At 45.1% G+C, this 70,431-nt stretch overlaps 5 protein-coding genes across 12 annotated transcripts; 1 reads left to right on the top strand and 4 right to left on the bottom strand.

Moving 5' to 3' along the window:
• The first annotated feature begins 5,991 nt into the window (after positions 1-5,991).
• Positions 5,992-12,860, top strand: LOC125520756 (transcription factor MYB3R-2). The gene is made up of 9 exons (XM_048685772.2): positions 5,992-6,277; positions 6,384-6,583; positions 8,036-8,087; positions 8,261-8,318; positions 8,933-9,027; positions 9,117-9,220; positions 10,033-10,161; positions 11,061-12,270; positions 12,422-12,860. The coding sequence occupies exons 2-8, from the start codon at positions 6,417-6,419 to the stop codon at positions 12,253-12,255; spliced, it is 1,800 nt and encodes a 599-aa protein (XP_048541729.2). The 5' UTR covers positions 5,992-6,277; positions 6,384-6,416; the 3' UTR covers positions 12,256-12,270; positions 12,422-12,860.
• An 8,619-nt stretch (positions 12,861-21,479) lies between these two features.
• LOC125520746 (laccase-12) lies at positions 21,480-24,083 on the bottom strand. 2 transcript variants are annotated; one of them, XM_048685761.2, is made up of 3 exons: positions 23,908-24,083; positions 22,087-23,587; positions 21,480-22,007 (listed from the first exon to the last, which is right to left on the bottom strand). In XM_048685761.2, the coding sequence occupies exons 1-3, from the start codon at positions 24,016-24,018 to the stop codon at positions 21,808-21,810; spliced, it is 1,812 nt and encodes a 603-aa protein (XP_048541718.1). In that variant the 5' UTR covers positions 24,019-24,083; the 3' UTR covers positions 21,480-21,807. The 2 variants fall into 2 exon arrangements, with proteins under 2 accessions (XP_048541718.1, XP_048541709.1); XM_048685752.2 differs by having other exon boundaries at positions 21,480-21,967; positions 23,908-24,082.
• Positions 24,084-26,559: 2,476 nt separating this feature from the next.
• Positions 26,560-38,615, bottom strand: LOC147991812 (uncharacterized). The gene is made up of 2 exons (XM_087538825.1): positions 38,060-38,615; positions 26,560-29,363 (listed from the first exon to the last, which is right to left on the bottom strand). Exons 1-2 carry the CDS (start codon positions 38,613-38,615, stop codon positions 26,560-26,562), a joined length of 3,360 nt encoding a protein of 1,119 aa, XP_087394951.1.
• A 3,813-nt stretch (positions 38,616-42,428) lies between these two features.
• LOC125520738 (ATP-dependent zinc metalloprotease FTSH 8, mitochondrial) lies at positions 42,429-48,763 on the bottom strand. The gene is made up of 8 exons (XM_048685740.2): positions 48,423-48,763; positions 48,109-48,310; positions 47,950-48,021; positions 47,336-47,469; positions 45,954-46,439; positions 44,984-45,751; positions 43,942-44,169; positions 42,429-43,285 (listed from the first exon to the last, which is right to left on the bottom strand). The coding sequence occupies exons 1-8, from the start codon at positions 48,483-48,485 to the stop codon at positions 42,800-42,802; spliced, it is 2,439 nt and encodes an 812-aa protein (XP_048541697.1). The 5' UTR covers positions 48,486-48,763; the 3' UTR covers positions 42,429-42,799.
• Positions 48,764-66,256: 17,493 nt separating this feature from the next.
• On the bottom strand, positions 66,257-69,792 carry LOC125520715 (uncharacterized). Of its 7 annotated transcripts, none has more exons than XR_015604845.1 (4): positions 68,405-69,791; positions 67,550-67,649; positions 66,879-67,093; positions 66,257-66,690 (listed from the first exon to the last, which is right to left on the bottom strand). XR_015604845.1 is itself a non-coding variant. In XM_048685728.2 (4 exons), exons 1-3 carry the CDS (start codon positions 69,705-69,707, stop codon positions 67,597-67,599), a joined length of 1,146 nt encoding a protein of 381 aa, XP_048541685.1. In that variant the 5' UTR covers positions 69,708-69,792; the 3' UTR covers positions 66,697-67,093; positions 67,550-67,596. The 7 variants fall into 7 exon arrangements, 4 of the variants coding, with proteins under 4 accessions (XP_048541668.2, XP_048541685.1, XP_048541659.2 ...); XR_007288792.2 differs by having other exon boundaries at positions 66,910-67,093; XR_015604847.1 differs by having other exon boundaries at positions 66,879-66,909.
• Positions 69,793-70,431: the final 639 nt, after the last annotated feature.

The raw sequence follows: 70,431 nt of genomic DNA, 5'->3' as shown, positions 1-70,431 counted from the left end.
GCCGAATCAAGATAAGACTAGTAACGGCAAGTAAATTGACAAAATCGACGCCCACAACTACTTTGTGTTCTACTCGTGCATAGAAACTACGCATAGACCTGGCTCATGATGCCACTGTTGGGGATCGTAGCAGAAATTCAAAATTTTCTACGCATCACCAAGATCAATCTATGGAGTAATCTAGCAACGAGGGGAAGGAGAGTGCATCTACATACCCTTGTATATCGCTAAGCGGAAGCGTTCAAGTGAACAGGGTTGATGGAGTCGTACTCACCGTGATCCAAATCACCGATGATCCTAGTGCCGAACGGACGGCACCTCCGCATTCAACACACATGCAGCCCGGTGATGTCTCCCATGCCTTGATCCAGCAAGGAGAGAGGGAGAGGTTGGGGAAGACTCCGTCCAGCAGCAGCACGACGGCGTGGTGGTGGTGGTGGAGTGTGGTACTCTAGCAGGGCTTCACCAAGCACCGCAAGAGACGAGGAGGGAGAGGGGTAGGGCTGCGCCAAGAAGGAGATATTCTCGTCTGTATGGTAGCCCAAAACCCCACTATATATAGGGGAAAGGGAGGGGCTGCGCCCCCACCTAGGTTTCCACCCCTAGGGGTGGCGGCCAGCCCTAGATCCCATCTAGGGGGGCGGCCAAGGGGGGAGAGAGGGGGGGCGCACCACTAGGTGGGCCTTAGGCCCATCTGAGCCTAGGGTTTCCCCCTTTTCCCTTCTCTCTTCGCCTTGGGCCCTGGTGGGGGGGTGCACCAGCCCACCTGGGGCTGGTCCCCTCTCATACTTGGCCCACACAGCCCTCTGGGGCAGGTAGCCCCACCTGGTGGACCCCCGGGACCCTCCCGGTGGTCCCGGTACGTTACCGATAGCACCCGAAACTTTTTCGGTGACCAAAACAGGACTTCCCATATATAAATCTTTACCTCCGGACCATTCTGTAACTCCTCGTGATGTCCGGGATCTCATCCGGGACTCCGAAAAACATTCGGTAACCACGTATATCTATTCCCTATAACCCTAGCGCCATCGAACCTTAAGTGTGTAGACCCTACGGGTTCGGGAACCATGCAGACATGACCGAGACGTTCTCTGGTCAATAACCAACAGCGGGATCTGGATACCCATGTTGGTTCCCACATGTTCCACGATGATCTCATCGGATGAACCACGATGTCGAGGATTCGATCAATCCCGTATGCAATTCCCTTTGTCTTGCGGTATTGTACTTGCCCGAGATTCGATCGTCGGTATCCGATACCTTGTTCAATCTCGTTACCGGCAAGTCTCTTTACTCGTTCCGTAACACATCATCCCGTGATCAACTCCTTGGTCACATTGCGCATATGATGATGTCCTACCGAGTGGGCCCAGAGATACCTCTCCGTCACACGGAGTGACAAATCCCAGTCTTGATTCGTGCCAACCCAACAGACACTTTCGGAGATACCCGTAGTGTACCTTTATAGCCACCCAGTTACGTTGTGACGTTTGGCACACCCAAAGCATTCCTACGGTATCTGAGAGTTGCACAATTTCATGGTCTAAGGAAATGATACTTGACATTAGAAAAGCTTTAGCAAACGAACTACACGATCTTGTGCTAGGCTTAGGATTGGGTCTTGTCCATCACATCATTCTCCTAATGATGTGATCCTGTTATCAACGACATCCAATGTCCATGGTCAGGAAACCGTAACCATCTATTGATCACCGAGCTAGTCAACTAGAGGCTTACTAGGGACATGGTGTTGTCTATGTATCCACACATGTATCTGAGTTTCCTAACAATACAATTCTAGCATGGATAATAAACGATTATTATGAACAAGGAAATATGATAATAACTAATTTATTATTGCCTCTAGGGCATATTTCCAACATAACCGTCCAAAGGAAGGGAAGGAAATGCTTGGCATATGTTGATATAGGGGGGGGAAAGCTCCAAAACATCATATTTTGGAACTCTATTTTTTAACATATATCATGATAATTGTGTTTTTTACTTGAAATATTTACGAACATCCGAAAATACATGAACAAATGCACGTTCATTTTTTCGATAAGGTTTTGTATGTGCAAAATTATTATTTACATGCTGAGCAATGGTCTGGAGAGCCGTTTTAAATATCTGGTTGGCATCAATCTAAATCTATTGATTTCATTTTGTAGCCACAAGCAGCAGAACAAAAGTTAGGTCATGTTGCGAGCCAACCCATAGTTGGATGGTTAGGAGGACACTCGTATCCTCGGCAAGGTTCAAGTCATAGACCACACCAGTGCTTGCATTTTTTCTGAATTTTTTTCAGACCTTCCGACGACGTGCATTCAGTGGGAGGATACGTTCTCGTTAACTACCAAGGCGTTTGTCATGAGCAACCTCGAGTCCATCCTTTCTTGATCCTCCTCGCCGTCACCGGCAGCGGCGGGCCGCTTTCCTTCGCTTGGGCATCATCCCCTCCCCCAATCCTCCTCTCCCGATATGGCATCTGGTTTGTGATTTGTCGGTGCTAGTACTGCTCTTCAATGGCCGGATCGTGGTGGGGATCCCATATGAGGCGTATCTCCTCCATGATGCAAAGTTCTGCCTGTTCATGGCTTGGCCGCTCCAAACGGCCTCCCCTGATTAGATCCGACATGAACATGTGCGTTTTGTCTGGATGCTTCTACGGGTTGGGACCTGGCCAGTCCATAGCCTTGGTGCTGCTACTGCGGCAGTCGGGCCGTGTGACCGATCGGCGACGTACGTCCTACACAGTAGGTGCCTTCGTCAGGGATTGTCGTGGTCACATAAAGTTCTTTGTGAGGGTTCGTCTCTCCAGATCTCGTGGTTCCTGTTGACAGCTCATACCGGCGATGTGGTGGGATGTAGTCAAAATACTTCTTTGTGAGTTTTGGCGGATCTCACTTCTGCCAGTTTGCCTTCAACGATGAGATGCAATCTCTGGATGATGACTTGACGCAGAGGATATGGATGTGCAACGGCGGCGGTGGTGCATGTAGTTGCTGGGATCGTGGAAAAGTGGTGGCGGCAACACAAAAAATGACTTTGATTTGATGGTGCTTCTTGAGCACCCGGTCTTGAGCTCCGGAGGTGAAAACCCTAGGTTTGAACTGATGTTATACCTGGCAATGACGATGTTATTTATCGTTTCCTTGTTGAAGGCATTGCTCGGATGTGCTTTGGACTCGTTCTTCCGGGTGAAAACCTAGATTCTGGCATTTGGTTGTTGAATCCGGTAACGATGACGCTTCAGTGTCATTCCTTTCTGAAGGCGTTGTTGTTGAAAAAACTCGTTGTCCTTGTGGTGTCAAGATGGTTGGTGCGAATATGGTTATTCTTGTAGTTTGTCGATCATTGTGTTGATGGGTTTGTAGGTCTTTTTCTTTCTCACTCGGACATAGTTTCGGTCTTATATGACTTTACTATTTGCCGACGTGTTTATTTGTGTGTGCGTTGGTGTTGGCCGTGTGCATCTAGTTATCGAAAAAAACCAAGGTGTTTGTCGCGACTTTGTCAATCTCAGGGTGATATATCGGTTTAGTCTTTCAGAGGTGCTTATAGGGGTAGGATGTGCGTGTGTGCGTTCATAGAGATGAGCGTATATGCATGTGTATGAGCGTTTGTGTACCGTGTAAAAAAAATTAAGTCATGCTAAAAACACAAAAGCTAGGATGACGTGTCTCTGAAACAAAACAAAAAATATATCTTATAATAAGAAAACAAAGTGAGATGATGCCCGGTTTGTTTATAATCAGGTAGATATGAGCTATCACAGAATCATGATGAGCTTGCAACCTAACGACCCGAGTGACGGGAGGCGCCAACCAAAACCAAAAGGCTACTGCCAACTACGACCATTTTGTGTGTCTCTAACTGAACGAACAATGGATATCTATTTCCAACGGCTGCAAAAAAGATTATTTTCCCTTTCCCTGCGAGGACTTCTATACTACTACCAGCTTATTCGCTAGCTTCCATGGAAGGCAGATTAAGAAACGTTTCGCAAAAAAAAAAAGATTAAGAAACGGACATTAACAATGTGCCAGAACCAGCACGGCACCGGCCGAGACGTTGGCAGTGAAGCGGATCGGACGCAGCCAGCCGTTGACCGACCGACGCGGACCGCAAGGAGCCACGCGCCGCGGCCATCCGACGGGCAGGGACGGCCCGCGGACGATCGGACGGCCCAGCGCGCCGCACCGGAGGTTAGGCCGGCCGTTAGGGGTTCAAACCCGGTCGCGCCCGCAACGGTAACCACGGCCGCCAGCCGCGTCCGTTAAAGGGCAAGTGGCGCCGACCGCTGCCCTCACCAACCACCCATTTGTCCGTCCGACCCACGGCCACGGGGCCGGGCCCCGGCCCAGCCGCCGTGAACCCCCCGCGTCGTTCTCGCCGTTTGTTCGCGTCGATCCGTTTCCCGGATCACGCAGGCCCTTTGTCATCTCCCGCTTCGCCCCCTCGGGTCCCTCGGAACTGCAAGCTGCTCCGACCTTACACCACTCAGTATTTGCGAACTGCTCCTTCCTCCTTGGGCCGTCGTCTCAATAGAAACCGAGAAACTCTCAAAATAGGCCTTCGTCCCGTTTTATATATAAATAAAACAACGGTCCATACAACCCAAATTCGAACATCACCGGACAAACGACGGCTGGGGCCATAGCACAAGCAAGCCCAAAAAGTACATAAAAGAAATAGAAAAAAAAGCCACCTAGTGGCGTGCACCAGTTGGTACTAGGATGATGATAAGCGGCGCGCCGACGCCAGGAGCGCATCCATCATGAGGCCTATCCGGTCGCGATCACGCTGCCTCGAGAGCGGGTGTCAGTGCTACAGAAAGGCAAGGAATTTGAAGGAGTCAGACGCCTTCCTCGAAAAGACCTTCTCAATCATTATCTTATTACGCGTTGTCCAAAGCGTCCAAGACATCGCCGCAAAAAAAAAGCTAAAAAAGACGGTGATGTCTTGACCGTTGTAAAGCTCTATGTTGGAGAAAGTCGGCAAGAAACCACAACGTGGGACGTCGGATCTGCAATCCACAGGCTGGCTCGTCCACCCATCATTCTTTATGTTTTACGGGAAAAACCCAGAGACATGTAGTGCTTGCCCACATTTCAGATCCGACGATCCTTTTCAGGTTTCGTTGAATGATAGGTTTTCATGTGATATTTTCTCTAACCACTGAACCCCCTCTCCATCTCATACACCCACGCACAAAAAATTGTTTGCAGATGTACCATTGCTGTTGAAAGGACACGCGGGCTTGCTCGTTCATTTTTGGTCGTCATATGTTTGACGTGTGGTTGCACTATCTTTTATCTGTTGTTTTTCAAAACAAATTTTGTAGTTATCCCATATCTACATCTAAAGGATATGTACGACCATATTTACTACAAGGGTCGTATGTGGAGCAATAACAATTAAGATTACGAAAGATAAGATTTTCATCGGGCACGTATCGGCAATAATCAATAGCGGCGACCGCTCAACCCGTGAAGGCAAGTGAAAAGCCAGAAACTACGCGTAGACTATCCGTTCGCAGCGATCGGTTTCCCGACCGAGTGTGCCTTTCGTGTCTTTTATCCCGCTCCTTCACGTTTCTCGTAATTCCTAACTCGATGGTCCTCCCCAGTGACTCCGAGCGGCCGATCAAGCCATGCGGAGGAGCTCTTGGTATGCTACTTTACATGTTCGCGCTCTAGAATCTAGAAAAAAATCCACGGCAAAGAGGAACACCAATAATATGCTAATACTTGCATCTAACAAAAACCATGCCATCAAATCAGCCTCGAGTACAAAGGGATCACGCTACATAAATGGAATGAGAATCGCAGTGTGTGCTAAGCAGGCACTAGCAGTAACCAGCCACAAACCGGGCACCCGCCTGGGCCTGGCGATTCGCCGAAACGTCAGGGGCTGATACGGGAAACCTCCGGACCCGGGAGGGAGCGAGATAAATTATTCCCGTCTCCCCCTCCTCGCCCCCTTTTCCCTTCAACGCAACGGGCGAGGGGTTTTGAAAGACGCCTCCGCCCATCCATCCTTCCTTCCTCCCCTCCTCTCCCCCTTCGTCTCCCCCAGCACACAACCGAACGCCGCGGCGCGGCAGATACCCCCCGCTACCCGCACAGGCGCGGCCAAAGCTCCATCCTTTTAACCCCCCACCCCCCTACCCTCCCGCCTAGGGTTTCGGTCCGCCCCACCCGCGCCGCGCCGCCTCCGCCCGACTACTCGATCCTCCCGATCCCCCCCACCCCGATCTGGGGGCTACCCGGTTCGTGCGCCGCGGCGGCGGCGGCGCCCCTCGGTTTTGATGTCTCTGTTGTTTCGACGCGTTTCTGTGGCGGTTTCTGATGTTGGTGTTGCTGTGTTGGTTTCAGGCGGCGGCGTGGATGACGTGGCGGCGGCGGTAGATGGGGATGGCGGCGGTCAAGGTGGAGGGGCGGGACGGCTGCGCCGAGAGCAGGCAGCATCTGGCGCTGTCGAGCCCGTCGGCTTCGGAGGGAGGGAGCTATGGCGGCGGGCACGCGTGGGCGTCGCCGCTCGTGCCCAGCCCCGCCGATTCCGGCTCCAGCCGCAGGTACCGCTCCTCCGTCGACTGTCTCGGGCTCTGCTGTTCGGTGTTGCTGGCTAGTGGTTGCTTACCTGACTAGGGTATGGGAGGGAGACCTGTTTGCCCAGGAGAGGTGGTTTTCTTATGGGGCGTTTGGTTAGCAGATGCAATCGGGGTTGGGTTGTGACTGAAATGGCGCAGCAGGTCGCTGCGTTCTCCATACAATTCCCGTATTTGGACACCTTTTCTGATGGGAAACATGGCCTGTGTGCAGTGTGATGGCCGTATGGGTCTATGGGCAGGAAATTGGGGGTTACAATCAGCATGTGAAAAGGAGTCTCAGATTTTTGATTTCGAGAAACCCATGGTGTTGAGATCATCTGTATCGAAACATGCTGCGGGTGGGGCTTATTGATTGACTGTTAGGGAAAGGTGCAATTTCGTTGAGTGCCACTACATTTCATGAGGTTTAAGTGGTTATCATCTCATCACTTGCTTGGTTTGGATGTTATGAGGTACTGTACTACTTTTCTGATGAGATAGTCCCATTGGTGGGATTGTGCTGCTTGGCTTCTGCAGTTGCCAGTTAGTATGCTGGGCCATTGGATAATTTTGCTCAACTTCTGTTGCCTTAGAAATCAGTATGCTCTCTTGGTTGAGGCACAGTGAAGGTTGCTTCTCAGTGATCCTTGGAATGAATGGAAGTGGTGATTTACATTTGTTTTAATGACATTATGTACACATGTTTTGGTCTTTTTATGTTTTGTTTTAATTAACTCACTATACGTTTTGCCAATTGATGTCAATTTCCGCAGATTTGGTATGTGTAAATGCATTTGTAGATAAATAGTTGTCAACCAAATTTGTTATTGGTGTGTTTGTTAGCTGAAATATAATGTCATAATAGTGTAATTAATGATATATTTTTGGGTTCCCTCAGCACTGAAACATGCCAATTTCAACTTATCAAGACGAATACTTAGGATACAAAAGTTCATCCAATAGAAATTCCTTTTGAGTTAATTTATGATTATTTCAACATGTGCCCGCAATGAAGGTGTAATAGGCTGTTAGGGGCTTTACTGTATGATGGCTGACACTTGTAGCATAGTTAAATTGTCTGAATGTTTACACGCATGCTTAGTTCATTAGTTGGTTCCCTAATTTTAGAATATAGAATAAAAATGTAGCATGTTTATTATTGTAATTTCCATGAAACAACTTTCATCATAGTAATAGTAGTATATTGAACTAGTTATAGGTTTTCTCATGGCTCTGGCTTTGATTATTGATCAGCAACGTGTTTAAGAGAGAAAAGCAATAGTCAGCGTTTAGGTACCAGAAGTCCGTGTCACAGAAACTTGGTTATTCTTGCCTTGCCCATCTTTCAACTGGACACCCTGTTTTGCATCTTCAGTTTATCATTACATGAGTAATTGCTTACTATATATGTCAATGATCATACTCTACAAATATCAGGCGAATAAGTGGCCCTGTAAGAAGAGCTAAGGGTGGCTGGACACCTGAAGAGGTTAGTATCTAACTATTCCCAAGTAACTTCTACTTCGTTTCCAATCTATTCAGTATATCTGCAATACTACTGTTGAACTGTTTGGTGTCCGGCATCTGCTATTATCTTGCTTTGTTATTGCCTTTGGGTCTTTCTTTCTTATTTCTACCTAATTTTTCTTATTCATGCTGCAGGATGAAACATTGCGCAAGGCAGTTACTGTTTTCAAGGGTAAAAATTGGAAGAGAGTAGGTTAGCTTCTTGTTTGTGCTCTGCATCCTTTTCTCAATGTTCATCTAGCAATTCCAGAAAACTAGGGGTCAATAACCATCAATATTTACCTTCATTATATGGTTTTATTTTATCATGCAATAAATATATTCAATAATGTACCTGTGATTGGTGGAGGAGAGCGCTGTGTTATGTCTAGGTCCAGGGAGGCATGGACTAAGGATAGGTTGCTTGCTCTCATATAACCACCGGCAGGGCTCTGAGTAATAACACAAAAAAATCCCTACTGGAGATGGGAAGGAGCGACTACAAAACTTCTGATTAATCTTTGCTTTATGAAAATATATTGCAAAACTTGATGGAGGTTTTAATAGATATATCTCATGCTAGGCAGGCCTCTCAATTTAATATATTTGGTTATAGTGCGGTTGAGAGTGAGAGGCATGTTAGAATCATATCAGGGGAAAATTAATAAATATGATCCTCATATGTTCTACATTCGAGGTAGAACTCATTTGCACCCTATAGGACTTATGACAAGGAAAGTTAGTCTGGGTAAATTTCGTGCTTACTTCTGGAAACAGTAATTTTTTTAAAGTACCGTGATCTCATAGAAGAATCTGTGTTGTATACAGCCGAGTTTTTCCCTGATAGAACAGAAGTACAATGTCTGCACAGATGGCAAAAAGTTCTTGACCCTGAACTTATAAAAGGACCTTGGACCCAAGAGGTTCGCCAAATATTGTTTGTTTTTCTCCCATCAAATCCAAGTCTGCATATATATGTTGTGATCTGTGCACTCATTGAGTTCTTTTACAGGAAGATGACACCATTATCCAGAAGGTAAAGGAGCATGGACCAACAAAATGGTCCGTTATAGCGAGGTCATTGCATGGTCGTATTGGTAAACAATGCCGAGAGAGGTATTCACCTAATGATGTGACATGCATGATGACAAAGATCTGGGCGACACACCCTTATATTCATAGATCTCATAATTAGTTTGTTGATTTTCCTTGCCGAAGACAAATCTGTATATTTCTGGGGACTGGGGGATTAAAACTGGATGTCAATTATTGAGGGTATTGGCTATTTTGAGCTGCATTTAAAAAACCTTATATATGAGACCTACGTTTTCTAATTTGGTCCCAGAGATAATGCGAACTTCAGCTCTTAGGGGTTCAGATTTTGATTTATATGCAGGACGCTGTAACTAAATATTGCTCAAATCATTTAGCAGTTCATGATATCTTGACATTGCCCTGATAACTGTTCTGAAAATAGCCAGTGTCCTCCGCGGTGCCTAGAAAATGGCCACAGAAATATAAAGCCCAGCTCCTCCTATTCACAATAAAACAGCTAACCCGAAAAGTTACTAACTTTGGGTCCCCAAAACCCACTGGCGCAGACTCCTGTGCATTGCATCCCTGTAGCACAGTGGATCTCGTGGCTGTCCTCTTTCCTGGTTGCTTTAAGTTTAGCTTACCATTTCATATTAGTACATGAGTAAATGTAATACTCCTGTAGTAGAATATTTATCTGGTTCTGGCCAAAAAATCCTTGCACATCAGGCTATTTTAAGTTATAGTTGAATATTAATCACATATTATTATCTGTAATTGTAGTAAAGTTTCTTGCATAATTGATTGATGTATTTATAAGTTTGCCAGAACAAAGTACATATGTAACATAGTATACAGCTAACTTCACTTTTGATGCTCCTCATATGATTTAGATGGCATAATCATCTGGATCCTCAAATAAGGAAAGAAGCTTGGACTTTTGAGGAGGAGCAGGTGCTTGTTGATGCTCATCGTATGCATGGTAATAAATGGGCGGAGATTGCAAAACTCCTTCCTGGAAGGTACTAAGTCACATCATCCTTCATTCCTTCCTCTTGGAAAATACGTTGTTCGCACATATAGTTTAACTGAATCCTTTTGCTTACCAAGTGATGGTCTGTGTATCATGCCTAGCATGTATGCAAATTACTCATAAGAGAAAGGCAGAAAGCTTTGTAGAACTATGAATTAACTTGCTGGCACAATAAACATAGTGTATTTGCATGCTGTTTAGCTGCAGCTTGTTCCTCATCGAGACTATTGCTAGCATTATTTTTTTCTTATCTCACCGACTAAAATTTTAGCCAAGTCTAGTTTGGACTTGAACAGTTTGAGTCGTTAGTTTTGAAGTTTACGTCTTCCTAGGTCCACGTGAACTAGAATATGTAGGAATAGGAAAAACACAGGACTAGGATGTCATGTACCTATAGGATCTAACACATGAATTTCAGCACATGTCGTTTATATTAAACCTTTTTTGTCCTCTTTATTTGATGATGGGTTTCTTGTGCTTATCTTGTTATACCGAGTATAGAGTTAGAAAAAGACATTTTTTTTGCCATATACAGGATTGACCTGCTAGTGAACGGACTGTTAGAGATTCTGTCACTTGGCTGTTCTGCGCAAATATTGTGGGTTAGGCCTTTTGCGGCTAGATGATCAGTGACTGAAATTTGTAGGAGAGTGCATGAAAATGGAAGTACACGTTATATCCGTGTAGCATAAATTATGAATGTATTATTGTACTTGTCATGATGTGATGGTCCTTGTACATAAAGTTATTACTGTACTTGTCATGATGTGATGGTCCTTGTACATAAAGTTCTTCCATTTTTCAATACTACAAATTACCTCATTGGATAGACTTGCGCAACTGCTTATATTTCGTCTTCCACTGATTTAAGTTTTTTCATTCCTCCAGGACAGATAACTCAATAAAAAACCATTGGAATAGTTCAGTGAGAAAAAGGCTAGATGAATATGATACAGGAGCTGCCCGCAATGTTCCAGTACATGTCAGTCATAATGATTTGAAACAGCCCGCGATAGCCCTGCCTGCTGAAAACTACATTGACTTGAATGAAGTGCCAAACATCAGTTTGAGAAACCATTCAGGAATAGTCGATCATTCTGATCCTACCCATAGTCCACGGGTGTGTAGTTTGAAAAATATTAAGGGCTGTTCAGACTTCCTCTCTCTTTCCATGCCAACTGCTCAACCAGTAACTTCATGTCAGGCATCAGCAGCTGATGATTCTGCTGTTGCTTTAGCAATAATGGGGATGAAAATGGATTCTGGCCGTGACAAGGACATTGAACTGAACTTTGTTTGTCAGAAGGGTCTGCAAATCAATTTGTCGAATGAGAAGGGCCTGGAAATTGACCCCGTAACAGCTAAGCCAGATGGACGTGAATCAACCTTGGTAAAAGAGGCTCAGTCCTTTGGTTCTCTTTGTTATCAGATACCTAAGCTAGAAGATATTGACCTTGTTCGTTCCCCAGTTTTGTCAAGACATCATGGATCAGAACACGGTGTGGATGGATTTCAATCACCCACTGGCTATGCTACTCCCTCTCCAACTGATGGAAAACAATCCGATCAGCTCAGTGTGGAATCAATATTGAAAAGTGCTGCTGAAAACTTCCCAGGTACTCCTTCGATACTCAGGAGAAGAAAAAGGGATAAACCAACACCTTCTCAAGATACTGATTTTAAGATTGATGCAAACAGTGATTGTTTTGACACCCCCAAAGCGAACTGCACTACATATAGCCCACATTCATTTAAAACTGCATCATTTTTGTCCTTGGGTCGCCTTGATGACCAGCAGTTGCCTTCTGTCTTGGGGAAGTTTGATGTTTCCCCCACATATCGATTAAGGTCAAAGCGAATGGCTGTGCTGAAAACCGTTGAGAAGCATCTAGATTTTTCGGCTGATGCAATGGATACTTGTGACATGGTTGGAACTCTGAAATCTTCTTGCCGGAACACGGAGAGCATCAATGCCAGCTCAGACATTTCAAGCGCACACGATAGGAGGATTAATGGGCATGTGATTGGGTTGGAGACTCTAACCAGTGACTTTGCATACACAACAAAGTTAGATGCAACCTAGTTCTGCAGTATCCAGGTATGATGCAACCTAGTGACTGTGCACTTGTAAATTTATCGCATACATGAACGAGAATATAACTAGTTAACCCAAAATTCCGTATTCTTGGAAGTTCCTTGAAATGATTTCATCATGGATCTAATATATGATTTAATTCCTGACGACGCAGAAGCGGTGGGCGTTTCACTGGAGAGGGGATGAAGACCTTATGCGTCTAAACTGACCTGTCCCTAGACGCTCGCTCACAGGCAGAATTGACCAGAGAAAGCAGTTTTGTTGATCTACCGGGTAGAAAATAATCATTTGCCCCGCCATCTCTCCTTGGCGGGGTGTATATTCGATATTCGAGTCATCTAGCGACACTTTTGTCAACAGGAAAAGAAAATGGCGACTTACATGTAGAAGGAGCTCAGCTGTGTACAAAGGAAAAACCATAGCTTTTATAGACTTACAGTCAGCAAGATTCCAGAACAAACCATAGCTTAATGGCGGGGTGTTTTTGTTCTTTCGATCAACGATCGTTGGACTATATATTGGTGGGCGTCTATAAGACTTGTAATTTGAAGACGTGGATTATGGTTGGAATTTAAAGACGTGGATTATCATCATTGGCATGTGCATTTTGTTTGCTTTGATACTTTTGCTTGGAGTGGCCGCATAATGAAAAACATTTGCTCGGTTTTGTGGTTGACTTGTTGCTGCTGTCGACGCACCTCGCCTCCTGCCTGACACCTGCTATTGCCGTGCCAAGGGAGCTCGCCGCTGGGCTACGGTAGAAGAAATTTTGGTGCCCTAGAAAATTTTCAGGTGCCCTGTTTTTTATCATCTGTACTTCAAGCGGAGAAATAATCTGCGCACCAGAGCCGCCAAGCTCGATCTAGGCAGTAGCCAGACTAAGCTTCAGAGTAATAGCTTTGGCTTCAGAGCCGCCAAGCTTGGTTGATTATGTGATGTAAACCACTCTGTGCAGTGGGAGTCGAATGTACCAGCCAACGTGGCTGAATGTGCTTTGGGTGATTTGCCTGGGCACCAGTAAAGCTATGCTTGACCCTAAAAAAAAAGCTTCACATGGTTTGACTTGAAACAAAATGTATCATATGCCTTGTTTTTGGGATGGAGGGATCACATAGCAGCTTCGCATGGTTCTTAGCCCTCTTACATATCACAACCATGGCAAACATATCACAACCATGGCAAACGCATGTACATAAGGCATTGAGCGATGTATTCCTTATTATAAAGTTAAACTGAGTCAACATCTTCTTGTAAATCACATTCTTTAGTCTTAATGAGAATGGCAGACAAGAGTCCTTGCTTGTTGTTGGGAAAAAGTTCTTTTCTTTTCTTCTCACACGAGTACTTTTTTATAGTTCCTTTATTATTCAGCCAGTTTAATTACCACCTTTAGTAGTTGAGAAAATAATGAATGTGAATGACAACATGGGTAACTAACAAAGTACCCAACGGTGATCCATAGCCTTTTGGTTAAGCTATCAAACATATGACAACCACGACAAACGCAAGTATGGATGGAACTCAAAACCGGAAAAGGCGGTAGTACGTCTCTATATAGGTGATTGCCTAAATCTATCAAATTTGAAACCGGTAGTTGGTGGGACTGAAGGTATCTCCATCACCAAGCGTTAGAAGTTTGACACAAATCTGTATAATGAAAATCTCCTCGTGGATATGAAAAACATGTATTTCGTTGAACAAAACGTATTGATGAAATTTTGTGGGCTTTAGGGCCGTATTAATGACTAAATGGCTGAAAAATCTTAAAGACCCATCCCCCGAAAGCTTGTTTTTGTGGACCTGCATCTGGCGAAGGGCAATAAAATTTTTGAGGAGCGCCTCGGCTCAACTACTCACATTCGTTCGACTTTTTCCACGACCACGACTACTTTTATTGTGTTAGCTTCATCACCGTTGTGCAAGAACGTTGCCACTGCGCTCTTCCTGACTGTCCATATATTCAAATCTAGTTCATTGTTTTTGCATGTATCCGCATGTCTACTAGTTAAACATTTATAGAGCTATTGTCATTTTATTAGTTTGAATTAGATTTATTTAAAGTTGCTAAATTTGACAACGGCTATAACATCATTATACAAGAATGTGATTAAAATGAGTACTCCCTCCGATCCTTTTTACTTCGCATATTAAATTTGTGACCAGTCAAGCTTTGTAAAATTTGACCAAACTTATATTAAAAAATGTCAACATCTATAATACCAATTATATATACTATGAAACTACATTTCATAATGAATCTAACAATGTTGATGCGGCATTGTGAATGTTGATACTTCTCTCTATAAGTTTGTTTAAAGTAGAGATAGTTTGACTTTGAACAAAACTTACATGCAGACTAAAAAGGACCGGAGAGAGTACTACTTTGGCCCCCGATCTCAATGAAAAAAAATGAAGTGACCAAAATTTCGGCAACTAATTAAAGAGCCAAACTGTTTGCCTCCTTCCCAAAAGGGAAATAATCCTAGCTACCGCAACTCGGCCGCTAATTATTGGGAGCAAGGACGTACTAGTACTTCTTTTCTCTTTTTAAGAAGAGCAAGGACGTACCACACATGGCACATCAATCTTGTAAATTAAAGCCCATCAAATGGCCCGGCAACGTCTCAAGGCCTTGCACGCACGCACGGCTGTCAACTGTCAAATGTCAGTGGTAGCCGGCCGGCGAACATGCACGCTTGCTCTGCGGCCGTATCGTGCACCAGCAAAGATTGGCGACTGCAAAGCTAGCTAGACGTATCGTAGTGAAGCCATCATCCAGTTACCCAGGCGAGGCGACCTATCAGTCAGTCTACAGGACAGCTTACGGCATGCGAAATTGCGAATCAACTCATGTTAGGAGAACAGTTGTATCCTATGCCTCGTAAGAGTTCAAGTCCCAGATTTAATATTGGTGCTCGCATTTTTCTGAATTGATTCCAGTCTTTCCGGTGGTATGCGTTCAGTAGTCGAGACGATATATAGGCTCGGTCTGCCGGAGGTGCTCTCAGAAGGCGTCTGCCACGACTTCATCAATTTTAGGTCGATCCAGTCTTTCGAAGATGCTCTCTAAATTGATTAGCCTCTTCTTTATCCAGTGACTGATCGATGTCATCGTCGCTAGAATAATACAACTTGGAACATGCATCATCGGAGGAGAGGAGTTATGAATGCATCCATGGTCCAGTGTTGACTAATGGGTCGTGGGTAGTCCTGGCCATGAACAGCCCGGCCCGAAAAAGCCTAACTTAGGCCCGGGCCTAGATTTTGAGCCCAAAGGCCGGGCTTGAAGAGGCCCGGCAGGCTTTTACACATGCAGGCCCGGCTTAGGGCTGATTTTCTAGGCCCGACGCCAGGGCCGAGCCAGGCCAGGGCCTACTTTTTGTGTCGGGCTTGGCTAGGCCCGGTCCGAAGCCCGGCCCGCTTCAAGGGATGGCCAGGTATAGTTGTGGGACAAAAGACCATTTACCCCAAATGTAATGTCCGGTGAGATCGTCCGGAGCGGCCGTCGCGTCTGCTGCGAGGTACCCTTTCTCCTTTTTCCTGAGCCGACGGGGCGTGTCAACTTGGTCGGCGCCGCAACCACCGAGCACGGCCTTGGACGGCAAGCGTGGTGATGAGCAGGGGTGAACTGTCCGGCCGGTCCTTTCTTATGCGTCCGGGGAGTGCGCGCGTTCCGCCGTACTACGTGAAGTGCTGACGCATGCGCGAATGCCAGCCGCCGGCTTCTCCTGGGTGCATGCGCGTGCGTGCATGGGAGGGAGTAGGTGAGAATCCAAGGTCGGCTAGCTACTTGCGTTGCTATGGTGGTTCGTCTACCTTTGTGGCAACTCGCCGTGGTCTCCCTTTTCCTCTTCCCAAGCATGATCCAACCACGAAAAAGACGCTTCAACGAACCATACACGACCACTACGGTACGTACGGTACGGTGATCATCTTACCAACATGATAGTTAATTAGGGGCACTTCTATTGGAGTGAGGCGTTTTGGCTCCTAGGCTCATCTGTACCTATGCTGAATAAAAAAATCAAAATAAACAGTATAAAAATTCAAAAAATTCCAATGTTTTTTGGCATGGTAGATAATTTGATGCGTGATGTCCACTTCAAATTTCAAATCATTTGAACATTTGAGTAGCTCTCGGCAAAAAAGACAAATTTGGAGTCTGTTAAAAAGTGTACTGTTCATATACTATTCTGACCCAATTTGTCTTTTTTGCTGAGAGCTACTCAAATGTTCAAATCCTTTGAAATTTGAAGCGCACCTCGTGCAACAAATTATCTATCTTTTACAAAAAAAATTGGATTTTATTTTATTTTTTATGAATTGTTTCTTGACCAGGTGCAGATGACCCTTAGCTCAGAATTGCATATTCACACTTCTATTGTATACTAGTGCAGTGATCTAAACGCTCTTATGTTTCTTTACAGAGGAAGTAATTCTTAAAACCAAAATTTCTTCTTAATAGTTTAAAAGAACACTTGTACGTTATGTTAGACTTTTCATTCTAGGCAGGGTATCCGAAGGCACGATAGAGCAACATATTGACTTGGAACTGTGGCAGCGGTGCGTGCTCGAGGTGAAAGATGCGATATGATCGGGTGATGCCTAGGGTTCACTCCTCTTCCTCATATGGCAAGTCGGATAAGAAGGGGGTGGGGTAAACCCAATGTCAAGTCGCTAACACCTTGTCGCCCATCTCAGCCCGGCTCTCGGGAGCGTGCATTGCGAGCGACCGAGCGCACAAAATTATTGCTACATCTTCTCATTCTCTAAGGAGCTGTGTAAGAGTCTTTTTATGATATGTTTCACTCATCTCCCCTTAACTCTCCAAGTTTTTCTCTAAGTCAGATAGATGGTGGGGCTACTTCTCTGGCAAGGTTGCGTCTTCTCCGGCGAGGTCCGGCCTTCCATCTCGCTCACTTGGGAAGAAGGAAAAAGTGATTGATGCCAAAAAAAATTCCAGGCACCTGAAGTTTAGCAAAACAGTTATTTGCTAAACGGATTTGCTATCTTATAGTCGACTGTTTTTCAATTCGTTGTCAATCAAATCTCTGTCTGTTCGATCTTTGCTCTGAGATTCACGCTCGGTCTGCTGTTTTTTGTGTTGGTTTTTGTTATCGGGCACTGTTGGTTTTTTGTCTTTTTTGAATTTGGGAGCGGGGTGTCTACCTGTCTGGTCGTTCCCCTTTCTCATCCCTTCGCATTTGGATAAGGCAAAGAGAGAGATGTCGAGCAGAGGAAGAGGGGGAGGCGATTGCTTGCGTTCATGGCGATTGCGGGCTGCTCTGGTTCCTTTTCCTTGTCTCTCGCGCTTTGCCCATGCTTTTTTGTGGCCGTGTAGTTCCAGATCTGGTGATTTTTTGGCTTCATGGATCCGCGGCATGTGATTTTTGTGGTCCGCGGGATGTGCATGTCGATGTCGTGGTGTTCTAGTCCGCCATGGTGCCATGGTTGTTCGTGTGAGTTTTGGGAGGAGCCTGCAGTGCGCCTTGTGTAGTCTTCTGTTATTGTTGTGGGGCACAGACCAAATTCCGGGCCGATTGTGTTCTCGTTGTTGATTTGTAGGTAGGTGTAGAGAATAAGTTCTGCTGCTGTCGATGTGGAGGTAGCTTAGTAGGCTTTAGTTCCCAGTTGTGGATCCTGTAACTTGTCTCTGAAGGTGAAGGTGTGGTTATAGTCCCTGAATTTCTTCATGTTTGTTTACGTTTTGTCCCATGATGTTGTTCATTCTGGTGGTTAATGGACTTCTCTGCAGCTTGTTAGACCAAGGTTTTGTGTACCCTCTTGAATTTCATGGGTGTTAGACCAAGGTCTTGCAGAGGTATGTGCATGAGTTCCCATGTTCAATTTTTAACTCTGTTAGTTGCGCTATATGTTCAGTGCAACTTGTAATGTAGAGCTTCACTGCTATCTTATGTGCCCTATGTAGCTGTGCTGTAGTTATATTTGTACCCCCTATTTTTGCCCTATTTCCCATTTTGTGTCTTGCAATAAAGTACTGTGAAACTTGCCCTCCTAATTTTCCGTGTGGCTAACTTGTTCTTTAGTTATGCCTGTTTTCTCTTAATTTTGTCACTTTCTATCCTTTTGGTCACATTCCCATCCTTTTTTTCTGAAGGTGCCAAGGTGTTTTGTTCATTTTATCTCCTGTGTATATTGTAATGTATTTTCTACATTGTAATCCCGTGTATACTTACATTGTATTTGTTCATGTAATTTTCTCTTAATTACACTGTAATCCCATGTATGCATGTTGGAGTGTAATTTTCTCTTAATTACAGTTTATTTTCCTGTGTATTTTGTCTTGATTTTTCAATGTAATCCGATGAGTATAATTACTGCATAGATTGTCCGTGTTAGTGTAGTCTGATGCGTTATCACGGTGTGTAACTTTACCGTTAACTACCGCATAGTTACTCTGTAGTTGCACTGTAACCTGATAATTTTTTTACAGCGTTATTTTACCCATAATTACTGTGTAGTTTGTACTGTAATTTCACTGCAATTTGGAATGTCCATTTTCTGGTATAATTTGTATGCATAATTACCGTGTAAGTTGCACTGTTTTTACACTCCAATCCTATGCCCTTTTACAGTGTAATTGTACTCATAATTAATCCGATGGCGTTTTACACTGTAACCCGTTGCCCTTTTACAGTGTAATTTTACCCGTAATTACTTTATACTTTGTATTTTTATAGTTACAGTGTAATTTATGTACCCATAATTACAGTGTAATTACTGTAATTATGGGTAATTGTACAATGTAATTACTTTGTACTTTGTATTTTAATAGTTACAGTGTAATTATGGGTAATTGTATAATGTAGTTATAGTGTAAAAAGGGCAACCTGATGCTTTTTTTACAGTGTAATTGTACCCATAATTTATGTACTTTACACTGATCCGATGACGTTCTACACTGCAACCCGTAGCCTTTTTACAGTGTAGTTTTTTCATAATTACTGTGTAATTTGTTCTCTGACAGTGTAAATTTCTCTTAGATTATTACTGTAAATTTACACAGTTTTGCACTTAGAGTCTCTCTGAGCCCATTTTCTCTCTTGCTTTTCAGCTAGTATCTCAATGGGCAGACTATGGAAAGTCTCAGGCAAGGATGTTCCGCAAGTTTCTTCAGTTGAGAGTCCTGATTCTTCAAAAGATTCTTTCGTGCCTAATGATTTCGTTGATGAGAATGTTATGTCTTTGGTAGTTATCTTTGTCTTCTTTTCATTTTCATTATGTTTTTTCTATTTTTCATTTTCTTAAGTGTTGTGCTTATTGTTTGAATTTTTCCTTTTTTCAGGATTTCTCTGCTGATGATGCAGAGTTTGATATAGCACTTTACAATTTCTATGTGAATAGTGTAAGTATTTTTCTGATCTAATTTTATTTTTTTAGGGTGATTTCAAGATCTTCCACCGCACGAGCTTGATTTATCTTCCCTTTCTCCTCGCTCCCCGGTGTCGCAGTTGGTTGTTTTGCTTGTGTTTGTTGCTTGTGTTTGTTCCAGATCTACGTAAGTTCATGTCGCCCTCTCGCCATCTGGTGCAGCCGCTGGTAGGTGTGATTGCTAGGTCCTCTATGGTTGTTGTGGTCGTCCCCCACACGCTCCTGTTGTAGTTTGTAGATGTAGCGGTTGTTTTCCCTTTGTCTCTGTAGATGTAGCATGGCGGATTTCTGTAGATATACCTGTAGGTGCTAGATTCTGTAGATGTAGCATGCGGGATTTCTATAGATGTTCTGCTCATGGTCTTGTAGGTGAGGTTCATGTAGATGCCTAACTCTTTCCTGCTGATGTCCCTGATGCTACCTGATGCTCCTGCGTGTTCTCCTGCTCATGTCATGATACTACCTGCTCATGTCAAGCTTTTTGTAGTCCATGAATTCGACTCCTGATTTGTTGTTGCGAGCTATTGGTGTTTAGTTCCTCTTGTACAATGTTTGTTTACGTCTATCAGGTATGAATTTTGAGTTTAATTTCAGTGTAATCTTGTCTCAGCCTTTTCAATGTTGTCAAGTCTTGTCAGTCGTTTTGATTGGATTCTCAGTGTTTTATTTACACTGTAATTTATGTCAGACTTATAGTGTAATTTGTCCCAACTTACAGTGTAATATCAGTATTGTAGTGTAAATTGTCCTAGTCTTACAGTATAATTTCTCTCAATTTTATAGTGTAACTAACCTGAGTTTTAGAGTGTTTTTTTATTGTAATTTCAGTGTGGTTTATTCCAGCGTTACGAACTTTTAAGTGTAATTTACCCAGACTTACAGTGTAATTTTATCTCAATATTGCAGTGTAGTTTGTACCAGATTTATAGTGTAATTAACTTTTCCAGTGTGATTTGAGTGAATTTTACACTGTTATTTGATTGTATTTACAGTATAGTTCATCCCAGCATTACAGACTTTTAAGTGTAATTTACCCATTAATTCCATTGCATTTTATCTTAGTATTGCTGTGTAATTTGTCCTAGTCTTACAGTATAATCTACATTTTATCTCACTATTGCAGTATAATTTGTCCTAGTCTTACAGTATAATTTGTCCCAGATTTACAGTGTAATTTATCTTTTTTCCAGTGTGATTTCGAGTGCATTTTACAGTGCTATTTTGATTGTAATTACGGTGTAGTTCATCCCAGCATTACAGACTTTTAAGTGTAATTTACCCATCAATTCCAGTGTATTTTAGTGGTTTTATAGTGTAATTTGAATGTACTTACAATTTAATTTATCCCAACATTACAGTGTAGCGTATCCAATAATTCCAGTGTGGTTTGTTATGGGATTTTGAATGGTTTTTTCAGTGCATTTTTAGCCTGTTTTTGCACCCAGTTTGCACAGTAATTTTGTCTATTTTTAGTATAATTAAGTCCAGTTTTGTCAGTGTAATTTTGTCTATTTTCAGTGTAATTATGGGACTGCAGGCGTTTGCACCCAGCTTGTTGGCATGTGCTATGTGGTCCCTGATCAGGAGGGAGGTTTGTTGTCCAGGAAGAACCGGGTCAAATGTTTACCCGGTCCGTTTAGACGTTCTTTTTGCTCTTTGGTGATTTTCCTACTCATACAGGTGTAGTCTGTTGATTGGTCGGGAAATTTGACTGTTTTCGAATTGAAAAACAGTCAAATGTCAAATAGACAGGCCCTTGTTAAATAGCTAATGCCCATAAACTTCAAAAAATGCTCTCCTAATAGAGTGTGCAAACAAAATTTATCGTGACAATGAACATATCTAGGCTTTATTTCGAAAAATACACTGCAGATACATACAGATAGAAAAAAAAAGGCACACACAAGCTTTCGGTTACAACTTACAAAGAAGCCCAGCCAATGAAGAAAACTCCTCACAACACCGTGGCAATTAATAAAGTGCATACAACAAGCACGGCGAATCGCCTGAAAAATGAATTAGTGTAAAAAAGAACACATCACTATATTGGACATAATCACGACGAACTTGGTGGACACGCGAGAGCAAAAGCTTGCGGATAACAAAGTGAGGCGGAAGCGAAGCGATGAAGCGATCGACCAATCTTCTTCACCGACGATCGATCTTGGTAATCATGTCTAGCATTTCGGGAGATCCGCCGGCGGCGGCGGGAGCTTCTGGTTCGGAAGGTTTCCGTCCAGCACCAGCCACGCCATCTTCAGCCCCCAGCTCATGTGCACCTCCAAATGGCAATGCATGAACCATACACCTGCGAGAAGCAATGCATATGTCCATATGAGCAGTTAGCTTTGATCGACACAGTACATGTACATGCGCTAATGAATGAGGATTCAAGCTCCATGTATGCATGCATATGTGCGAACGGACCTGGGTTGTCGGCGCGAAAGCGGATGGCGACCCAGCCGCCGGCGGGGACGCCGACGGTGTTGCGCTCGACGGGGTCGACGAGGTTGAACTTGGCGGGGTCCTTGGCCGGGTCGTAGTTGCCGAAGCCCTGGCCGACGACGAAGAAGTTGAAGCCGTGCAGGTGCAGCGGGTGGCTCTCGGCGCCGAGGATGCTGGTGTCCTGCATCACCAGCTCCACGGCGGTGCCGAACGGCAGCACCAGCGCCTTGGTCCCGGTCATCACGTTCGTGTTGTTGGGCGGCGTGCCCGTGTAGTTGAACGGGCGCGGCGGCGCGAAGGGGAAGTCGGAGGCGTACACGCCCTTGGACATCCCGGTGTAGTGCGACTGCAGCAGCGCCGTGGTCGGGAGCACGAAGGAGACGTTGTTGATGGACGCCGCGAACCGGGCCGTCCCGTTGGGGCCCTGGCACGTGCTCCCGTTCACGGGGGAGCCCGGCGCGCACGGGTGGGTGCCGAGGCCGACGGTGAAGAGGAACTCCCGGTCCACCGCCTGCGGCACGGCCGCCGGGTACGCGGCGCTCGCCAGGCTGCGCAGCTTGGCGGTGTAGTTGGACACGGCGCTGGTGTCGTTGATCTGCGGCAGGGTCGGCCTGTAGATGGGCAGGCTCTTGCCGGTGGCGGGGTCATCATGCTCGTACTCGAGGATGCCGGCGACGGTGGTGTTGTCGAAGGTGCCCTGCGTGTTGGTGTAGGGGCGGGCCAGCATGTAGTACCTGGCGCCGGGGTAGGCCGGCTTGGCGGTGAGGAGCACGTTGCTGGTCTGGCCGGGCGCGATGATGAGGGTCTCGACGGCGAAGGGCTTGACGTAGAGCGCGTCGACGTCGACGACGGTGAGCGTGTGGTTTGCCACCGCGAAGAAGAGCTCGTCGTTGAGCGCGGCGTTGATGAGCCGGAGCATGTACGTCTTGCCAGGCTTCACCTTCAACCTAAACGTGTCCTTGGCCGAGCAGGCGTAGAGCGGGCCGGGGAGTCCATTCATAGTATAGGCGTCGGACACGTTAGGCCCGCCGCCGGTCCGCAGCGCCTGGGCGATGACGGCCTCGGTGTCGTTCCGCCACCACTCGCCGAACATGAGGGGCACCTCGGCCTCCGGCGCCGGGAACGGGTAGGGCACGCCGGCGGGCGGGAGGATGACGATGGGCCCGTGCACGGTGGCGCGGAGCCAGGAGATGTGCGCGTGCCACCAGAGCGTGCCCCGCTGCCCGACGATCTGGAAGCGGTAGACGTAGCTCTGGCCCGGCTGGATCGGGCACTGCGTGACGTAGGAGGGCCCGTCGTACCAGCCGCTGAGCAGCTGCCGCACGCCGTGCCAGTGGATGCTCATGTTGTAGGGCGAGTTGTTGACCACGTTGACCTCCACGTGGTCGCCCTCCCGCGCGAACAGCGTCGGCCCCGGGAACTGCCCGTTCACCGTCGCGATGCTCTTGGTGCCGCACAGCCGCGTCACGCTCGTCATTCCCACCTGCGTACGCGCCATGCATTTCGCCATTAGGGTCAGTACGTCGCCGGTTAGCCGCCCTGCATGCACGGTCGATCGGCACGCGTGCATGTCTGCTTGCAACAACCTCAATGATAATTGCAGAGCAGTGCAATTCACACGTAAAAGTTTGATGGAATTGTTACGTACAACACTCAACAGCAGACGGCAATCTAAAAAATCAACTAGTAGTACGTAAATGTTTGCGTAGGGATTTCACGTAGGAATAGGATTTTTTTAATAATAATTGATGTAGCTGTACACATGTACATATGCATCATGCATGTATGTATGGACACACTTACATCGAAGTGGTACTTCCTCGTCGTGACGGCCTGGGCGGCGCCCGGCGTCGTCGCGGCGCAGAGGACCATCGCCGCGACGAGGAGAAGGGACGGCGAGCTGGGGACGGCCATTGCTAGCTGCTTCCTCTCTGGTGTCGAGTGGGGCTCTGCTAGCTCTGCTTGGTGATTGCAATGGAGTTGCTCGGGTTCTCTATATATACCTGGAAAACCATTGGTCGATGAGATATCTATGCACGATGAGTGGGGCCAAAGCAACCAAATAGCTTTTGTTTTCCGTGCTGTTCAGTTACTTTCGACCGTTTGGTGGGTGTGCTTTGTGCTTGGATTTACGACGACGATGAAGATGAAGATGATGATGATGATGATGATGATGAGCATGGGGGGCATGCACGCCGGGGTTGGGCTCGACGTCGCGGCTGGCGGCAGTTGGACGTACGGGGCTGGCCCATGCACGCATATTACATGGACTTGTAGCTTTGGAGTGTGGCCAACTTAAAGTCAACCTGCTGCTGATCTTCCATACCTATGAGCTGTGTTCTCTTGTTTAAGCTAGGCTAGACAACTACTGCTCTTGCTCGTTCCTTGCTTGTCACGCACGATTTGCTTCCGGCATGTACCAAGCACGGCATTTATAATACTCCGCCCAAAGGACGAACTCGAGGCTGTCGTGTTTATGTTATGTACATGCATTTGTGCTGTAGCACGTACTCCTGTAGGTAGGACGATAATTAAATGCAGGAATTCATCTCCCGTAATTATCGTAATATAAGGTGGAAAGACGTTCGTCCCACCGGTGCCTTTCTGTCTGACATGGAGTACCATCGAATGGAGCTATCGTACCATCTGTCGTCAAAATCACCGCGTCATGTCGGGGTTAACAATTATTGTCCTGGCTTTTGTTGTCCAGGCTCACTGGCGACGAGCTTACGTCGTTACCCTGTTAAGTGTGTTGTCTACTTGTTGTTGTCTTAACCTTCTTCACTGCTTGGTCTTGGTAATTAGGATGAAAATTCTTGTCCAGACGTTAGTCAAAAAAAAAAATTCTTGTCCAGACCGTCTCCGATCGGACATGGCAACGATGACATGAGGACATTTATCCTTCTTAAAGGGACTGTTGCGAAAGAAGATGACTCAGTTAATCTCATATCTTGTAATGATTCAGCAGTGGTTGTCTTTGTTCTACTCTGTTTAATATTAATTTAAAAATGATCGTATGCATCGCAATGATGAAAACGTCAGGGGTTCAACCTCCTTTTCAAAAGAAAAAGAAAATGGAAATATGTTTAGAAACCGAAGATATAGTTGATCAAGTAGAATACCGTAGTGTTAGCCTAATTGGTTTGACGCCAACATTTGGCAAAATCAAAGTTAATAAAAGCTGGCAACTTTTTATGAGTTTGGCAATGTAGTTGGTAGCCAACCAATCACAAGCCAAATATTGGCATGTCAACTTTTAGCATCGAACCAACTATATTGTATATCCACCAAGTAGGCAATTGAAAAAAAAAAGTGCGATGAACAGAAGAGACACTAGTACATTGCCAGTTTTTTTTTCTAAAAAAAACAGGAGTACATTGCCAGTTGGCTTGTCTAGAAGAAATAATGGTTTGGTTTATTGACCAAAATTGACAGACGAGAGGTTTTATTAACAGATTCCTTTTGGCTAGCTCCCACCTAACCCTAATAGAGAGTGCGTTAAATCAGCAGTGGTTGAACTGAACCTTCCCTTTTGAGAAGAGACGGGAGGCGGACTGGGCGAGCTAAAGCTCAGACACGATCTAGCCGGCCAGTGACCGCGAGTGCACTGCACCTCCCGCTCCAAGGTCGGGTCCGATGCAACTTTTCCTCCAGCTAACCCCAACTTCCATGCCAAGCGACTGCACGCAAGCAACTCGAAAGGGGCTTCGTGAGCAGATCGGAGGGGAGGAAGGTGATACATGTTTGTCTGCTGCTGGTCCCGTGGCCGCGGCTTTGCGCTTTTGTGCTGTTGCAGACAAACATTCTGAACTCCCAACGGAGATGGATGGATACTGCGATCGGTCGAGAGAGGGACGGGGGCGGGCTGGGTAGACAAGGGTCCTGCTCCGTGTGCGTGATGGTTAGCCGGTACTCACACGGCCACGCTCGTGCCTTTTCCTCCTCTTCCAAGCCTCCTCTCCTCCCATGGGCTGGGGCTGGGCGGGCGCGGAAGGGGATGGCTGACCCAACCCAACCCAACCCAACCCGGCCTTGCTTGCTCGCCGCGCCATGCATCTTCTTCCCTTTTGCCTTTCCAGCCGCCTTTCTCCGAGCCGCTTTTCAGCGCGTGTACGTGCATGGAATAGATGCACAGTAGATGCAATCTAATCAGATTCAGATAGCGTCCGTCCACTACTATTAATACTCGACAACTCTTTTACTGGAGGACGCGTACAACCCCTACTTGGCTACATGTGATAATGTGGTGTCCAGCGAAGGTAGATTGACAGGATGCTACGGTTATGTTCCCTCATCATAAATAAAAAAGGCTATGACTACGCTGCGTTGAATTACACTACTTTTTTTTCTCGAATACGCACGAGTGTGCGTATCATATATTAAAGAAGAAAGGGAAAGAGCCCTCCACAGTTATATTACATCCTTACCGGCGTTTCATCGCCATCCGCCTACACACTAAACCGACCACTCGCCGTGTGCCCACTCCGGTGCCCCTATGAAGGCCGCTGCCAGGTCTCCTCTCAAAATGCCCGCCTGCATCCAAGCTCTACTCACGCTTCCTATTCGGTCCATAAGGCGTGTAACGCTTACATTCGCCCCGTCGAACACTATGGCGTTCCTGTGCTTCCATAGCTCCCACTGGGTGAGCAGACATACGGTGCGGATTGTTTTCGCGTTACGCCCGGACGAGCCGTGCCTAGTGCACCAGTCCTGCAGTGTCTCTCCTGCCTGCGGCGCACCCGCTGGCATGTTGAAGGCCGAGAAGATGCGGGCCCAAACCTCCCGTGCCAGCACACACTCCACAAGTAGGTGGCCGATCGTTTCGTCGTGCTGATCGCAAAATGGGCAGGCGTCTTGGTGTGGTAGCCCTCGCCTCGCCAATCTGTCCGACATCCAGCACCTGTTCATGATTGCTAACCATGCAAAGAAACGGCATCGGAGTGGAGCCTTCGAACGCCAAGTGAAAGCCGCCGTGGGGGACACCTGTCGTCCGGCAAATCGAGCCGCGTAGGTCGATCGGGCCGAGAACTCGCCACTCCTCTCCCAAGACCAGGAGAAGGAGTCCACAATTTCCTCCTGGAGCTGCACCTCCCCAATCCTGAGCCAGATGCTCATATACTCCTCGATCCCGGCCATGTCGCCAATAGGCCCTATGTCCGTGGCCCACCGGCCGTGCGCGACAGCCTCAAAAACTGTCCGTGTCCCTCTGATCCTTGTCGTGACTGAGCCGTATGCGCGCAGTGCGAGCTCTTGAATCCGATAGCCGTCGAGCCAACGATCCTCCCAAAACAGCGTGTCGCGCCCGTTCCCCACAGTCACTCTGGCTGCTGCCTGAAAAAGCTGCTTGGCCTCCTTTGGCACTGAAAAGGAGAACTCCGCCCAGGGCCTGTCGCGATCCACTCTCTTTAACCATAACCACCTGGTTTGAAGCGCCACATTCGTCCAGGCCAGGTCGGGGATGCCAAGCCCACCAGACCACTTAGGCGTGCAAACCCGGTTCCAGGTCACCGCACAGGCGCCTCCGCCTGCATCCGGCTTGCCGGCCCACAAAAATCCTCGGCAAATCTTAACCATCGCGACGATGGTCCTCGGTGGCAAGCCAAGAGCCAGCATGGAATGGATCGGTATGGCAGATAGCACCGATTGTACCAGTAATGCACGGCTGCTCTTGGGTAGGGTCGCCGCCTTCCAGTGCGGCAGGCGCATGGCCAACTGATCCACGAGCCCTTGCAGTTGCGCCGCCGTGAGCTTCCTGAGGGAGAGCAGGAGGCCCAAGTATTTGCATGGAAAGGCAGCGGCAGGGCACCCAAGCGTGTCACACACAAGAGTCAGCTGCTCCTCAGAGCATCGGATGGGAAGTGCTGCGCTTTTTGCCATGTTGACAAGCAGACCGACAGCCTGACTGAAGGCGCGCAGGATCAAATCACAGGCTACCAAGTCCCTCCACTCTGGCCTGATGAAGATGGTCACATCATCCGCAAACATGGAAATCCGTTGCCGCAGTCCACGACGTGCCAGGGGGGTGAGGATGCCAACTGCCGTGGCTTTCAGGAACAGCCGATGTAGCGGTTCCATGCACAAGATGAATAGCATTGGGGATACCGGGTCTCCCTGGCGGAGCCCGCAGCAGTTGAAGATCGTGTCACCGGGCACCCCATTCACCGCAATCCGCATGGACGACGTGGAAAGAATTTCACAAATCCAAGCTCGCCATCTTCCTCCAAAGCCCATGTGCTCCAGCACTTCCAGTAGGAACGGCCATTGAATGGTGTCGAAGGCCTTAGCGATGTCCAACTTCAGGAGCACCGTGGGCTCCCGCAGAGCGTGCAGGCGCCTAGCCGTGCACTGAACCAACATGAAGTTGTCATGGAGAGACCTCCCGCTCACAAACGCACTTTGATGGTTGCCCACGAGATGCGGTAGTTCCGCCGCCAGCCTTGTTGACAGGACCTTCTCGAAAATCTTGATTGCCCCATGAATGAGGCTCACCGGTCTGTAGTCCTTAATCTCCATCGCTCCCATCTTCTTGGGCAGAAGTGTGACTATCGCCTTATTGATTGAAGGCAGCCCCCGCATGTCTCCACGGAAAAAATGGTCCATTGCCCGCATGATGTCATCCCGTATAATATGCCAGCACGAGGCATAAAAGCGCCCCGTAAATCCGTCCGGTCCCGGCGCCTTATCGAGTGGCATCCCTTTCACCACTTTCTCCACCTCCTCGTGTGTGAACGGGGCCTCAAGGTGCGAGAGGTCACGCACTGGCAATCCCAAAGTATCCATGTTCAGCGCAAAATCCCTATCCGGTGCCGACGCAAAGAGGCTGGAATAATATGCATCCACTTCCTCCGCAATCTCATCCTGACCGGATAGCATGCGGCCGTTCGCATGCAACGACAAAATGGCGTTCTTCCGCTGTCTATGGCACGCCTGCCGGTGAAAATATGCCGTGTTTGCTTCTCCATCCCTCAGTTGCAGCATCTGGGATCGCTGCCTCGCAATCATACGTTGCAATGAAGCCAGACCGAGCAGCTTCCTCTTCAACACTCTGCGTAAGCCGTGCTCCTCAGCCGAGAGCATTCTGTTATCCATGGCTTGATCCAACCTCGCAATGACCTCGAGGGCGATCAAGGTTTGCAGCTTAGCGTTACCAATCCACTTATCGCTCCATCGTTGAAGGGCCTTGGCGGTGGCCCGCGGTTTATTATCCAACGCGACAAAAGGGTTTCCCGTCCCGGGCACCGAATGCCAAGCCGTGTCCACTACGTCAAAGAATCCCCCGCCTTTGGCCAGAAGGCCTCAAAGCGGAACCTCCTGCCCATCGTGAAGTCCGCGTGTAAATCAACCAGCAGGGGGCAATGATCGGACACAGCCGATCCCATCGCCGTAAGCAAGCATGCGGGGTGCAAATGAAGGAAATATGCCCTAGAGGCAATAATAAAGTTATTATTTATTTCCTTATATCATGATAAAAGTTTATTATTCATGCTAGAATTGTATTAACCGGAAACATAATACATGTGTGAATACATAGACAAACAGAGTGTCACTAGTATGCCTCTACTTGACTAGCTCGTTAATCAAAGATGGTTATGTTTCCTAACCATGGACAAAGAGTTGTCATTTGATTAACGGGATCACATCATTAGTTGAATGACCTGATTGACATGACCCATTCCATTAGCTTAGCACCCGATCGTTTAGTATGTTGCTATTGCTTTCTTCATGACTTATACATGTTCCTATGACTATGAGATTATGCAACTCCCGTTTGCCGGAGGAACACTTTGTGTGCTACCAAACGTCACAACGTAACTGGGTGATTATAAAGGTGCTCTACAGGTGTCTCCAAAGGTACATGTTGGGTTGGCGTATTTCGAGATTAGGATTTGTCACTCCGATTGTCGGAGAGGTATCTCTGGGCCCTCTCGGTAATGCACATCACTTAAGCCTTGCAAGCATTGCAACTAATGAGTTAGTTGCAAGATGATGTATTACGGAACGAGTAAAGAGACTTGCCGGTAACGAGATTGAACTAGGTATTGAGATACCGATGATCGAATCTCGGGCAAGTAACATACCGATGACAAAGGGAACAACGTATGTTGTTATGCGGTCTGACCGATAAAAGATCTTCGTAGAATATGTAGGAGCCAATATGAGCATCCAGGTTCCGCTATTGGTTATTGACCGGAGACGTGTCTCGGTCATCTCTACATTGTTCTCGAACCCGTAGGGTCCGCACGCTTAAGGTTTCGATGACAGTTATATTATGAGTTTATGAGTTTTGATGTACCGAAGTTAGTTCAGAGTCCCGGATGTGATCACGGACATGACGAGGAGTCTCGAAATGGTCGAGACATAAAGATTGATATATTGGATGGCTATATTCGGACACCGGAAGTGTTCCGGGTGATTTCGGAGAAAACCAGAGAGCCGGAGGGTTACCGGAACCCCCCGGGAGAAGTAATGGGCCATATGGGCCTTAGTGGAGAGAGAGAGGGGCAGCCAAAGGTGGGCCGCACGCCTCCTCCCCCTGGTACGAATTGGACTAGGAGAGGGGGGGCGGCGCCCCCCTTTCCTTCTCCCTCCCCACTTCTTTCCCCCTCCTAGTAGGAGTCCTACTCCTACTAGGAGGAGGACTCCTCCTTGGCGCGCCATAGGGGCCGGCCGGCCTCCTCCCCTTGATCCTTTATATACGGGGGCAGGGGGCACCCCTAGACACACAAGTTGATCCACGTGATCATATTCTTAGCCGTGTGCGGTGCCCCCTTCCACCATAATCCTCGATAATATTGTAGCAGTGCTTAGGCGAAGCCCTGCGACGGTAGTACATCAAGATCGTTACCACGCTGTCGTGCTGACGGAACTCTTCCCCGACACTTTGCTAGATCGGAGTCCGGGGATCGTCATCGAGCTGAACGTGTGCTAAAACTCGGAGGTGCCGTAGTTTCGGTGCTTGATCGGTCAGGCCGTGAAGACGTACGACTACATCAACCGCGTTGTGCTAACGCTTCCGCTGTCGGTCTACAAGGGTACGTAGATCACACTCTCCCCTCTTGTTGCTGTGCATCACCATGATCTTGCGTGTGCGTAGGAATTTTTTTGAAATTAGTACGTTAGCCATCAGTGGCATCCAAGCCTAGGTTTTATATGTTGATGTTATATGCACGAGTAGAACACAAGTGAGTTGTGGGCGATATAAGTCATACTGCTTACCAGCATGTCATACTTTGGTTCGGCGGTATTGTTGGACGAAGCGGCCCGGACCGACATTACGCGTACGCTTACGCGAGACCGGTTCTCCCGACGTGCTTTGCTCATAGGTGGCTTGCGGGTGAAAGTTTCTCCAACTTTAGTTGAACCGAGTGTGGCTACGCCCGGTCCTTGCGAAGATTAAAACAGCACCAACTTGTCAAACTATCGTTGTGGTTTTGATGCGTAGGTAAGATTGGTTCTTGCTCAAGCCCGTAGCAGCCACGTAAAACTTGCAACAACAAAGTAGAGGACGTCTAACTTGTTTTTGCAGGGCATGTTATGATGTGATATGGTCAAGACATGATGCTAAATTTTATTGTATGAGATGATCATGTTTTGTAACCGAGTTATCGGCAACTGGCAGGAGCCATATGTTTGTCGCTTTATTGTATGCAATGCAATCGCGCTGTAATGCTTTACTTTATCACTAAGCGGTAGCGATAGTCGTGGAAGCATAAGATTGGCGAGACGACAACGATGCTACGATGGAGATCAAGGTGTCGCGCCGGTGACGATGGTAATCACGATGGTGCTTCGAGGATGGAGATCACAAGCACAAGATGATGATGGCCATATCATATCACTTATATTGATTGCATGTGATGTTTATCTTTTATGCATCTTATCTTGCTTTGATTGACGGTAGCATTATAAGATGCTCTCTCACTAATTATTAAGAAGTGTTCTCCCTGAGTATGCACCGTTGCGAAAGTTCTTCGTGCTGAGACACCACGTGATGATCGGGTGTGATAGGCTCTACGTTCAAATACAAAGGGTGCAAAATAGTTGCACACGCGGAATACTCAGGTTATACTTGACGAGCCAAGCATATACAGATATGGCCTCGGAACATGGAGACCGAAAGGTCGAGCGTGAATCATATAGTAGATATGATCAACATAGCAATGTTCACCAATGAAACTTCTCCATCTCACGTGATGATTGGACATGGTTTAGCTGATTTGGATCACGTAATCACTTAGAGGATTAGAGGGATGTCTATCTAAGTGGGAGTTCTTAAGTAATATGATTAAATTGAACTTAAATTTATCATGAACTTAGTCCTGGTAGTATTTTGCAAATTATGTTATAGATCAATAGCTCGCGTTGTTGCTTCCCTGTGTTTATTTTGATATGTTCCTAGAGAAAATTGTGTTGAAAGATGTTAGTAGCAATGATGCGGATTGGATCCGTAATCTGAGGTTTATCCTCATTGCTGCACAGAAGAATTATGTCCTTGATGCACTGCTAGGTGACAGACCTATTGCAGGAGCAGATGCAGACGTTATGAACGTTTGGCTAGCTCAATATGATGACTACTTGATAGTTTAGTGCACCATACTTAAATGACTTAGAATCGGGACTTCAAAGATGTTTTGAACGTCATGGACCATATGAGATGTTCCAGGAGTTGAAGTTAATATTTCAAGCAAATACCCGAGTTGAGAGATATGAAGTCTCCAACAAGTTCTATAGCTAAAAGATGGAGGAGAATCGCTCAACTAGTGAGCATGTGCTCAGATTGTCTGGGTACTACAATCGCTTGAATCAAGTGGGAGTTAATCTTCCAGATAAGATAGTGATTGACAGAATTCTCTAGTCACCATCACCAAGTTAGTAGAACTTCGTGATGAACTATAATATGCAAGGGATAACGGAAACAACTCCCAAGCTCTTCGTGATGCTGAAATCAACGAAGGTAGAAATCAAGAAAAACATCAAGTGTTGATGGTTGACAAGACCACTAGTTTCAAGAAAAGGGCAAAGGGAAGAAGGGGAACTTCAAGAAGAACGGCAAGCAAGTTGCTGCTCAAGTGAAGAAGCCCAAGTCTGATCCTAAGCCTGAGACTAAGTGCTTCTACTGCAAAGGGACTGGTCACTGGAAGGAGAACTACCCCAAGTGATTGGCGGATAAGAAGGATGGCAAAGTGAACATAAGTATATTTGATATACATTTATTGATGTGTACTTTACTAGTGTTTATAGCAACCCCTCAGTAATAGATACTAGTTCAGTTGCTAAGATTAGTAACTCGAAACGGGAGTTGCAGAATAAACAGAGACTAGTTAAGGGTGAAGTGACGATGTGTGTTGGAAGTGGTTCCAAGATTGATATGATCATCATCGCACATTCCCTATACTTTTGGGATTAGTGTTGAACCTAAATAAGTGTTATTTGGTGTTTGCGTTGAGCATGAATATGATTTGATCATGTTTATTGTAATACGGTTATTCATTTAAGTAAGAGAATAAATTGTTGTTCTGTTTACATGAATAAAACCTTATATGGTTACACACCCAATGAAAATAGTTCGTTGGATCTCGATCGTAGTAATACACATAATCATAATATTGAAACCAAAAGATGCAAAGTTAATAATGATAGTGCAACTTATTTGTGGCACTGCTGTTTAGGTCATATTGGTGTAAAGCGCATGAAGAAACTCCATGCTGATGGGTTTTTGGAACCACTTGATTATGAATCACTTGGTACTTGTGAACCGTGCCTTATGGGTAAGATGACAAAAACACCGTTCTCTGGTACTATGGAGAGAGCAATAGATTTGTTGGAAATCATACATACCGATGTATGTGGTCCGATGAATATTGAGGCTCGTGGCGCATATCGTTATTTTCTCACCTTCACAGATGATTTAAGCAGATATGGGTATATCTACTTAATGAAGCATAAGTCTGAAACATTTGAAAAGTTCAAAGAATTTCAGAGTGAAGTTGAAAATCATCGTAACAAGAAAATAAAATTTCTATGATCTGATCGTGGAGGAGAATATTTGAGTTACGAGTTTGGTGTACATTTGAAACAATGCGAAATAGTTTCGCAACTCACGCCACCCGGAACACCACAGCGTAATGGTGTGTCCGAACGTCGTAATCATACTTTACTAGATATGGTGCGATCTATAATGTCTCTTACCGATCTACCACTATCGTTTTGGGGTTATGCATTAAAGACAACTGCATTCACGTTTAGAAGGGCACCATCTAAGTCCGTTGAGACGACACAATCTGAACTGTGGTTTGGCAAGAAACCAAAGTTGTCGTTTCTTAAAGTTTGGGATTGTGATGCTTATATGAAAAAGTTTCATCCTGATAAGCTCAAACCCAAATCGGAGAAATATGTCTTCATAGGATACCCAAAGGAGACTATTGGGTACACCTTCTATCACAGATCCGAAGGCAAGACTTTTGTTGCTAAATTCAGAAACTTTCTGGAGAAGGAGTTTCTCTCGAAAGAAGTGAGTGGGAGGAAAGTAGAAAACTTGATAAGGTAATTGTACCATCTTCCTTATTGGAAAGTAGTTCATTACAGAAATCTGTTCTTGTGACTACTACACCAATTAGTGAGGAAGCTAATGATGATGATCATGTAACTTCAGATCAAGTTACTACCGAATCTCGTAGGTAAACCAGAGTGAGATCCGCACCAGAGTGGTACGGTAATCCTGTTCTGGAAGTCATGTTACTAGACCATGACGAACTTGCAAACTATGAAGAAGCGATGGTGAGCCCAGATTCCGCAAAATGGCTTGAGGCCATGAAATCTGAGATGGGATCCATGTATGAGCACAAAGTATGGACTTTGGTTGACTTGCCCGATGATCGGCAAGCCATAGAAAATAAATGAATCTTCAAGAGGAAGACGGACGCTGATAGTAGTGTTACTATCTACAAAGCTAGAATTGTCGCAAAAGGTTTTCGACAAAGTTCAAGGTGTTGACTACGATGAGATTTTCTTACTCGTATCGATGCTTAAAAGTCTGTCCAAATCATGTTAGCAATTGCCGCATTTTATGAAATCTAGCAAATGGATAACAAAACTGCAATCCTTAATGGATTTCTTAAAGAAAGAGTTGTATATGATGCAACCAGAAGGTTTTGTCAATCCTAAAGGTGCTAACAAAATAAGCAAGCTCCAGCGATCCATCTATGGACTGGTGCAAGCATCTCGGAGTTGGAATAAACGCTTTGATAGTATGATCAAAGCATATAGATTTATACAGACTTGCGGTGAAGCCTGTATTTACAAGAAAGTGAGTGGGAGCACTACAACATTTCTGATAAGTATATGTGAATGACATATTGTTGATCAGAAATAATGTACAATTATTCTGCAAAGCATAAATGAGTGTTTGAAAGGAGTTTTTCAAAGAAAGACCTCGGTAAAGCTGCTTACATATTGAGCATCAAGATCTATAGAGATAGATCAAGACGCTTGATAAGTTTTTTTCAATGCGTACATACCTTGACAAGATTTTAAAGTAGTTCAAAATGGAACAGTCATAGAAAGGGCTCTTACCTGTGTTACAAGGTATGAAATTGAGTAAGACTCAAAGCCCGACCACGGCAGAAGATAGAAAGAGAATGAAAGTCATTCCCTATGCCTCAGCCATAGGTTCTATAAAGTATGCCATGCTGTGTACCAGATCTATTGTATACCCTACACTGATTTTGGCAAGGGAGTACAATAGTGATCTAGGAGTAGATCACTGGACAGCGGTCAAAATTATCCTTAGTGGAATAAGGATATGTTTCTCGATTATGGAGGTGACAAAAGGTTCGTCGTAAAGAGTTACATCGATGCAAGTTTTGACACTGATCTAGATAACTTTAAGTCTCAATATGGATACATATTGAAAGTGGGAGCAATTAGCTAGAGTAGCTCCGTGCAGAGCATTGTTGACATAGATATTTGCAAAATACATACGGATCTGAATATGGAAGACCCGTTGACTAAAATTCTCTCACAAGCAAAACATGATCACACCTTAGTACTCTTTGGGTGTTAATCACATAGCGATGTGAACTAGATTACTGAATCTAGTAAACCCTTTGGGTGTTGGTCACATGGCGATGTGAACTATGTGTGTTAATCACATGATGATGTGAACTATTGATGTTAATCACATGGTGATGTGATCTAGATTATTGACTCTAGTGCAAGTGGGAGACTGAAGGAAATATGCCCTAGAGGCAATAATAAATTTATTATTTATTTCCTTATATCATGATAAAAGTTTATTATTCATGCTAGAATTGTATTAACCGGAAACATAATACATGTGTGAATACATAGACAAACAGAGTGTCACTAGTATGCCTCTACTTGACTAGCTCGTTAATCAAAGATGGTTATGTTTCCTAACCATGGACAAAGAGTTGTCATTTGATTAACGGGATCACATCATTAGTTGAATGATCTGATTGACATGACCCATTCCATTAGCTTAGCACCCGATCGTTTAGTATGTTGCTATTGCTTTCTTCATGACTTATACATGTTCCTATGACTATGAGATTATGCAACTCCCGTTTGCCGGAGGAACACTTTGTGTGCTACCAAACATCACAACGTAACTGGGTGATTATAAAGGTGCTCTACAGGTGTCTCCAAAGGTACATGTTGGGTTGGCGTATTTCGAGATTAGGATTTGTCACTCCGATTGTCGGAGAGGTATCTCTGGGCCCTCTCGGTAATGCACATCACTTAAGCCTTGCAAGCATTGCAACTAATGAGTTAGTTGCGAGATGATGTATTACGGAACGAGTAAAGAGACTTGCCGGTAACGAGATTGAACTAGGTATTGAGATACCGACGATCGAATCTCGGGCAAGTAACATACCGATGACAAAGGGAACAACGTATGTTGTTATGCGGTCTGACCGATAAAAGATCTTCGTAGAATATGTAGGAGCCAATATGAGCATCCAGGTTCCGCTATTGGTTATTAACCGGAGACGTGTCTCGGTCATGTCTACATTGTTCTCGAACCCGTAGGGTCCGCACGCTTAAGGTTTCGATGACAGTTATATTATGAGTTTATGAGTTTTGATGTACCGAAGTTAGTTCGGAGTCCCGGATGTGATCACGGACATGACGAGGAGTCTCTAAATGGTCGAGACATAAAGATTGATATATTGGACGGCTATATTCGGACACCGGAAGTGTTCCGGGTGATTTCGGAGAAAACCGGAGAGCCGGCGGGTTACCGGAACCCCCCCCCCCCCCCCCCCCCGGGAGAAGTAATGGGCCATATGGGCCTTAGTGGAGAGAGAGAGGGGCAGCCAAAGGTGGGCCGCGCGCCTCCTCCCCCCTGGTACGAATTGGACTAGGAGAGGGGGGGCGGCGCCCCCCCTTTCCTTCTCCCTCCCCACTTCTTTCCCCCTCCTAGTAGGAGTCCTACTCCTACTAGGAGGAGGACTCCTCCTTGGCGCGCCATAGGGGTCGGCCGGCCTCCTCCCCTTGATCCTTTATATACGGGGGCAGGGGGCACCCCTAGACACACAAGTTGATCCACGTGATCATATTCTTAGCCGTGTGCGGTGCCCCCTTCCACCATAATCCTCGATAATATTGTAGCGGTGCTTAGGCGAAGCCCTGCGACGGTAGTACATCAAGATCGTCACCACGCCATCGTGCTGACGGAACTCTTCCCCGACACTTTGCTGGATCGGAGTCCGGGGATCGTCATCGAGCTGAACGTGTGCTAAAACTCGGAGGTGCCGTAGTTTCGGTGCTTGATCGGTCGGGCCGTGAAGATGTACGACTACATCAACCGCGTTGTGCTAACGCTTCCTCTATCGGTCTACAAGGGTACGTAGATCACACTCTCCCCTCTCGTTGCTGTGCATCACCATGATCTTGCGTGTGCGTAGGAATTTTTTTGAAATTACTACGTTACCCATCAGCAAATCCTCCCAACAGCTAGATGTAAAGACGTGGTCAATCTTCTCGAGCGTGGGTCGCTGCCTCTCGTTGGACCATGTGTACCTTCTCCCATTCAAGTACATCTCACGCAGCTCCAGTTGGTTGAGCTTAGTTCGAAACCTTGCCATCATCCTGTGGTTTACCACATCATTGCTCTTGTCCTCGGGGTTAACCAAGAGGTTGAAATCCCCTACCACCGTCCATGGGCCAGCATGCAAGTCACGTATCTCCACCAGCTCCCGCATGAATTCAACCTTGGCCTCGCTTCCCTGAGGCCCATACACACCGGTTAGCCACCATTCGCCCCCCTCGATCGGCTTAACTAGTGCCGTGAGTGTGTTGTTCGTTCGGTGCGGGTTTGACACCGCCACCACAGTGGCGTCCCATGCAATCAAGATGCCACCCCGTGTGCCCACCGCTGGAAGGTAGAAGAAGTTCTCCATTCTATTACCGAGGCAATGCCTAACTAGTTCTGGGGCTACAACCTCCAATTTGGTTTCCTGGAAGCAAACGACAGCCGGGTTGGCCATAGCCACTACTTGGAGAATAGCGTTCCGCCGTGCCGGGGAGTTCAAGCCCCGCACATTCCACACGAGCATTTTGTATGGTTGTATAGCCATCGCAAAGGCCCACGTACCACCAAGGTTGGCAGTCAATGCCCTGCCTCCACCGGCTCCTCCTGCTCTTGCATCGGCAAGATGGACGCATCCCACCCAAACAGGGCGAGGATCGTGGCGATCTGCTCGCTAGTGAGCTGCTTGGAGAAGAGTTCCGCATACATGAGTAGAGTCTCATCCGTGATCTCCTCGCATTCGTTCGCCAAGCAAAGTCTTCTCATCAACACTCTCTGTTTCTTGGACGCCGCAGACCCTTTTCCCACGCCCCTGGCCAGACGTGCACTCCTCCTCGGGTTAGAAACAGGCGTCCTCCTCCTTCGTGACCTCTTCAAGTTCCCCGCTGGCGCACGGCTTGCCGGTCGCGCGAGAAGGGGCGTGAGCGTGCGACGTATCTCCTCGCAAAACTGGTTCAGCTGCTCCTGGTGCGGCACATCCAACCCGCGAGACCCCACAACGCCCTCACCAGGTACGTCCAGCGGCGAGATTGGCGATAGACTGACCATGCACGTAGTCACATCCATGCATGCATCCACCACGGGCCCTACCATGTTGCTGCCCATAGGAGAAAACCTCCTCAATCCCCAAGGCGGAGGTGGCCCCGGATAGGCCAGGCAGGCCGGACGAATCCTCCCCATCCTTGTATTGGTCCTCGGGCGGGAGGCGCGTGGGGTCATGGACAGACGTGGGGACGAGTACAGGGGTGTCCTGTAGGACTAGTCGGACCAAGTACATGGCTACTCCCTCCTCACTCCCATAATGTAATACGTTTTTTGATACTAATGTAATACGTCTTACATTTTTTAGGGGAGGAACCAGTGTTAAAATACGTCTTACATTATGGGACCGAGGGAGTAGATACCACACACATCATCTAAAGAAAATAGTACCTCTGTGTTTTGTACCTCCAACTCAAGATAAGTAAAACTTTCTGGAATATATTTATTTTATGTATATCCAACTCATTCGGCTCGAGAAAGGGGAAAATATCCAGTGCTACCATGCACGGGATGATACACTGCTCCAGGGCTGCACAGTGCGTCGGGCCTGAAATAAATGGGCACGATCAAGTCACTAAAGCATTTATATTATATGGCCCTTTGAAACATTTGCATCTTGCCGTTAGAAGTAACATGTCTTTGCAAAAACACTTTAGCTACTTGCAAGTTGCCTGAATTTTAAATTTGGATCAGTCAATTTCTTGGCCATTGATTTTTGCTCTGAGATTCGTGCTGAGTTTTTTTTCTGGCTGTGCTGTTTTTGTGTTGGGCCTGGTTTTTTCAACTGACACTATATTTGGGTCAGTCGATTTGCTACTGGGCCGAAGCCCATTAACTGTACGTTCCAGCCTCCTCTCTTTCCAGTCCGTTTATTTTATGCTTTTATGCTTTTCTGTTTTTATGTATTTTTGCTTTTTTTTTTGTTTTTCGTTTTTAGTTGATTTTTTTGGGGTATTTTTGGGATGTTGGGCGAATGTAAACATACACTCATAAATAATATGCAATATGTGCGAAAATTATTATATGATTATTTTTTGCATACTATAAAAGGTGCAATTTTAGATTGAAGTTGTGTGCAAGTTTTTTTTTAATTGTTATCTTTCTTCTTTAAAGGGTAATACTATTGCTACCGATTCATTGTTCCTTATTCCAAAAAAATTAGTTATTATTTCATTTTGTTTCTTCTTCAAGGGTAAATCCAATGCCACTAACTCATTCCTCCTAAGGAATTCTTTTTGCAAAAGTTCCACTATTATATGTTTATTCTTGTATATTTTTGAAAAAGTGCATTTTCTGAATATTGTGTGCAAATTATGTTGTTGTTTGTTTTATTTTTTAATTTTCTTTTCTTAAAGGCTAATACAAAACCTACTAATTTACTCTTCCGTAGCAACTTCATTATTTAGATTTATTTTATTTCTTCTTGAAGGGTGAGACAAATACCACTAATTCATTCCTACTTAGGAATCCTTTTTTTTGCAAAATTTCACTATTATATGCTTATTCTTGGATATTATTAAAAAGCGCAATTTAGGTGCAAACTATGTGCAAATTTTGTCATTATTTCTGTTGTTTTTTCTTTTCTTTTCTTTCTTCATAATTGTAATACCGATGCCATTAGCTCATTCTTCCTTAAAAACTTCATTATTTTCATTTAGTTTTAGTTTTATTGTCATTTTTTTCTATTGAAGGTTAATACTAATGCCACTAGTTAATTCCTTCTTAGGCGACTTCATTTTTTGTGAAATTTTCACAATAATGTGCTTAGTCTTTCATATTATAGAAGTGTTATTTCTGCATAAATTGTCTGTAGTTTTGTCATTGTTTTATTTTTTCTTAATGGTAATTCCATTCCCAGTAATTCATTATTTCTTAGAAAATATTATTATTTTGATTGGAGAAGTAGGGACGCCATGGATCAAATACCAATGCTTAATTCATCCGTTCTTTAGAAAAATTTCTACTTTTGCAAAAGTTACACTATTATATGTTTATTCTTGCATATTATAGCAAAGCGCAATTCATGTTTAAATTTTGGTGTTATTTTGTTTAGTTTTAAATTTATTTTTCATTCTAATTAAAGTGTAATACCAATGCCACTAATTTAGCCTTCCTTTTAAAACTTGATTATTTCAATTAGTTTTTCATTTTGTTTCTTATGAAAGGTAGTACCTATGTCACTAATTTATTCTACCTTATAAAACCTCGTTAGTATGGTTTTGAAAAAATATTTTCTTTCTTCCGAAATATTACCAATGCCATTATTTTTATTTGTTTTAGTTTTTTGCACTTCATTTCTTCTTTAAGGGCAATATCAATGTCCCTAATTTATTTCTTCTCACAAACTTCTTTTTTGCGAAAAATCCACTACTATATGTTTATTCTTGCATAATATAAAAATGTGTCATTTCTGTGTAAATTGTGTGCAATTTTTTTCGTTATTTGTTTTATTCCTTTTCCTTTTCTTTCTTCTTAATTGATAACACCAATTGCATGGTAATACCAATGTCACTAATTCATTTCTTCTTAGGAAACTTCTATTTCCTGCAAAAGTTCCATCAGATGTTTCTCTTGGACCTAAGCACTAAACTGAAACTGCCATACATAATTAGATCCTTTATAAGCACTAGTACTGACAACATACTGGGTCCAGCTGAATTACATGGCCACGGAGGCGGGCGCGGGCTAGGTAGATAGATAGGGTCCTCCTCCGTGTGCCGGGTGTGCGTGATGGTTAGCAGGTACTCACATCACACAGTCACGCTCGTGTCTTTTCCTCTTCTTCCAAGCCTCCTCCCGTGGGAGACTGGGAGGGAGGAAGGGGACCCGGTTTTGCTTGCTCGCCGCGCCATGCATCTTCTTCCCTTTTGCCTTCCCTTTTTTCCCAAGCCGCTTTTCAGCGCGTGTACGTGCATGGAATAGATGCACAATAGATGCGATCTAATCAGATTCAGATAGCGTCCGTCCACTATTATTATTAGGTCGTTGTTTGGTAGCAGCAATGCACTCACTGGACAACCCTTTTTCTAGAGAACGCGCACAACCCCTACTTGGCTACATGTGATAATGTGGTGTCCAGCAAAGCTAGATTGACAGGATGCCACGGTTATGTCTAAAGGCTACGATTAGTTGATTACGCTGCGTTGAACTACACATAGGTTCCACTGTAGTACGAGCTGACTACTGTCGACCAAAGTACTTAGCTACTGTAGATACCAAACACATCATCTCAAGAAAATATAGTCCGTGCTTTGTACCTTTGGCTGAAGATAAGAAGGTTCTAACTCAGGTCGACGAAATCTTCTTTATAGTAAAATCATGAGAAATACAGGATCCGTCAAAAACGTCTGGCGACGCCAATACAAGCTCAGAGCATGAACCTCGACCAGCAGCTTCATCGTGCTGAAGAACAACAGGGCCACGCCAGCTGCGGAAAGCCTACTGCATCCCTTCCAGCTAATAGATAAAACCGGCATGGCTGATTTTTAGACGAGGGCGCTGATTTATACAGTTTTTTCTTCTTATGCTGCAACAACAAAACCAGAATCTATCGGATGAGAGCACGCGATGTACAGCGGGGTAGATGTTCGCCCTGGATCTCTACGTCGGCACGACGACGTCGGGAAGCGCGGCGGCCGGCCCGTCGTCGTCGGGCACCTCGGCGTTCTTGGCGGGCTCTGTGGTCTTGCTATCTTCGTCCTGGAACCCCTGCTTGAAGAGGTCGTAGTTTGTTAGCTCGGCTGCCTTGAAGGGGCGGTCTCCTAGTACCCTGGTCAGATCGTCCTGGTGGAGGACCTCCTTCTCCAGCAGCAACTCAGCGATGAGAGCCACTTGTTCCTTCTTCTCCGTCAACAGTTCAACTGTCCTTTTGTAGGCCTTGGCAACCCATTCCCTAACCTCGGTATCGATGATGGATGCGGTTTGGTTGCTGTAAGGCTTGTTCATTTCAAAGCCATCCCCCCGCTGGGGGAAGGATAGAAGACCAACCTTATCGCTGAAACCATACACAGCAACTTGCGCATATGTCATCTTTGTAACTTTCTCCAGATCATTCTGGGCACCAGTCGAGATTCTTCCAATCAAAACCTGAATAAAAGAACACAAACAAAGCCTTTCCATTAGTGCACTTTCATCGGCAATATTGTGAATAATTTCACAGCCATCCATGCCATGTATAGTGAGCAAAAATACAACACTACACGAGGCGTTGGCTTGATACAGGGGATATTAATTATGGCGTATAAACATGTATTTTATGCAGTAACCTTAGGTTGCATATCCATATTTAAAAAGAAAAGATGCCTGGACTGCATGTAGAATAAATGTCAACATACCATGCAGTGGTGTATGTCGAGAAACTCGTGATAACAGTAAAGTATTTTTTTTCGAAACGGATAACAGTAAAATATTTTGATTTACCTAGGCCCGTCAAATTGTGGTAACATTGTGCATATTCACAGATTCACCATAATGGAAGTGGTGAATGATTAACCTAACAACTACTCCATGCATGAATGGATGCATGGAGTAGAATTACTGTCTTCTGATCTTGTCAGATGCAGCACTCAGAAATGACCATGCATTCATTCTACTCAAAACCCACATATTCACTTGAACAGCTGCTTTAGTGATGGAGACAATCCACCAATGGAGCTAAACAGTACAGATTTCGAGGGTTGCAAACGAATCTAAGATATTTAACAAAAATCTTCATCACTAAAAATACATAGGGAAGGGCATACCTCCTCTGCAGCTCGGCCACCTAACGTCATGCATGTCATATCAAAGAGCTGCTCCTTTGTCATCAAAAGATTCTCATTTGGTACATACTGTGCAAAGCCTAAAGCAGCTGTTCCACGGGGAACAATTGTCACTTTCAGAAGAGGCTCTGCATGTTCTAAAAACCATCCGGCAACAGCATGCCCAGCTTCATGGTAAGCAACAGTACGGCGCTCCAGTTTGCTAATTACCTGCAATCAAGTGACATGTAGAGGCCAGAATCAACATCAAGGGAAATATAAGATATAACAAGTTTCTATACAAAACAAGTTGCATTGTGTAATAAACAAAAAAATGTAATAGCTAGGGCACTCCCATGTAAAGTGTACTGCAGACAATCCTCCAATTAATAAATTTGTGATCCAACTTTGTCGCAAAATGGAGCATGAGGCATGCCAGTGCATGTAGAACTGTAGGTTTGTGCCCTCTCTTGCCCTCGTTTATTTAATTAATTCAACCCCTCAAACATTTACTTAGGTTTATCGTATTTCCAGAGCACTTAGTTGACTTCTGCTAGAAATCGAGCTACAACATGTAGAACTGTAGGTTCGTGCCGCTCTTGCCTTTGTTTATTTATTAATTCAACATCTAAAACATTTGCTTACGAGTACCCACGCAAAAGATGACCGCTCGTATTTCCATTGCACTTAGCAGACGTCTGCTAGAAACCAAGCCACACTTTTTATTCCATGTTCTTGGCCCACCAAGAACATCATTGCCATTGTGCCCAGTCGATATAAACTATAAAAAGAACATCCTATTTGCTCACATGAAAGCATCATAAACAAAGTGACAGAGTAATGTGTGAATTTTCTCCACAAGAAAGTGTGTAAATCAGGCATGTATCAACTTTCTTAGGTTGCGTATCCGTTTGCAACAGTAATACTATTACGAGAAAGAAATTGGCAAAATTTACCCTACAACTTTGGTTTCATTGGTCGCAATGGAACATGAAGTGTTGCCCCTCTACTCACAAATGATTAAAATAGCATTCTATCATGTTACCTTGTTTCTCTTCTCTAAACCACCAATAATCCTATCAATTGCAGACTCAAAATGCTGCATTGTAATCTGAGTTTCATCGGTTCTTGCGGCAATCAAAGCAGCTTCATTACAAACATTCGCAATGTCAGCTCCAGCAAACCCAGGTGTCAAAGCAGCTAGCCTTTGTGAAAAATATGTTGGGTCATTGTCCAGTTTAAGTTTTGTAAGATATATGCGGAATATCTGATCACGGCCCTTTATATCTGGTTTGTCAATTGTTATCTGGCGATCAAATCTTCCAGGCCTTAGCAGTGCCTTGTCAAGGATGTCAGGTCTATTTGTACCAGCAAGAACAACAACACCAGCAGTTGTACCGAATCCATCCATCTCTACAAGCAGCTGGTTCAAAGTACTTTCTCGCTCATCATTTGAACCAGAAAAACCTCCACGGCCTCTCGCGCGACCGATTGCATCGATCTCATCAATAAATACAATACTGGGTGCACACTGCCGAGCTTCTTGGAATAAGTTTCTTACCCTGGATGGTCCAACACCTACAAACATTTCCATGAAATCGGAACCAGAAATGGACATAAAGGGCACACCAGATTCTCCTGCTGTAGCTTTAGCAAGTAGAGTCTTTCCAGTTCCAGGAGGACCTACAAGCAGAGCACCTTTGGGTATCTTAGCTCCCAACTCTTCATACTTCTTGGGATTTTTAAGGAAATGCACAAACTCCATTATTTCTTGTTTAGCTTCATCACAGCCTGCTACATCCTTAAAAAACACCTGCACAAACCAAAGAGAGGGAGCTGTCAGGGAGATTCAGCCAATATCGTGTAAACCAAAAGCTATGCTACTGCAAATCAAAACAATGGGGACTGTTGGAGCTCCAGAATCACTTTTCAGTAGACCTAAATATTTTAGTTGCCTCTTCAATGGAGTATAAAAGGAACATTAAGAGAATGATACAGAACAAGAAAGAACTAACCTTATTTTTAGAATTTTTGTCCATCTTTGTTACTGTTGCTTTCCCAATGTTAAAGATACCACGGCTACCCTTCCCAGGACCACCTCCAATATTAAATCCACTCTGCATCCTTTTCCCCATAAAATATAGTAGTCCAACAAGGAACGCTGTTGGGGCAAATCTCATCACTTCTTGGAACCAATTTACTTCAGCAACATAAGTTACTGGAACATAATCATGTGAATCTATACCCAGATTTTCCTGGGCTTCCTCTAACTTTTCTTCAAACGACTCAACACTTCCAATATTGAAGAAATACTTGTATTTGCTGGGAGCCTGTCTGCCTGGAACATCAACGGTCGTAATCTGTGTATCAGTATTTTGGCTTTGGCCGTTCGTCTGTGGTGTAGTCCTGACGTAGACCTTTGCCACTGATTTATTTGAAACAACAATACGATCAACCAGGCCAGGTTCCAGTAACTTGTTCTTGAATTCTTGGAAGCTTATCTGCAGAAATTACAAGTACAAGATCTTTTCATAACCAATAAACTAAAGATTATGCAACGTCCATACATTCAAAGTGAACAAATATAAAAATCAAAAATGAATGCCAAAATTATAATTAATAAAAACAAAAACTAATAGTTCTGAAACTGGCATTTGCATTCGAAGGTAAGAATAGAAAACTACTCCCTCCGTCCGGAAATACTTGTTATCAAAATGGATAAAAGGGGATGTATCTAGACGTATTTTAGTTCTAGATACATCTCTTTTTATCCATTTTGATGACAAGTATTTTCGGAAGGAGGGAGTACAAATATAAGGTGCACGTTAACATATCGCCACACCAGGTAAACATGTGTACAAGCAAGAATTAATTAGAGAGAACAACTTATAGAATTAAACATCATCTACTCTACAAAATAGTATATCATCTCTATGGACATCTTTTTGCAAGCATGCCGCCTCACATATTGCATATTGATCACAGTGTGCTACCTGTTATCTCGTGTAGGCACACATTACTTAAACATCTACAGAGAAAGGGTGGGTATTTTCTCTGCCATTTATCAAACCCATGAGAAGACCACATGGTGAGAAATACGGTCCTGCTATCTGCTGCTGCTTGTCACAATTATTGGTTAATAATGCTAAAAGAATCTCCAAATTTGATTGGAGGTGGCAGGTACAAACAGCTTGTATAGTCCTTTTATGGTAGCAAAAAAGTTTTCTATTTTCCTGGGGTTCTCGACACATGGTAATGATTTAGGGATTCGACAAAAAAGCAAATATATTTGACAACAGAACAAAATCTCGCAGAATTCTTTTTGTCAGAGTAAACATATTAGTGAACGGTTAAAAACACTTGATGGCCAATTTGGCTGAAAGGGGATGAAAACTACCTCCTTCTGGTCTGATGAGCTTGAAGACAAGGATGAGAACATGAGGCCTAAAAGCAATAGAGGTCCCAAGAAGTTCTGCAGCTGCTTGAAAGTACCATCCTGGAAATTCCATTGACCATCTGTATCGGATTCCTCTGCATATCAGAGAATTGCAATTTCATCACACTTGATGTTTTTTTTAGCTTGGAACATTTCATCACACTTGAAATTGGCAGAACTTGAAACTGACAAGTTAAACTACCATCGGATATGGTTGTGACCAATGCATTATCCAGTTATATCCTATTACCTTCGTCCCAAATTACTTGTCTTAGATTTGTCTAGATACGGATGTACCTAACACTAAAATGTGTCTACATACATCCGTATCTAGACAAATTTAAGATAACTAATTTGGTACAGAGGGAGTATCATTCCATTGTTACATCAAAACTGCCTAGCACTCATAGGGCAAGGAGATCATTGGCGTACATAGTTAACCCATCTTGTTGGCCAAACACATTCAGTAAGCCCACTTTGTTGATAATAGTGTGTCGTAAGTGAATAATTCGCTGGACTCAACACAAACTTCTCTACACGAACAAGATACACGGATGAGAAAGGCGGCGACTTACGCTTGGAATCCTTGTTGCTCCCATCCCCTTTGGGCGCCTCCTTCTTCCCCTTGGGGTAGTAATTCTCGTAATCTGAAAGCACAAAAGGATGCATATTTCAGCAGCGCCGGGAGACACGAGACCCAGACTGACCCAAAAACAAGGCGCGACGGCACTCACTCTTCTTAGAGCCGCTGCAGAAGAGCCTGCGGAACTGCGGGCTGGCGAGGAGGTACCTCCACTCCGAGGTCTTGACCGCGGCAGGGCTCCCCAGCGACGCCGTCAGGTACCCGCGGACGAGCCCCAGCGCCCCGGCGTCCCCGCCGTGGGCCGGCGGGAGCGGCGGTGAGGGCGGCGCCCGGAGCCCGCCCAGGGAGAAACCCTAACGAACGGCAGAGAAAAAAAAAGGTCAGACCTTTGTGAGCCTGGCCCACCCGGGCGCGCGGGGGAATCGGAGAGAGAGACGGCGTGCGGGGGCGGGGTCGGGGGCTTGCCTGGCGCGGGCGGGAGGAGCGCGCGGACCGGGCGGCGGCGCGGGCGAGGGAGGCGAGGCTCATGGCTGCTGCTAGGACCACGACGGCGCCGCGCGCATGGGGCGGGGGGATCCGGGCGGGACGAGCACGAGATGCGTTCCGCCGATGTGTCCTCCTTCTCCTCTTCTTGTTCCGATTGAGTGCGCCGTGTGGATGCCTGGACTGGAGGTGGAGGTGTAGGGGGCGCCGCGGCGGCGAGGGTGGGGGGAAGGGCTCCTGTTTTTTACCGGGGCGAGACCGAGACGGGGGGGAGAAAGGAAACGAGATGCGGCTGCGGTTTCGCTCGGCTCGACCGACGACGCGGTCACGGGATTGCCGGGGGTGGGTAGTGTGTGCTGCGTGGGCTCCTCCCGCTGGATAAGACCGAGTTTACCGGCCGGGTCCGGGCCCGGGCCCAGCCGTCACCGACCCGTTCGGAGGGAGAGAGGCTGGCGTGGAGTCCCCCATCGATCAGATTCAGGATGTGGACGAACTTGTTTCCGATGGTCGCCGAAAAAGAAAGTCGTTTGTTTCCGGGCGATGAACCGCCTGCTTGTTCGACACTGCGGCCCAGATTAGTTTTTTGTTTCTGTTTACAATACGTATACAAAGGGAGCTGACCGCGAGATAGGACTCCAAGCAGTGGTAGAGCAACATAAATATCAGCTGCTTGATTGTGACTTAGACCGATCATATTTCTTCACCTTTTTAGGTGGGTACGAGAGGCGATGCGAGCTGAAACGTGGCAGGCCAGGGGTCCAACTGTTGATCTTTCTGAAGAAAGGAAAGTGGGAACGAGATACCCTTTTGCATAGGGCAATTCATCTAGAAAACGAGATAGCAGCATGTGACAGAGACAGCAGGATTGGTTAATCGGCCGCGTTCGATGCTCTCGCCACTTCAAGGATCCATCTTGTTCCCCAAGAAAGGCTGACGCTTAATTAGTGAGGCGGACTTGGTTTGCCGGGAATCAAACGCATGCGGCAGGGAGCGAAAATAGCAAAGCAGTGACGTTCCTTTGCCTCCCAGGGAGGCACAAGCAGAGCTGCCGTATCTGCCTTTTTGTGTGCGTGCCGCAGCTTTTTTAGGGTGTGATTGATAGGGTGCATGAGGATAAAAGCTTCCAATCCAACCTATTTTTGCTTATTTGGTAGGGTGCATGGACTCAACTGGCTATGCCCAGCTGATGCAAAAAAGAGTCCTCAGTCATGCTCATATAGAGGGTGCATGGAGGCAGCCATGCTCGCCCCGACCCTCGTCCCACCCACCAGACCACGTCTAGACATTTTAAATTTTTTAAAAAAATGTTCATATTTCCAAAAAAATTAAAAAATTAACAAATATCCAGGATTTCAAAAAAAAGAAAGAATTGAGAAAGTTCAGAAATTCAGAAAAGTAAAAAAATCAGAATTTCATTTTTTGAAAAAAAATGAAAAAAATGTTCAGAATTTTAAATTTTATTTGAATTTTCAAAAATTGTTCATAATTTCAAATTTTGATTTAATTTTCAAGAATGTTCATAATTTAAAATTTTCAAAAAATGTTCAGAATTTCCAAAAAATAAAAATGTAGAATTTCAAAAAAAAATAAATTTTTACTAAAAGTTCAGAATTTCGAAATATATTTAAATTTTTGTTCATGTTTTTTCAATTTTGTACACCATTCAAAAAATTTATTCAAAATTTGAAATTGTTCAGCATGTCTAAACACATGCAGGCTGCCAAACAAAGTCTTAGCTCACCATGTCTCAGTGCATACACCGCTGCCAAACAACAGCAAATGCATGGACTCAGCATGTTTTAGAGGAGAACAACTAGGATAGGTCCATACATGCTACCAAACATACCCTTAGAGCATCAACAGCCGGACTTGCAAATTCGACCTCTCAAACGCTCGTGGACGCCCCTGCGGACATTGACCGGTCAAGCCTCAAATTACTCATCTTACGACCGAACACCTCAATTAGCATATCTCAAATCCATACAAACCCATGCACCTATGTAAACGATGCTACATCGCCCGGCTACTACTCCCTCTGTCCGGAAATACTTGTCATCAAAATGGATAAAAAGAGATGAACTCTTTTTATCCATTTTGATGACAAGTATTTCCGGACGGAGGGAGTACAACATTACCATTGGACCATCAAAATTTGGCATGTTTGGCTATGATGGAGAAGATTATCCATGGCTGCCCTTGCCAACAGCCCTTCCTGGCGCCCTTGCCGTGCTTCTCGTGGAAGTGCCGATCAAAGACGTAGTAGGGATCGAGTCGGATCTGCTCGTTGCCTGAGCTGTCCTCACCATCGTTGTCCAAGCTTAACTAAGCGGTCGTGAGCCGCCGATAGGATCTATTTGCCATCGTTGGCACGCACCATACAAACGTCTACTCCTCCTATTCACAATCTCTACTATCTCTACTATTAAAGGAGAATCGAAGATCGTGATGGTTCGACCTTCACGGTCGCCTCGCTCCCCTCCACCCCACCCTCCTACGATTTCTGAAAAATCGGACTGCCTTCCCACCCCTCCGCTCATGAAAAAAAGAAAAAAAAGTAAAGCAACGCACGTCCCCACGTCCCCGTATCCCACCTCCCACTCCCTTCCCCCAAATCCCTCACTCTCAATTCCCTATTCTCTCCAGAGAGGAATCACCGCCGCCGACCTCCTCCCGCCTACAGCGACCTCGAGCGGCAGTGCACTGCAGCCAAGCTAGATTGGAGTGGTGGATCCGCACCCTTGACATCTCATGAAGTCCATGAGGAGGGCGACGACGGCAACGACGAGCGATGGCGACGCGGAAAGGGCATGGCGACCAGGAGCGGCGCGTCGACGACAACGACAAGTGACAGCCGAGATAATGCTAGCTCCACCACATCGACCCCCATTGTTGGTCTCCAATAGTCTCCGTCGGCCCCCGCACCGCGAGCCTCACGCCAGCGGGCTGCGTGCTCCCCGTGTTCGAATCTGCTCTCGGCATAGTAAGAGGGGAGCTGAAGGGGTTTGCCGCGTAGCCGGTTGCCGCATGATTCTAAGCTTCTTGTTGTTTGTCGTGTAATTTAATTTGTTTGTTTTTAGTTGGGAATCGGAGCAGGTGTGGCAGAACGACATCGATCTCCTCAAGCCGTCGGCGGGTCCAGAGAAGCTCAACTCATTCCTCATGGTACGTGCGCATCAGACCACATAGGATGTGGGTGAAACATGCCTTTCCGTTCAATTGAGTTTTCTCCCAGCCCCAGATTATGTGTTGTCTTTGTGTTCCTTCTCTGCATGATGCAAGTGCCACGGCTGCTTCAACATGTAAGAGCATGGTCTTTTCTCCGCTTTAGTCACGTGATCCTAAATAATTGCTTGTCGGACTTAACTACAGAGCAATATCATGTTTCCTTTCGGGTATATGTTTGTCCAAGAACAGGTATTGTTAATTTGTTATGTGCAAAATGGTGGCATTACCCAAATATCTTTGTCCTATTAAATGACATGTGATCAACATTATTCATGCAAACTGAGAAGCAGCTCATCTGGTCCTCTATGTATGTGATTATGTTGATAGATAATGTTACAAAGTTAGTTCAGATTATCCTGAAGCATGTCGCTCTCTGTCAGAAGTTAAGCAAGGTCATCATTCGTGAGGTGGGAGTATGGTTGATTTGATTACTCCACTAGTGGTTGGGGCGCCACCCGGTGGCGCCGCCTGAGAGAAAGTTGGGCGGTGCCAGGTAGGAGGCGCCCCTTTCACTTTCCTAGCATAAAATTAATAATGCACATTACAGAGGTGGTTTAGCAAGCTCTTCCCCCAGAGCAAACCCAAAAGGGGAAAACAACAGCCCAAAACACCCTACAGGCCTTCACGGCCAGCAACAACAAGAACAAGTGCATTGTGCTGTCATTAGGGTTGATCTTCCCCAACAGGTCATGTATAAACAGAAGGGAGCTTACACATCAGTGGCCTGAATACTCTCTCTTTCATGATCTAGAGCATCAACAACTCCAAGGTTGACAAGGGCACCCTGCTTGATCGCCACTGCCTGCTCGTCATCGAGCCTGAAGATTTCTCGGAGCGCGACAATGTCCTGCAGCTTCAGCTACTCCTTCAACTGGTTGGCAAGAGCATCCAAGGCAGCCTCAGTGACGTCCTTGCCATTTTTTTATGACGCCCAGGCCACGGCAAACCAAATGTGCATTAATCTTGAATGGTTATTGTTCCTTGAGGTTGCTGGCTCTTACTCAGCTTTGACATATGTCCATGTAAAAATGATCATTCAGAACTCATAACGATTCATAAACATATATGTGATTTCAAATCTAACGCTCCTTGACATTGTAGGCACCATAGTGGACTAAGAAAGTAGGACTCTCTTACTTATGAACTAAAGCTAACTAAAGATCTGACTATATCTCTCTCCAAGCTTGCGAAGCTATGCAAGTGCCGCACTTTATTCCCACGGTTTCTTTACTACATATGCACCTACTTTTTTCTATGCTTACCTATAGCTCGATTAATATATACAAATTACACATGTTGAAAAGACAATGTTCAAATGTTTTATGAAAATTTAGTTATGTACTGAATATATTCTCCACGGTATATAATACTCAAAAAAGTAATTGCATGGATAAAAGTGAATTGCAGATCTTATTGCTTACCATCACATGCAATGCTCCAATTTCTCAACATTATGAAGATGTGTGAGCAGCCAAAAAGAAATAGCATACCAATGTTACTATGACTGAATTAATTAGGGGAGGACAACTAAAGATACATTGTTCTACCCCGAAATTTTTGACATGAATCACTAATCTTTGGTATTGAAACTAGGTACTTCTCGTCATAATCAAGTAACGGTTGGCCACCTGAAATTGGAAGGAGGCCGAAGCACAAAAATAGACAAACCACTTTTTTGCACCACATGATTATAGTAGCATGTGTCAGTATACTGACCTACAAAGAAGTGAAAAACCAAAACTAATCTGACTTTATAAAGCACAAATAAAGATCTCTACGGGTAACACTAAATCAGATTTCATTTTTATTAACATCACCTCATGGTTAATAAAACGACCAAAGAAAGGGAGCCCCACCTCATGGTCGCAGCAACTGCTGGTCAGAGAGCATCTCCATCTTGCCCGTCGTCAGGTAGTTGGCCCACTCCAATGCCCAGACGCGCTGAACGACCAGCATGATTCGCAAGAACCGTACAAAATGAACAAGTTCAGGCACAGGGGCGTGCTAGTGTACAATCAGTGAATGTGAATACAAGATTTATAATTTGCAGAAGCATATAAATATATTCTGATTACATAAACATACCTAAACCACAGGCTTCTTCAGACTTCCCAATATCCAAGGGCGACAGTGCAAGATCTAGTTGTACAGGGTTCTTAATCATAAGTGACATAGCAAGAAATACTTCAGATTCACAGCATAAGGAAAGATAAGAGCTAAAACAGAATTAATTCCTTGCTCCAGCTCCAAAAACAGAGCAGATAATGCAAACTGTCTGTTGAAAGTGGATTGGAAAATGAACAGGATGCAGATGTACTTTCATTGAAACGACATACCTAATGAGAGCAGGACAGTGGACAATTATGTTCGTTCTAATCAACAATCATGAGCAAATCCTAAGCAAACAACTTTGCAATTCCTCCCAGTGGGAGGCCAATTTCGAGAACTTTAATTGATACTTTACCTCCATCTCAGCAAGACGAGCGAGCTATAAAAATTAGATAAGAATAGACCTGGTAATGTAACCGGTATGAATTGAAATCTGGAAGGCATTACAATGTGTAGGGTTCATGAAGACATGGGATCATAATGACAAAAGCCAATGATAATACACCGAGTAGTGGGATACAGTTTTGCTGAAAAATTATCAAGACGACAGTACAATCCTTGAAGATTTGATTATTGTAGCTGAACTTTGAACAGAGTTAGTGCTTGAATCTAATACTCGGAAAATTAGTATATAAACTGTCTGATTACAATGATCTAAGAGGTGTTCCGCGCCAAGGAACTAATTAATAAATTTCAACACTATAAGAGCACATTTAAACTGAAATACTTACTGTTCCATGTCATTCTCCTCTGTAAACTTGTCCAAACGATCCTGAAACACCAAAGATTGTAGAACATGTGACATCCCTGGAAAGCAGGACCAGGTTATGACTTTAGAAGGGTAGTAAGTGAAGAAGAAGAAAGCAAGAAGACCATATCTCATAATAGTACAAACTGAAGAAGAAAATAAAAATTCTCAGATGTAGCAGGAAAAATTGGTATGGGTGCTTACTGCGTACAGAAGATTACCATTTGTCTTCTCGCATCCAGTTATGCCAGCCTGTTCAGATGCAAATCTATAGTCAAAAGGGGCAAAACATTGTAGGGCCTGAAATAGATAAGTGGCGCTGATTACGTCAGGTAAACTAGTGCAATTTGCACCGCAAACGAATAGAAATCAAACCCTAGCAGCAGGGACCGCACTAATCAAAACGAAGACTACAAGTGTAAGGATAGAAGGCATTGTTTACCTTGGCTACGGCTGCGGCTAGGTTGGCGATGACTTTGCTGTTGCAGATGTTAGTGATGAGGTGTTCGTAGATAAACTCATTATATCGCGATGCATATCAGAAAGAAATTGAAATCAATCAGATGGCTAGAAACAGAGACATGAAAGATGCTTATTGCACTGATAAGCACATATGAACACATGGGCAACAGGTTTATATTACAGATACTTTAGTTGATTCAGAAGCAATGACACTGTCCAACAGTATAGTCTCAGCGATGAAGGACATTTCTTCACCGGATCTCTGAAAACATCAATTTTTACAGAGAGGTAATTATGTGTATAAACAATATGGATGTATTTTTTGATAAAGAACAGGAACACAAACCAAATAAATAGTATACAGGTCAAAAAAATATCTGAGAAACAAAGATGCATTGTTACAAGGTCGCTGACGTGTGTTTGGCTAGCTAGATGGTGATCCTGACTTTGTGCTCAGTTTGGTAGCTGGAGACGATATTGCTGGTCGTAGCGGTTAACGGAATAGAATGTACTCAATCAAAAAACGCACATTTATACCCTGAGTCCCTGATGCAGGAGCATTGCTCACTGATGTTTATATTTTAGATTTACATGTTAATATTTTGATCTTATATAACCTTCACATATTTTTAAGATACTTTTCTTAATGGAAACAAGTAAACAGATACTTAGCTTGTAATTAAGTATAAGTAAAGTGATACGAAGTCAAAAGAGCATAATCTGATGCACATGAATATATAATTAGCAACCATTACAAGTTACCTGCTTAACACAAACAAAAAGGAATAGCATGCCTTTAGGATAATTAGCAAGATACCTTAGAAAGAGGTAAACTAATCCACACATGAATCGATCACTAGTTCACTACAGCACCGCATACTTGAAAAGCAGGATACCTAAAAAAGGGGCAAACCAATGATCGATCAGTAAATGCTACGAAACGGTGTAATCTAACCTTACATCATAACAACCTTGAATTGTACAGTTTAGAAATAAGTAGTAGCTCACATCTCAGAAGGCTACTATCATGTACAACACGCGGGTGATTTACCTTAATAAGCTTATACTCTTTGCGTGAATGATTTTTTGCGTCTTCTGTTGTTCTTATTGTTTCTTTCAGTTCTTCAACCTTCTGATACCTCGCCCTCTCCTGATCTATTCCTCTTGATGACACAGATTCAAGTTTCGTCACCTGGTTGTGCAAGGCAAATTAAGTCTGATGATAGGCTTTGGATATGAAGCAAAGAATTAGAGTAATCAGTAAATGCATTGTGAATAGAAGCTGGATCCTGCGAGACACATGCACATGGCCACCGATGGTGGAGATGAATGGGGATTAGATCCGTGGTGGCGGCGTCCTCCCATTGATCGAAACCACCACCGGCACCTTCTCCTCCCATCTGCTCCTCCGTCGGCTCCTTGCCACTGCTACTCAGGGTAAGACCGGAGGATCGGAACATAAATTTATACCCAAAAACAAACATGTCATCGTTCTTTTATTAGTCTCAACTACGTACAGACTACTGCACAAGATTTCCATTGCCCCGAACATTAGTACAGCAGCCCGAAGTGCAAACAAAGGACCTATATGGTCCAAAGGTACAACAGAAATCTGATTTGCTCATATTAGCATGTAAGAAATGTAAAGGATGCATGTTGGAGCTGGATCAATGTCAAACTAAAAAAGTTCAAATGAAATGTATGTGTCTGAAACATCAAAATTGTCTCCAAATCATGCAAAAATTGAATTGTTTCATGTGAAATTCCTTAACAAAAACTCATTACCTTGCAATTAGTGTTGTACTTGAGTTCTTTTTGAGTCAACCAGATTCCTGGTTCCCTAGTACTACAAGGCTATCACAATCATTGGACGAGTGCAAGGAATAGAAGTGTAAGAATGTGTGAATCCACACGTTTATTTAATTTAGTACATCCCAAGTTGCAGATCTAACAACCTGGTGTCCTACACTCCTACTACGTAGTATGAGCTGCAAAGCACTATTCATTGACCACATTTTATAAAACATCTTGCAGGCACATATACAAAGACGATAAAATCTAGAGAGAGATGGTAGTCTGTATTGTAAAGCAGGAATGGGAGAGGTCCGGCATCTCGTCTTGCCATGGCCGCTTGCACCTCGGGTTCCGTAACGCTGCCATCTAATGGAGAGAGAGAAAGACACTATTAGGAAAAGGGTTAAAGATGAAATTGACACTAATGGCGCACCAGAAAAATGGTGCACCACTACTATTTACTAATGGCGCACCACGTGAAGATACGCCATTAGTGTGTAAGACAGTAATGGCGCACGAGGCACAAGGTGCGCCACTAGTAATAAAATGTTTTTTTTTCATTTTTTCAAACATACTAATGGCGTATTCGGATAAATGTGCGCCATTAGTAGTTAGAACTACTAATGGCGCACCAACCGTTGAGTGCGCCACTACTGTATTCTTTTTTTTTTTTTACTTTTTTGCAAAACTACTAATAGCCACCGTCGCATAGTGCGTCATTACTAGTTTAAACTAGTAATAGCGCACTGTGCCACGGTGCGCCATTGGTATAAAAATTATTTTTAATACTTTTTTGAAAACTACTAATGGCGCATGTATGTGTGATGCACCCTCCCCTGCTCCACCGCCGCCGACGAGCACCCCCGCACCCGCCCCCGCTCCACCGCCGCCAACGAGCACCCCCCGCACCATCTCCCCCGCTCCACCGGCCGCCGCCGCCGACCCCCCGCACCCTCCCCCACTCCACCGCCGCCGACGACCCATCGCACCCTCCCCCGCTCCACCGGCCGCTGACCCCCGGCCCGCACCCTCCCCCACTCCACCATCGCCGACGACCCACCGCACCCTCTCCCCCGCACCTCGCCAGATCCGGTCCCCCTCGCCGCCGAACACCCCCCGCACCATCTCCCCTGCTCCACCGGCTGCCGCCGCCGACCCCCCGCACCCTCCCCCACTCCACCGCCGCCGACGACCCACCGCACCCTCCCTCGCTCCACCGGTCGCCGCCGTCGACCCCCGGCCCGCACCCTCCCCCACTCCACCGTCGCCGACGACCCACCGCACCCTCTCCCCCGCACCCTCCCCGGCCCGCTCCACCGTCACAAATGAATGCAACTAAAATTGCAAAAAAACAAATTTGATTATATTTTCAAATAAAAAATTTGGTGATATTTTAAAATAATAAATTTGATGATATTTTTTCATATTCATAAATATTTTCAAATAACAAATTTGATGATATTTTTTTAAAAAATTATTACTTTTTTATAAAAAATATTACTGTTATGATTTAAACAAGTTTGAACATATTTAAACACAAATAAATATCAAAGAGCATTTTAAATGCAAACAAAAATTGGGGAGCCTGGGAATCGAACCCAAGACCTTCTAGTGTGTGTGCTACGTGCTGACCAGTCGGACTAGTGGGCGTGTTCTAATGGAGATAGGGTTAGATGGAATATAATCTGACCAGTCGGGCTAGTAATTAAAACAAAATTCTAATGGCGCACCAGGGGGAGGTGCGCCATTAGAATCGTCGTACTTATGGCGCACTAGGGGGAGGTGCGCCATTGCTAACCCTCCCCCACTCCACCTATTCGCCTCGCACTATGTGGCCTCCCTCCCTCGCCAGATCCCCCACTCGACCCCAAACGTACGCCGCCGCCCCCTTGCTCCGCCCCCTCCATCCACCGCGCCTGCACGCCGTCGGCGCCGCCACCGCCGCTGTGGTCTTGCGCTGCCCCGACGCCGCCGCCCCGACCCCCGCGGGACTCCACCCCCGCCGCCCCCGTGCCCCCCGAACGGGATCGGCCGAGCGCGCGCCGCCCGCTCCTCTCCTCTCCTCCTCCCTCCGACGAGCAAGGGCCTCCTCCGGCCCCTGCAGCAGCCGGCGAGCGCGGCCCCGACGCACCCACCCCGCCTGCCCCTGCCGTCCTCCGCCACCGGCCCCTGCTCTCCTTCGACCGCGGTGAGCGAGGACCCGGACGAGCTCGGACCCCGACCCCGACCCCTTCGCCGACCCCGACCCCGACCCCTCCGGCGACCAGGTACCTCTCCTCCTTCCTCCTTTCTCCCTCTCTCCACCATTCCCCATTCCGCTGCTGCCTCCGGCGGCCGCTCGCTGCCTTGCACACCCGCGCACGCACCTAGCCGTGCCGGCCCTGCTTGCCGTCCCGCACGCGCCCCTACGCCTGCCTGAGCTGCTTCTGCTTACTGTACTGCTAGCTAGCTTTTCAATTTTTACATTGACTAACCTCCTAGACAGACCCTAATCTGTGGTTAAACAACTGGTAAAATGACTGAATAAAATATGAGTAGGTAGTATATGATCAATAGGCAATACTAGTGGATATTAGGCCTTTTTACAAGCAATAATAGTGGGTGATGTACCTGGATGTCTGTGGGCGATGCTCTGGTGGTATGTATGATGTCTCCGCTTTTTTTGAGATTGCTGCTGCTATCTCACCAGATTATATGTAGTGTGTCATTCTTGCTATGGTCATGTAAGAGAAATGCTTTGCCTTGCTAATTTTACCATGAGATTTGGGGTAATCAGCTAGTTCTGGTCAAAGCAAGTGGTTTTCCTGAGCTATGCCTTGGTTAGAAAATGATGCATGATGGTTTGTTTAGAAGAGGAATAATCCGAGGATAGCACGTATCATGGGGTCAAACCTGGGACCCCTATTGTAATTTGATTTTGATTATTAATTTTTCTGTGAGCAGATGAATTACAATGTTTGTGTTGTAATGAAACTTGAGCTGAAATAGAACTTGACAGCCTATACAGTGAATATATACAGTCATTGTAATTTTTGGGAGTAATTTTTGGTGTCAAATCACTCAAGCAGTAACTGAATTTTTAAACTGAACTTGACACAATACTATTCAGTTAATTTGCTTGGACAGTAGTATGTATGCTCATCACTTTATGTATGGTGTTATGCACTCTTATCTCTGTTCAGTTGACTAATGAAGCACTAGGCTCATCCATGGTACAAGTTCACCTGTGAACACTTGAAATTAGTCAGGACATCCCGTACCGATAGATGTAAATTGTGTCCAGTAGGCTTTGAAGCACCGGTTTTTCCTGTTTCTAACTCCGAATCTGATATAAACCATACTGTTGGCATAAGTGGTCTTTTGTATATGTGCTGATGCTTTGTTAATATAAAGCTATAGATGATGTTGTACTTGTGATGATGCTACTTGTGATCTTCTGAAATGACCCATTGGCGACTTCATTACGCAGGGATATGATATTGCAGGTACCCCGAGAGGCCCTTGAGTTTGCCGGAATGTCGATTAACTTCCGTTCCGGCAAATTCGGGTACTCCATATGTCCTATTTTCAGCAAAGGTCATGCTGAAATTTTCCGTGAATTTTAGCATGACTTTGCTAAAAATAGGACATATGGGGTACTTGCGACTAATGTTGATTATCTTCTGCTCAAAATTTATGCTGCTATAATGTTGTAAGGGTACTAATTGGTCTCTTCTGCTGCTTATCAGAGATGGGGGGAAGCAGCCACCGCCGCTCTGCCTCACCGGAGTACGAGTTGGATGCTTTCGAGTTCTTCACTATCATACTTTCTTCTTCAGTATCAGCCACGAGGCAGGTATATAAAATGAGAGATCTCCCCTTCACCCATCTCATTATGATAACTCTGTTGTTTGCTACATCACTCCTTGTCCCAAATTGCAGAGGCTACCTGACGCTTTTATGAAGATGCTGGGTGAAGATCCGCCAGATAATGTGAAGCTCCGACAGGCCGACAGCGGGGTTCGCAGGCTGTGGGACGTGGAGTTGGTGATCGAGGAGGGCCACATGTAACTGTGTCGTGGCTGGGAGAAGTTCTACAGTGCCTACGACCTGCGGACCGGGTACTTTCTTCTCTTGAGGTATGACGATGACGCCACAATGCTCATCGTGAAGGTTTTCAACAAGACTATGTGTCGCATGCGCTACACTGAAGACGAAGATGCCAGTGTGTTCTGCCTCTTCTTATTCCTCCATATTTGGCTTTGTCTCACATCGATTGTTAGCAGTCATTGTTGCATTTGGACAGGCAATGGGAGCAGCAGCAGCGACACTGGCTACAGCCAAAGCAGCAGCGATTATGGCTATAGCAAAAGCAACATCGAGTCTGGCCTTAGCGAAAGCAGCAGCGATTCTGGCAGCAGCGAAGACAACAAGAAGGATGATCCAGACTGGAGTGGGGGAGAAGAGGAGCAGAGTGGGGATGGGGAGCTGCAGGATGACGATGGGCATCAGTCTGAGGATGACCTAGCGCTGGTGGTGGCTGACCAGGTGCAAGAGATGGTGGTGGCTGACCATGGGCAAGAGATAGTGGTGGCTGACCATGGGCAAGAGATAGTGGTGGCTGACCATGGGCAAGAGATGATGGTGGCTGACCATGGGCAAGAGATGGTGGTGGCTGAGGGTGGCCTCGTGATGGTAGTGGTGCCTGACAATTACCACGCATCGGTGGTGGCGCCAGCGATCCCACAGCTGGGCGACATGACCACGCCAATTGTGGTAGAAGACTACATCCCACAGCTGCCTCCACTGCCTCCACCGCCTCGCTGCTCTTGGCGCATCAGGCTGAGGAAGGAGAAGGAGAAGAACAATGAGAACTGAACTATGTCAGGTATGTCAGATCTCCAAAATAATATACATATATACTTAGTTACCTATTTATCTCTAATATGCTTAGTTTTCTATAGGTTAGCTCCAAAATTACTTATGTTAGCACAAAATGATCAAGTTTACATAATAAGCTTATAGTCTTCTTCTTATTCTTCTTCTTATCCAAAATGACATATGTTAGCTTCATTTTACCTAAGTTGGCTCTAATATGCTAACTTAGAGCTTATATGCTTAGTTTTCTATAGGTTAGCTCCAAAATTACTTATGTTAGCACAAAACGATCAAGTTTACATAATAAGCTTATAGTCTTCTTCTTATTCTTCTTCTTATCCAAAATGACATAGGTTAGCTTCATTTTACCTAAGTTGGCTCTAATATGCTAACTTAGAGCTTATATGCTTAGTTTCCTATAGGTTAGCTCCAAAATTATTTATGTTAGCACAAAATGATCAAGTTTACATAATAAGCTTATAGTCTTCTTCTTATTCTTCTTCTTATCCAAAATGACATAGGTTAGCTTCATTTTACTTAAGTTGGCTCTAATATGCTAACTTAGAGCTTATATGCTTAGTTTCCTATAGGTTAGCTCCAAAATTACTTATGTTAGCACAAAATGATCAAGTTTACATAATAAGCTTATAGTCTTCTTCTTATTCTTCTTCTAGTCTTCTTCTTCTTCTTCTTCTTCTTCTCTTCTTCTTCTTATTCTTCTTCTTCTAACTTCTTGTTTATCATTTTGCAGATTTGATTTAATTCACGGAAGCTTGCATGGATGGAGTGCTTCTTTTCCATTTGTGTTTTTATTTTGTATCAATGTGAAACTTTTGTGAATTGATGGATAACGGTGTTGAATGAACATTGTGAAACTTTTGTAATATGTAATGATGGAACTATGTGTTGGCTATGTATGTATATATGATGAAACTTGTGTGTTGGGTATGATCTGGTGGACGCAGGTAACATCGTTACATATGGCCCCCTGTATGTAAGCTAAGCAGATCTGTGTTGTATGTTATCTCTAATATTTTTTAACCTGTGAAAATATCAGAAATGAAAAAAAATCCCTAATATTCATACTAGTGGCGCACCACAGAAGACACTAATGGCGCACTGTTATAATCACACTAATGGCCATCACCCAACAGTGCGCCATTAGTATGCCAAAGCACATGGTTAAATATGCCCCCCTGGGAGGCATACTAATGGCGCATGGTGTTCTATACTAATGGCGCACTGCTCGCTGCGCCATTAGTATACCATATACTAATGGCGCACCGGTGGTGCGCCATTAGTAAGAAATACTAGTGGCGTGATACTAATGGCGCACCAGCAGTGCGCCATTAGTGGGCAAAACTGGTGCGCCATTACTAGCCCTTTTCCTAGTAGTGAGAGAGAGAGAGAGAGGATGGGTTGGATTGAACTCATCAGCGAGCTGAACTCGGCCGACCACCGCCGGCGATGTAGCCACACGACAAGGAGTTGCTGATTGATCTGTACGTGCCCACCTTGCTTCACTTCCCATTGCACGGCTGGAGCTTGCGCCGCCGCTAGAACCAAGCCGGTCGGACCCAAGGGGAAGGCGACTCGATGGGTCGATGAGGGATGCAGAGTACGCCGTCGACGGTGGTGGTGATTGAGGGTACCGTCCCCATCCACGTGGTGGCGAAGAGGAGATGAAAGGAGAGGGCGGCAGTGGAGCTCGAAGCGTGGGGTAATGAAGGACCACGAGGGAGGCCGGAGTCACGGAGGCACGCGCGGCCGATCTGGCTAGAGCTAATGTCTCTCCTTCCCAATCCCTGCCCTGCACGACCTCACCCAGATGGCTGGCTTTGTGGGCCTGGGCGCAGCACTCGGGCGCCAGGTCCTTCCCAGCTGGCCGTAGAGCTCGAGGTCACGTGGTGTATGGGAGAGGTCGGAGGTGAAAGAAAGAGAAGAGGTCGCGTGCGTGGAGGAGAAACAGAGTAGGAATGGCTTCCTAGAGAAGGAAACGAAAAAAGTTTTACCAGCGCAGGTACTATCTCGGGATGATAGATACCCTTTCTCTTGCTTCTTCCTTTTCTTTTTAATCTCGCCGCCACAGTAAGAATCGCCAGGTGGATAGACTCACATAGCACTCTTGATGCACACCTTATTATTTTGGATTAGTCTACTGTGATACTATGTTGGTTTGCTCCACCACTGTCTTTTGCATACCATGTCCTAACTATAAGTGCACACAAGATTACATACAAGTAGATGAAAAGGTAAGATGTCAAACATTGATCAGTCGTCGTGTTGGACTAATGGTTCATTTGAAACTCTATGTGGTGATGGAAATGCTTCTTTCTTTTCTTCAATCCTTTTCTTTTCCCATTAAATTTCCGTGAACTAATACATCTAACTGAACTGTTGACAAAAAAAAGTCCCAAGTTTAATGTCTTTCTTTTTAAGTTTTAGGTGCGCTGTTAAACCTTGTCGAGGGAGGCGGTGGCGACTGGTGGTGCGAAGCCGATCCTCCACAAGGGCTTCTCCATGCTGCTACGCTCTCCTGTCGGTCCCTTCTTGCCTTCGCTCAGGCAGGCACTAGCGCGGCTGACCCACTGTTGATCAGCGACGGACACTGTGGCAACGCAGGTGTGCGAGGAGTCTCCGGCCGCTACAGGCTACAGCCTCATGTTTGGTCTTCTATTCTACTACCTTAATCCCATAATTTTCTGCTCGGACCATTCCATTCTTGTTAGTTATCACGTGGGAACCCATCAGGCCTCATGTGTGGATAGAGATTTTCTACCATGGGATTCGCATTTGTGAGGTTCAGTTGGCATATTAGGCAACCCGTATATTTCAAAAAAGCACTGACCAATAATAGATTGTGTGCACTGATTACTGATTCAATTTCCATTGTTCATATTATGATATCTTTTCTGCTTGGATTTTTGCAGGGGGTGAAGCAAACACTTATTGGGAGGTACTCAAAATTTGATCACTTTGTTGTAGAATCACGGTGCTGATTAACTAATCCTTGACTGATTTTGAATCTTTGGCAATAGTTCAACATCTTTTTTTAATCACAAGGTCTAAAAGGTATGGAGTATCATTCAAAATCTGCAGATGATCAGTAGTGTCAAACCCACATCCTCTCTGCCATCTTCTACATGAACTGCTTTGTAAAAAGTGGAAAATTGTTGCCCGTAATGTTGATGTGCAGCCAAATTAGGAAATTTCCGATCATGGTGAAACTACACTGTAAAAAGTGAATCATATTAGTAATGTCTCCCAACTCTCAAATTGTTGCTTGTTATATTAATCTGCAGACTACCAAATTGGAAGATTTTCAATCATGATATGATTTTGAGAATGGATGCATGATTGCAGATGGCTACCAAACCGTAAAATTTCAACATTCCAAAGATGTATTTTGTACTCGCAGTTTTGATGCATAATTGCAGCTGCACGTAGGTTTCGGTTTGTCCAAGAACTGTCTATGTATACCGATAATGATTACTTCAACCGTCCCAAAATAAGTTTATTTGGTTTAGTACAGTTTATACTATAAAACTGTACTACCTGTACTAAATCAAAGATACTTATTTTGGGACTGGGGAGTACTCTGTTTTCAAATGACGCCTGCTGTACGCATGACAATTGTGCGTGTATAAATTAGTATCATGTTGCCTGCACGTTGAACTTATAATTCTTTTTTCTGAATAATGTGTCATATTTTGATTCCTGTCAAAATGACCATTGTTATTTGCTTTCTAGACATCTTGTATGTGGCTTGTGGTGATAACAATTTTTTTCTCAGGATTTGATTATGATCGTGAAGGGTACATTATGATTTACGAGCATTTAATCTTCTCTGATAATCAAAGTGCCGCATAGTCTTATGTGCATTCATCAGAGCTATTCCACAATTTTGTCCCCACTTATGCCTTTTTACACTTTTATTTGTGTAGCTTTTAATTTTTTTAAGACGTTCATTCTTTTTTTCTAAGTCTTCATGTGTGAAGAATTACTTCTGCGGTGAGCCGGAGTGTGACGTCTTCTCACGGGCCACTGTCATCAATCAAGGTGGTCATCGGTCGATATCAAGCTTGACGAGTACTTCCTGAAGGCTGATTTTTGCTCCCGCCGCGGCGCTGACCGAGGCCCCATCTACGTGGGAAGCTGCTATTTTTTTGATAGATTGGCAGTGAGATGCTTGGATAGGAGAAAAGAAATCGGAAGAGCATGAGAGATAGATGTTGAGAACCTAAATAATGCACACACATTTACATATTTCATGTGATGTAGTATGTCGCCGTAGTTTTTGTGTTGGTTGTCCTACTGAATGTTCCTGTCAGTCCTAACTCATCACATCACTCTCAATTTTCAGTCATGCTTAGAGCTTTTATCTGTAACTCTACAAAATCAGAAAGCATGTCTAAAGCTCAAGGTAGTGTTGAAACTTGGAGGCGATCAAACCATATGCTTTTTGGGTTGTAAGAGTTTAAACTAACTATTGCTTTTTGGGTTGTACGAGTTTGAACTAACTATTGCTAACATCCTGGCTTTGAATTTTCAGTTTGTATTTTTTTTTGCAAAAGTTTGTATTTGTCCATGGTCAAGATAGGGGGCACATAGACTCCCAGGCAGACCTAAACTTCTTTTCATCGTGTAACTCCCAGCACGATCTAGCATAATATAATGTTTCCATCATACACATGGAGGTTTGGATCGATTAAGCAAGGAGCGAAACAGACACCTGGGAGATAATCAGAGATTGATCCATCTAAAGACAAATGCAACATCAAACCCTCCCATGGTAAGAATGCAACCTCCAGCTGCCCAGTTGCGTTCACTTTAGTATAAAAAATGTTGAAATCACTGAGAAGTCCAGCAGAGAATGATTAACAGACAAATGCAACATCAAACCCTCCCCAGGGTAAAAATGCAACCTCCAGCTGCCCAGTTACTATGGTTTCAAGTATGGTTGTCGTCAGGTCCCATATCTTCAGCCGCAAACAGTCGAGTTAATGATGAGTACTCTGGCTCATGTGAACCATTAAAAGGTAAATATTGCACAAGCTGCAGCAAAGCAAAACTCACTCTCAGTCGGGACAAAAAAGCATGGGTAGATCATGATCATATTTAATCGACGGCAATGACATGCTTTTCAAACCACAGCTGACAAGCACACTCAAACACACAAGTTTTGGTGATACATGGGACTGAAACTATCATGGCTCAGGAGAAGAGCTGCCAGGCACAAATACCTAACAGAAACAAGAGACGACGAAATCCAACCTGAAATAATACTGGGTTAAGCTGAAATTCACTGGATTAGGCATTCAAGAGCATCTTGCTAATAGAGACTTGGCTAGACTAAGGCACGGTAAGTCATTTTAGATAACATATAAACACTGCTGAAGACATTGATACAATGCGACAAATGCAGTGTCAATTAACAAGTGCAGCAGCCCTTCTTCACCTGGGAAAAAAGCACTAATCTGTCACTAACTTGATACATACATACATAACCTAATAGTAGCACCTAGGAGTATGTAACAGTGTACCAACAAGGCATGTGAACTCATCATCAGCTCAGCAACATAAATAAGAGCCATATAATGCCCATAACGATCTCATGCTACTAATATATTGCTTTCAAACTGTAGATTATGAAACAGCTAAACTAAGGGACAACTCTGGGAATATAACATTTGGATTATCTGCATATCATTTATGGTCCAATAAAGGACTCATCTTTTTCCTTAGCATCACCAGCATTTTAATAGTTTGTCTTTGTTATTAGCATGTGTCCAACCCTATAGCCAAAAGGATAGCAGTTTGAGGGTGCATGCTACCCACAATGGCCGCTAGATATTTTCCAAAGAGAAAATCAAACGGTCAATTCTTACAAACTATATTCAGATGATTTTCTTACCTGCTGAACCGTTTCAGCACATTAGAACATCAAACCAGACAGTCATCCTATGTATCGTGCAACATTTCAGCTGCATCACATGCACCAGCAATGGTTGTGCCTAGAAACACAAGGCAGACATTTAATAAAGTTTTAAGAAATAGACATATGGATATTAGAAGGCAACAGTGAGTCTGCTACATAGATGAATTCACAAATAAGAAGAGAAATTAACTCTTTTATGTTTATAGCTCACTACTGATGATGGTACCTGATAAAAACATATGTTGCATTTTGCAAGGAATACTGTTGAAAGCAAGACATGGTCTAGCATTTATCTCATTTAACTCATCCCTCCCGATGTTAAGAAGCGAAAACTCTACCAGAATAAGTGATCTTGGGCTTCAGCTTAAATAAAAGGTGTGTTACATGCAAGATAGTCTTGAATAAGTGAAAATGAAAACAATTATTTCAGAAACAGTTTGGATGAAAAATCTTTTATGGAGTTAGCAAGATTAAAAGTATTGGATAGAAGAATATAGCCAGCTGAGGTAAAAACATGTTGAATGAGTTAACCATTTGACATTTTATTTCACATTATTACTCACTTGTTATTTGATTTGTTATCTCCCATATATAAACTATGAAGACAATTAAACTGAACGATAACACAGAAGGCTATAAGCTCATCTATCTAGCAAATGAATAGTGAAGAGTGAAGAGTGAAGAGTGAAGATACTATATTGAATTATAACATATACTACACAATATGGCTATAAGTTTGAAAACTTGAGAATCGCAACAAAGGTATTCGACATAACACAATAACAAGATTAAGCTACTCCTGCAATATGAGGACTAAGGATGAACAATCACCTGGCGGATAGAAACTCTTGAACGAATGATAGTAAGTATAACCACGGTTTTCAAAAAGTTTCCTAGACTGCATCGAATTAAGTTGAACCATATAGACATCATGGCCCACGAATAGAAATAGTCCGTCAGTATCCTCAATGCATCCCGCTATACGTATCATGTCAATCTGGGGAGGGAGCCCACGGATGGTATGCATGTCAATGGTCTTCCATAACACCCATGTGGCAACACCATGGAAATTTATAATCCTCTGCCACATTTGTAAGTGACTGCAAGTCAATATGGCGAAGCCAACAGCACCATCCTCAGCCTGCACGATCCAATGGCTGGCATGGCGGAAATCATCTGTAATGGGAGGCCCCTTGATCACAGCTAGGCTCTGCTGATTCAAATCAAACTCAAGTATGTCATCGGTCATAAAATCCATCAACCAGTAAAGTGCATTACCAACAAGCATCCCAGGGGTATCAGCAAAAAAAGTTTCAGGTGGAACGGCTGTTGAGATGATATCACTCCATACTCCAGTCTCCGAGGAGTAAACACAAGCAAAGAATCGATTATCCTCTCCAACATCAGAGATCAACACTACCTTGAAGGGGCTCGAGTGGCAGCTTCCGTGCACATGGCCATGGTCGCTGGCAGCGCAGAGCACAGCCCCGTTGGCATCATCGGTGAATTTGAACTCCGACGGAATGGGCAGGAGGCGCTGCTCGCCGGTGATGGGGGTGGACACGATGGCCTCATCCCGCCCCACGTTAATGAGAAGGACGCGACCGTGGCGACAATCGAGCAGTAAGAGCACCACCTCCGTGCTGCTAATAAGGTCGAATCGCCGAGGAGGGATGCGGTCGGGTGCGTCCAGTATTGGGGTGAAGACGATATCATCCCTGTTGCGCACGTGAAAGACGCCGAGGAGGGGCGGCTTCCGGTGGTGCGTGCGGAAGCGGTGGAGAAACTTGGGGTCGGTGGCGGCGCATCGCCATTGCTTGCAGACGGCGGAGGCCCGGAGTAGCGAGGAGGGCTGCGGCGGGAGACGGAGGAGAATCTCCCTCAGGAGGTCGTCATCTTCGAACGGCGAGGCCAGTGCCGCCGGAATGCTGACGCGACAGATCACTCCGGCGCCCTCGCCGGTCGCGTGGATCCGGGAACGAGGGCGGGCGCGGGGGCGCGTACTGCGCCCGCGAGCCACTCCGGCTCCCTCCTCGCCCGCGTGAACCTGGGGATGGAGGCGGGCCACTCCGTCGGCCTCGTCGTGGGTTTGGGAACGGCGGCGGCGGCGGCCGCCGTCCTCGCTTGCGTTCATTTGGCGGCGTGGAAGACCTAGCTAGCCACACACGGACGGGAGCGGAGTTGTAGCTTTTTTTTAGAGTAAAATGCACCGGCGGTCTTGCGAAGAAAGCACGCTTTGGTCACTATACTTCAAAATACTACTAATATGGTCACTCAATATGTCTACACGTGATTGCACGGTCGCTGTTCATCGTACGCCACTCGTCGCTGCTCCATTTGACCACTTGTTGACCAATCCGAGGCAACAGCTGGCGTTCGCAGAGGGTTATTTATGTAAATTAGGCCGGCGCACATAATTTACATCCATCACCCTGAAATATATGTGCCGCCGATGCCAAATTCCTAATTCCCGACTCCCTGCCGCCGAGGCCGCCCCCCTCTTCCTTGCTGCTTGCCGCCGCCCTCTTCCTGCAGCTTGCCGCCGCCGCCCTCTTCACTGCTCCGCCATGTCGACAAGCTCAGTCAGATCATCGCTCGTCGACCGTTCGGTGGTGGTGCCGCTCATAAGATGCCCTTCTTGCCGCGCTCGTGTGAAGTTCTATCTCTCGAACACAGAGAAGCACGATGGTTGGGTCTTCTACAGATGTCCTGTTGGTGTAAGTGGTGTGCATCCATTGGCATTTGTTAATTTTGGTCGATTTTTGTGGAACTTGTGATGGTGATTTTTGGCGTATGTTCGCTTCTTTTGATCTTCAGGACCATTTCTGGCATTGGGAGTTGGAATACGTTTGTCTACT

The sequence above is a fragment of the Triticum urartu genome, chromosome 1A (assembly GCF_056163025.1).
Source record: "Triticum urartu cultivar PI428250 chromosome 1A, HENAU_Tu73, whole genome shotgun sequence".
Lineage (NCBI taxonomy): Eukaryota > Viridiplantae > Streptophyta > Magnoliopsida > Poales > Poaceae > Triticum > Triticum urartu.
The sequence above is the reverse complement of the archived record's forward strand: the minus strand, read 5'-3'. Positions and strand labels throughout refer to the sequence as shown.

Bases quoted from the DNA above. Each gene is read 5' to 3' on its own strand.
- LOC125520756 (XM_048685772.2), top strand. From the start codon at position 6,417: ATGGGGATGGCGGCGGTCAAGGTGGAGGGGCGGGACGGCTGCGCCGAG. The intron at 8,088-8,260 runs GTTAGTATCTAA...TTCATGCTGCAG, and splicing joins GTGGCTGGACACCTGAAGAG to GATGAAACATTGCGCAAGGC. The intron at 8,319-8,932 runs GTTAGCTTCTTG...TGTTGTATACAG, and splicing joins TAAAAATTGGAAGAGAGTAG to CCGAGTTTTTCCCTGATAGA.
- LOC125520746 (XM_048685761.2), bottom strand. From the start codon at position 24,018: ATGGCCGTCCCCAGCTCGCCGTCCCTTCTCCTCGTCGCGGCGATGGTC. The intron at 23,588-23,907 runs GTAAGTGTGTCC...GCGCGTACGCAG, and splicing joins CGAGGAAGTACCACTTCGAT to GTGGGAATGACGAGCGTGAC. The intron at 22,008-22,086 runs GTCCGTTCGCAC...TGTGTCGATCAA, and splicing joins CTTTCGCGCCGACAACCCAG to AGCTAACTGCTCATATGGAC.
- LOC147991812 (XM_087538825.1), bottom strand. From the start codon at position 38,615: ATGGCCAACCCGGCTGTCGTTTGCTTCCAGGAAACCAAATTGGAGGTT. The intron at 29,364-38,059 runs GTAACGTAGTAA...TCTTTGACGTAG, and splicing joins TTGGGAGGATTTGCTGATGG to TGGACACGGCTTGGCATTCG.
- LOC125520738 (XM_048685740.2), bottom strand. From the start codon at position 48,485: ATGAGCCTCGCCTCCCTCGCCCGCGCCGCCGCCCGGTCCGCGCGCTCC. The intron at 48,311-48,422 runs GCAAGCCCCCGA...GCCGTTCGTTAG, and splicing joins GCTCCTCCCGCCCGCGCCAG to GGTTTCTCCCTGGGCGGGCT. The intron at 44,170-44,983 runs GTAACATGATAG...ACTTGATTGCAG, and splicing joins GTTTAGAGAAGAGAAACAAG to GTAATTAGCAAACTGGAGCG.
- LOC125520715 (XM_048685711.2), bottom strand. From the start codon at position 69,707: ATGAACGCAAGCGAGGACGGCGGCCGCCGCCGCCGCCGTTCCCAAACC. The intron at 67,650-68,404 runs GTGATTGTTCAT...TTGTGTTTCTAG, and splicing joins CAAGAGTTTCTATCCGCCAG to GCACAACCATTGCTGGTGCA.